This window comes from Anastrepha obliqua, chromosome 1 (assembly GCF_027943255.1).
Source record: "Anastrepha obliqua isolate idAnaObli1 chromosome 1, idAnaObli1_1.0, whole genome shotgun sequence".
In the NCBI taxonomy this organism is placed as follows: Eukaryota; Metazoa; Arthropoda; class Insecta; order Diptera; family Tephritidae; genus Anastrepha; species Anastrepha obliqua.
Window position 1 is genome coordinate 53315581 of NC_072892.1, and position 72089 is coordinate 53387669.

At 38.0% G+C, this 72089-nt stretch overlaps 1 protein-coding gene across 1 annotated transcript; it reads left to right on the forward strand.

The window, feature by feature from the left end:
- The first annotated feature begins 43166 nt into the window (after window positions 1-43166).
- On the forward strand, window positions 43167-44111 carry LOC129252862 (uncharacterized). Its single transcript, XM_054890995.1, has 4 exons — window positions 43167-43326; window positions 43389-43658; window positions 43730-43852; window positions 43920-44111. The coding sequence occupies exons 2-4, from the start codon at window positions 43453-43455 to the stop codon at window positions 44053-44055; spliced, it is 465 nt and encodes a 154-aa protein (XP_054746970.1). The 5' UTR covers window positions 43167-43326; window positions 43389-43452; the 3' UTR covers window positions 44056-44111.
- Window positions 44112-72089: the final 27978 nt, after the last annotated feature.

Below are 72089 nucleotides of genomic sequence, written 5' to 3' on the forward strand. Positions count from 1 at the left end.
TTCGGTATCCTTTAAACTGCCGGAAACAAGCAGCGTTTTTCAAGCAGAGGTCTTCGCGATTCTGCAGGCATGCAAAATGCTTCGGGATCGCTTTTGGGAGGGAGACATTAATATTTTTCCGATAGTCAAGCTGCAATCAAGGCATTGTCGTCGCCGTATTGCAGCTCTCTTCTGGTGAACTCCTGTAAGGAGGAACTCAAACGTCTCGAACGTGCAGAAAACATTTCCCTTATCTGAGTTCCTGGGCACAGGAATATAGAGGGAAATGAAATTGCCGATGAGCTTGCCAGGAAGGGGTCGGCAGAACCGGTTCCAGCTGTCCCCTTCTCAGACATCGGTGTCGCTTTGGCCATCGTTAAAGGGAAACTACACAATTTCTTTCTAAAAAAGCGCAAGGCAGATGGAGGCCTGTCTCATCGTGTGCTATTTCGAAAACACTATGGCCTCAATACGATAGAAACAGAACGCTTAAAGTGATGGGAATCCCTCGCCATTCAATTTCCAAACTCATTGCGGTGTTCTCTGGTCACTGGGTGATCGGTACTCATGCGGAGAAGCTTGGATTTCCGTACAACCTCTATTGCAGAAGCTGTGTGGATCCTGCAGAAAAAGCGACTTTCTCTGCAAATGTCCGGCTCTGGTGGCTAGGCCCTTGAGATTCCTAGCGTGCCCTTTGGGGATGACTTGAAGAAATTCTCCAGCCTAGATCCCTTTTCTCTCCTCTACTACATCAACAGCACTGGATGGCTATATACGGTTTTTCTCTTAATCTTACCACATTATGGTATCAAAACGGCACGTAAGTGCTACTTGAAGTGTACATGGGGTACTCTTGCCATCTTACCTACCTACACCACTTCAATCAAAGTAACCGTTGAACAAAACATTGCTCATCTGATAAGAGCCTTTCTGATTATTGGTTCATTTCGATATCCGATTAATATCATCAACGGTAACCAACATTTCCATAACAATTTGGAAAAACGAAAGAATTTTTTTGACGACTGGATTGCGATAATGGTTTTAGAAAAACGCTCTTGGCTAAGCTTTATACTACCCTCTTTTCAATTTTTCAAGTAGTGTGTCCCTGAGTCACAAATAGGTAATGGCTGGAGGAGCTGTCATTAACCCATTTTCGGCAGCTGGTCGATTTTTCGACCACCAACTTCGGACTCCAATATCTCAGAAACTAAATGTAAATTTATTGATCAGTTTTCACAAGTTTTAAATTTGGAATTTAGTTAATTTCCAGAGCATAATTTTTTAAGAAAAAAAGGTTCAGGGCAGATTTTTGTAAAAGAATGAAATTATCACTATTTTTACGTGTTTTTTGTGCAGATGAAAAAATAATGAAAAACAAAAAAACAAATAATTGTTACTAATTTATTGTGAAGAGAAAAGATGAAATTAAGAGAATCAAAAAAGTAACATATCGATATTGCAATAATTTTTACTGTTTCATGGACGTAAACTTTAGTGGTCGAGAAATCGACCGCTGGCCAGGAACTGTCATGTAGGATAGAACAAAATCTAGCAATATTTTTTTCTTATTGAAAGAGATGGAAGTGATTATCTTTGTGGTATAGGAAAGGTACTACCCCTTCAGGGAGAATCACTACTAGTGAACCAAAATTCTAGTTCAGCACTAGTACCTTACCTCCAAAATCGAACCTGTCCTATATTGGATGGTACGGGACTATTAGAAAATACCTACAAATCGAACTAGTTCGCATTCGTCTAATATCGAACTAGGGCAGAACTATCCTAAAAGGGATGCAGCGGTGGAATGTTGGCATTCCGCTAAGATTTTTAGTTCTAGAGTTTTTCACTTGAGTAAATCGGGTTTTGCCCGTCCCATATGGCGAAAACCCAGAGATTTTCAATACACAAGGACCGTAATAAATGTGGAAGCAATCAAATTGGAAGAAATGTTTTCTGAAATTGGTAAGCAATTAATCCTTTTTGTATACGTATATATAATATAATTGCACTATTTTGTAGGCTCAAAATCCCCCTATGATCTCTTTACATTGTTTTTTGATCACAAATATTACCACTTTCACAAATGAGTATGCAAACCAACACAATGCTCCAATTACCATCACGCCAATCGAAATACGTAGGTTTATTGGAATATTGTACCTATCGGGGTACCATACTTTGCCACACATTGACCACTACAGGTCTGTTCGACCGGACATGGGAGTTCCAATTGTGAAGCAGGCTATGAGTCGTAATTGGTTTAAAAAAATTAAGCAGTTTTTCCATCTCGCTGACAACACGAATTTAAACACAGCAGACCGGTTTGCGAAAGTTCGTCCTATTACTGACGCTCTCAACAAAAAGTTTATGTAGTTTGGAGTCTTTAGCCATAATCTCTCTATAGACGAACAGATGATTCCATACTTTGGACGCCACTCCTGCAAAATGTTTATCAAGGGAAAGCCAATCCGGTTTGGGTTGAAAACATGGTACTTGTGATCTGAAAGTGGGTACTTATTTTCTAGTTCATTGTACGGGGGAGCAGCAACCCCTCACGATAAAACTATTGGTCTAGGCGCACAAACAGTCTTAGACTTGCTTGCCAATGTATCTGACCCCGAGTGCCACATCATTTTCTTTGATAATTTTTTTCTCTTCATACCATCTAATGTGCCCTCTGAACGAACGTCGATTTTTTGCAACTGGTACTATTCGCGAAAATAGAATGGGCGATTCTCCTTAGAGAAATTTAAAAAAAGAAATACGAGGAACATTTGACCAACTACTTGATCATCAGCAAGAAATATTTACTGTTCGGTGGAATGATAATGCTGTAGTCAATGTTATAACTAATAACTCCACAGTCAATCCAATTATTAGCACTAAAAGATATTGTTCGGAAGAAAAAAGAAACTATCACTATCCCGCAGCCAAAAGCTATTCAAGAGTATAATCATGGCATGGGTGGTGTGGATCTCCATGATAATGCGGTGGCAAAGTATAGAATAAAGTCACAACAGAATTATTGAATTACGACAAGGACGAGGACGAGTATGAAAACGAACATGGAGATGAAGGTCCATCGAACCTTCCTCGGATCAATGAAAGGCATGAGAAGCATTGAAAACAAATTTTGGCGGGGTAAATTTTGCAAGAAACATACTATTTTTACTTGCAAAAAGTGCAATATTCATTTACAAATGTACTATATGTTTTGATGATTATCATACAAATTTGTAAGCTGACTTTTCTATCAATAAAACAACAAAAAAATATTTGTATTTGAAATAAAATTAAATAAATTGACTTCGTGTGCTAAATTTTTTTCATAAATGTTGTATTTTTTTTTTTAATATATTTGACGGTTTTTGGCCAGTGGTCGATTTTTCGACCAGTCCATATCTAAAACACCGATGGTCAGAATTTTTTTTTTTTTTTTAATTTTTCTTGATTATGGTCCTATAAGCACTGACTAAAAAGGAAATGGAAAAATTATGCCGAATTCTTGTAGCGGCCGAAGATGGGTTAAATAGAAGCGAATAAGAAAATAATTTGGAAGTGGATTTCGATGACAGCCAAGATAATCCATGCTGAGGATAACATGGCCAATATAGTCGTGAGCAATCAGTTTATTTCTGCTCAGCAAGCTGACACATTGCAAGTAAATAAACGACCATATGAGCTAAATGCGATAAAACTTTCTGCCTAGAGCTCAGATTTACAAATTGCTTTGAATGTGAGGTAAGAAAAAAGTTACAGACGAGCTTTAGTGCTCAAGGATTAATTGTTAATATCGCAGACAATTTCCATTGAGCTACTCGATTCTAATTCTATTCTAATTTATAGCCACATCTTCATATAAGATGGGAAAAAAATGAATCAACCTATGCAAAGATTTATCATTTTTCCAAATGGCGTCGAACGTTAGTCTTATATGACAATTGTGAAGGAGACAGCTGCAGTATGCAAAGAGGCAAGCAATAGAGAGCGTAAAGGTCAACATAAAGATTTACATCACTCAAAGGTAAGGTAAGTGAAATGCTTGAAGTGCCGTTCTGGCGGTCCTCAAGTAGCACTAAATTGCCATTTTGATACCATTACGAGACCTGCAACACGCAAATATCTACAGACAGCCAGAGCTGTGGATATAATGGAGGAGATTAATTAGATTTAGGTTGGCGCACTGCCCCAGGCTGTCGAAGAAAGAAGAGCCCAGTGGCCTTATTCGTCTAGCTGCCAAACCCGGACATTTACAGAGAAAATGCTCTACAGTCTCCTTCTCTGAAAGCTCCCCACAGCTTCTGCAATGGGGGTTAAATGATAACCCTAGCTTTTCCGCGGGTATGCCGATCGCGCAGTGACCGGTAAACACAGCCACGAGTTTGGAAATTGAATGGCGAGGAGTCCAAAGGGTTTTCAAAATAGCACATGAGGAAATGGAGCTCCACCTTTTCTACGCTTTCCAGATAAATAATTTGTGCAGTTCCCCTTTAACAACTGTCACTCAAGATAATCTTTGTTTTTTTAATTATTTAACCCTAGAAGGACATTCATATTTTTAGTACACTAAAGACATTCTTCGTCGAAAGAATAAAATATAAATGCAGTATTTTAATCTAAATATTTATTTAATAGTTTTAATGCTTGTTTATTTATGGTAATATCATATAAAACTTAAAATTAAAAATATTCATATTCAATAAAAAAATTTTTTTTTGCTCATAGCCTCTGACAAACTTGAACAAAAAAGTAATATTAATCAAATTAAAATTCATTAATACTTTAAAAAGGTACATTTTATGCTTAAAACTAAAAATAAAACTCTGTTTTATAGGTCTTCAACTTTATTTTGCACATGAGGCACAGAGATCAATTTTATGCTCCCCACACAAGCTTTTTTGACATTTGGCGCATGAAGATTTAGCCATTCGACGTTTGGATGATGGACAAATCGTACAAATCTTTCTTTTTTTGCTTGCTGGTACCTCTCCACTGTTTTCGCCTTCTCATGATGTTGAACTAGTCCGTTTTGTATATTTTGTCGAGCTGCCGTTTTAAAAGTTACCACATTAGGTCTTTTATATAAGTGTTTTTGAATGAGAGCAGAGTGTAAACCTTTCATAAATTTTCTGCGACTAAGTGGTTTCTGTCCCAATTGGAACATATTATGGGTGTATATAACATAACTATTTATTGTATATAAGCCATATTGAGTATGGCAAAAAATACTGCCATTGGCCAGCGGTTGGTGTTTCGAGCGCAACTCATTACGTTGCACATTTGGTCGAAGGTGTCTACACCGATTCCCGGTCATTTTCCCGAATCGAATTTCCCGAATGCCGCTGGCCCGAATGTCTAAAATTCCGAATAACCAAAATCCCGAATGCCATTTTCCCGAATGCCAGTTTCACGAATGGCTATGTCCCCGAAAAATAAAATTTTTTTTTATTAGTAATAAAGGATTTATTGCAATAAATTTTTGTAAAAGTGAACATATACATATTTGTAAACCAATTAGAGCACAATATTATAAGAAATTGCTTTTAAATAATCCAATACTCTGTTTTCTCTTCTATAATTATCGTAGGAAGCTGTGATCGCTTGGATTCTGCTTTGAAGCTGATACCATTTCTTCTTTGGTGCAGCTCTTACCGATCTCCCTAAACTTAACTCCGCAATAGCACACTCTGTATCGGCTTGCTCTTTTTGTATTTCTGTCAGAAGGGAGTACAAATCTGGGTGGTGTTTTCCCACTACTATCGCGAATCGGTTATGCCACCCCTCGCTGACGTTGTTCGTTCTGCAAGCTCCTTGGAGAGCAGCTTCATGTTGATTCCACAATTCGATTGGATATTGAGGCAAAATCTGTCTTCTACGGCCTCTTGCTGGTCGTCCTAGAACGTAATTTTCAGCAAAATAATCGAGGACAGGACGAAGTAACATTATTCTTCTGTTGGAACCATTTATGCGTCAATTATTTAAAAATATTCGGTAAATTAGTTATTCGGGAAATTGGTTTTCGGGAAAATGGATTCGGGAAACTGGCATTCGGGAAAATGGCATTCGGGATTTTGGTTATTCGGAATTTTAGGCATTCGGGCCAGCGGCATTCGGGAAATTCGATTCGGGAAAATGACCGGATACCGTCTACACCACCTTTTGTTGAATTGTAGAACTCGATCATATGTGGCGTCTTTGTCATGCTATTTACAGTTCCAAATTTCATTGCATGAGGACAACAAGTAAATTATTTTATGCGGTTTTGGCTTATATGGCAAGAGCGTCCGTTCGTTGTCATAGGCGAACATTGAAGTGCCACATTTTCGACCTTTGCTGACTTTCATCTCTGGAGTTATCTCTCTGGAGGTATATCCCGCAATGTTCCAACCAATGTTAATTTATATGGTTCTTTTAAAAGAGATTTAGCCAAGGAGACTGAAGTGAACCAATTATCCATGGTTACAATTCGAGTAAGACCACTTACTTGATGTACAGTTACACTGTACACTTATGACAGTTTTTTCCACGTAATATGTTTTTTGAGAAAGTAATTATATCAGACTCTTCAAGCAACACACTCGACGGGACATCGTCTTCGTCTGCAGAAACCTCTTCAGAAGAATTTTCTTCGTCCATTAGCTCTCCCAAGTCTGTCTCAAGCTCGCCAATGGCATAATCATCTTCAACCGAAACTATTAAGTCATCGTCTTCAGCAAGAAACTTTTCAATTTCTTTGTCATTTAAAAAGGCTTGTTTTGTCATGTCGAATTGAATTATATAAAAGTTTTTAAGATACAAAAAAATCCTAAAAGCGATATATTATTTTGTTGCAAAACTCACACAAAAGACATTCTTCGTCGTTTCGACGACGCAAATTTTTTAAAACGGTACTTACAAGCAACTAGCATAGATGAACGGACGCTCACAACTAAAGCTCAGCAAGGACTAAAGTTGTACGAAAAATTAAAGAAAAACAATGAACGGAAATTATGATAAGCAGTTAAATGCAATCGAGCGTCGTCGAAACGACGAAGAATGTCCGTCTAGGGTTAAAACCAAATTTTATTTTGTATTGTATTAAAAACATTAGCTGGGTAGATCTTCAAAGCCATGCTCGCGATTTCGTAATATCTGTAAATGCTTTTTTCCCGTTTAATTCATCATCACCATCGGTTCTGTTTTTGCAAGAAGTTTGATTTCGTCCAAAGTTTTTCCCGACGTTTCAACTTCCTTTTACACCATTCTTCGCCAAAATATTTTTGTACGGCCAACTTCCGGACACCTTGTGGATTTCAACCAGTGCTTGACCACAAATTTAATTTGCGTCTTTGCGAAGCGTTTGCCCAATCCACCTCCACTACCGCAGTTTTACCATGTTAGCTACCGGCTGGATTTTGCAGCCCTCTTATAGATCGTCGCTACTTGTGAAGTTGGGCCACCAGATCTTCAATATCCTACGTAAGCAACTGTTCATACAGCTTTGAATTCTGTTTTTCATCCAGTTGTTTGTAAGCCGATCCATACAAGAGCACTGATAGTGCATTTAACTTATAAATCTGTAAATTTGTGTGCACGCTGAGGATATTTCACGACCAAATAGATCGGAGCTGTTCATACGCGCCGTTCGCTTGATTTATTGTGGCGATAACTTCTAGTTTCGCACTATATTCAGCGGCAATGCTACTACCCAAGTAAGTAAAAGTGGCAACGGGTACTGCTTCCAAAGTAAAGGAGGCATCGGAAAGCTTACAGTAGTGTTATCTTAATTCACTACCGTCTTGTCTTCGGTATGATACTGTATTGAGTGTTTCACGCAAACATCTGTGCTTATTGACGGTTCGTCAGAGACTGTCCGCCTTCTCTGTTGCTGAAACGCTTTGCGTTCCCAATCAATATGGCGAAGTCGCGTCACTGCTTGCGGGCGGCTGCTTGTGGACCGAGTTTTCATGGCTTTCGTTTTCTCGTGATTTATTTTTAGACTTGCATTCAATGAAGTTGAGAACCAAAGTGAATTTGGTGACACCATTACAGTTTCTTTATTTTTCGCGATTTTGACAAGTCTGTTGTCAGCTCTCTTCGTAATACAAAACAAACAAAAAAAGGAGCAAATTACAAGTTTATGAAAATTCAGTTAATGGCTTGGTAATATTGCGATTTGTGAGATTTAAACTAATTGTGAAAGCACAAATTAATATAAAGCCTTCAATTGCAGTTTTTTTGCGTGTTTCTGCGGTAGACGTCATAGAAAAAAAATGTGTGTGCGTATACATAATTTCTTGTGTTTAGTTGTTTCTATTGCTTTCGCCTACTCTTTCTCTTCCTTTTGTTTGTTTATACATGGCTCTTACGACACAGCTAATCAGGCGTAATCATTTCTCTTTCATTCTTGGTTGAGAACAGATCGTCGATTTGGTTCTGCATGTCGGTGTGTTTGACGGAGTGAAGGCAGACTCGTATATCATCAGCGTAGGCAAGGTCTTCGAGATGTTCATGGAAGTTTCAATAACTACCTCTTCTTTTCACCTCAATGCAGCTTTTTAGTACATCATCAGTAACAAATAAAATTAACAAATGAGACAGTAGGCAACCTTGACGTGCGCCAGCACTGGTTGGAATGCTTTCCGGCAGATTACCATTGGGCTAAGTTCTGCATTTAAAGTTGTTGTAATAATCGATCAAATGAATATTGGATGAATAGAAAAACTGTTCCCAAAACAAAACAAGTCTGTAATTTTTGCAGACGTAACGCATGTTTAGTTTACAAATAGAATCATCAGTGACGCCTTAAATTTGCAAGGATTAAATAACTGTCAAATGTAGAAATGGTGATAAAGAATTTTAGGCAGACCTCAAGTGTCACCATTTAAATGCAAAAATTCTGTTTTTTTTAGCAGAAGTGTCATATTTGTACCCTTGAGATAGAATAACTTAAATCGATTTAATATTTTGTAACTTTTGAGCTCCAAATTTTTGAATGCTAATTTAATATTCAAACTATTGAAAATTCACAACTGCAGCTATAGCATCTAAAATGACCAGTGTTGAAATGGCATATAAAATTGATCACTATAAGACTAAGATTTATTGATTTAAATCTAAACTTGCTAAAGTCAACTAAGCTATTTTGCCAAAATTCCTACTCGCAAACTGTCTCTCACCGTGTCCAAATATTTATCCATTTGTATGTTCAAGTGCACAAACACTTTTCCATGCCCACTGCATATTTGCTGTATTCCTTACATCCGCTACGTTCGTTCGAACAAAAACAAACATATAAACAAACAAAATTGGCAACTAGTCGTGGAAAACCATGAAATCCTCTCATTTCGCTCTCGTTCAACATGTATCCGCTTAACGTCTTCGCTACCTTACCAGATGCTATACGCCGCACAGTGAGATATCTAGGCTAACTAAAACAAATAAATGTAGATATCTAAATATTAGTTGCGGGAATAAGAAAACTGTTATTTTAAAAATTCTGGACTTCTAATAATGGAGTTAGGTACAGAATTGTCACCTGCTAAAAAAGACATACAATATTAAATTAATAAGTTCAATAAAATATTAAAACAAGTGTCAAATGCAAAAGGTTTTAAGAGAGCTTAATTAGCATTTGAAGAGGGTTACCTTCTTTTTGAATTGGTTAATTCAATTTAATAAAGAATTTAGAGTATATTTTTGAATGGGGTTGCCCCCTGTTACAAAAGCAAAATTAAGCTAAGTTAATAACTCTAATCAAATATTATAATATAAATGTCAATTGAAAAAGGTTTCAAGCGAACTTAGTTTAGAAAATATTTTGGAATAGGATTGCCACCTTTCTGAAAGGGTTAGTTGAGTTTAATAAATAAATTAACTGAATTGCTACTATTAATCCAAACATCTTGATTTGAGTATATTTCTGAATAGGGTTGCCACCTGCTAAACAATTTAATTGAAATGAAATAACAAATCCAATTAGATATCGCAATAAAGTTGTGTACTGCAAAATGTTTTAAGGGAATTGAACTTATAAAATATATTTTAAGGGTGTTGCCACCTTTTTGAAAGGGCTAACTGAAATATAACTATAAATCGAGAGAGGTATGAAACATTTTTGTTTGAATATATCTTTAAATAGGGCTGCCACCTGTTAAGAAAAGTTAAATTAATTTGGACCAATAAGTTCAATTAAATATTATAATAATAGGACTATGAATAAGTTCGTGCGGTTTTTTTCGAAATTTGAAACTTTATTGACGTAAAATGGTTACAAATTTAATATTCAAAGTATTGTCCATCGCTTACTACTACTTCTTCCCATCTTTCTGGCAATTCACGGATTCCCTTTGTGAAAAATTCGGTCGGTTTTGCCGCAATCCACGAATCGATCCATTTTTTGACTTCATCGTAATTACGGAAGTGCTGGTCAGCCAGGCCATGTTGCATCGATCGGAAGAGATAGTAATCGGATGGCGCAAGGTCTGGACTATACGGCGGGTGGGGTAGGGCATTCCATTTGAGCGTTTCTAAGTATGTTTTGACCACTTGTGCAACATGTGGCCGAGCATTGTCATGTTGCAAAATAACTTTGTCGTGTCTATCGGCGTATTGCGGCCGTTTTTCTCGCAGTGCTCGGCTCAAACGCATCAATTGTCGTCGGTAGACATCCCCCGTAATCGTTTCATTCGGTTTCAGTAGCTCATAATACACAACACCCAGCTGGTCCCACCACATACACAGCATAACCTTCAGGCCATGAATATTCTGCGCCGACGTCGATGTTGAAGCATGGCCAGGGTATCCATACGTTGCCCGACGTTTTGGATTGTCGTAATGGACCCACTTTTCATCGCCAGTCACAATTCGATGCAAAAAACCCTTTCTTTTGTGCCGTTGAAGCAGTTGTTCGCATGCCATAAAACGGCGTTCAACGTCTCTTGGCTTCAATTCATACGGCACCCAATGGCCTACCTTTCGGATCATTCCCATGGCTTTTAAACGTTTGGAAATGGTTGATTGATCAACTCCCAAAGTTTTTGCAACCTCTTCTTGCGTTTGAGCCGGATCTTGACCGAGCAATTCCTCTAATTCGGTATCCATGAACTTTGGCGGCGCACCCTCGCGTTCTTCGTCTTCCAAGCCAAAATCACCACTTTTAAAGCGTGCAAACCACTTCTGGCACGTTCGCTCAGCTAGAGCATGCTCACCATAAACTTCCACCAAGATACGATGACTTTCGGCTGCTTTTTTCTTCATATTAAAATAATGAAGAAGAATTCCCCGCAAAAACACATTATTTGGCACGAAATTCGACATTTTCAAGTGTGGTAAAAATATTGTTGTTTACGCTTCAAATAAAAAACCTATACTGACGTTTGTGCCTTACGACAGTAGCTCTCCAATGAATGTTTGGAAATGTGGATCGATGGAATAATAATCAAGTTACGCCATCTGTTGTAAAACCGCACGAACTTATTCATAGTCCTATTATAATATAACTTAAGTGTCAATTGAAAAACGTTTCAAGCGAGCTTAATTTAGGAAATATTTTTGAAGAAGGTACCCACCTTCTTGAAAGGTTAGTTTAATGAAATTAAATATATTATATATACTTTAGTACAATTTAATAAATAAATAATAATTTAATAAATGTTGATATCGAAATTTGTGTGAAACAACTTTATTTTAACATATTTTGGAATAGGTTTTCCTCCTGCTAAAAAACTAAATTCAGTAAAATGCGAGCTCTTATGAATACTATTCGTAGGTTCCTCAAATTGCTCAAAGCTATTCATGTATTTTGTATAAAACACGACATTTCGGTTATCTGTTTAGAGCAATTATTAGGTTAGTCATTGTGGAAGCCAAGCATTGAGGAGAGAATTAGGAAGGCAACAGTCGCCTTGTACGGTTGCAGGGGCGCTATCGGCAAAAGACGGGGCCTCCGTCCCACTCCTACTTTAGCGCTTAACGGTATGCTGAATGTGGCACCCGTGAACATTGTAGGAAAAACTACCACTGCGCGCGCCGCAGTTTATCCCCTTGGTGCTGGATCACTGTACAACCACGCTAGGTCAGAGCGCACCTTTTTCTACTCATATTCGCTCAAGGAATGAGTGGGCGGGGTGCAACATTTGGCGGCAAGGCATGACAAACATGTTCACGGATGACTCGAAGTTGGACGGAAGGGTTCGTGGGGGAGTATTCTGTAAGGAGCTTCCCATCAAACATAAATTCAGGCTTCCGGACCATTGTAGTGTTTTCCAAGCGGAGGTATCCGCAATTAAGGAAGCAGTGGATTAGTTGTTTACCTCGGTAATTACCGTTAAGGAAGTAAATATTTACTACGATAGCCAAGCGGCAATTAAGGCCTTGGGCTCGTTGTTTGTGCATTCGAGATTGGTTGGGGAATGTCTGGCTTCTCTCCCGATTGCGTCCGAATACTTCGACATCAGCTCATTTGGGTTCCCGGTCACAGCGGCATAGAGGGAAACTGCTGGGCTGATGAGCTGGCTAGACAGGGAACTTTTGTCGCACAATGAGAGGATAGGGGTTCCCTGAAGAACGTGTGGTCTGCTCCTGGAAAGATGGGCTTCGAGTCAACTCAGCGAGCGCTGGGATAGTGCGCAAACGTGCAAGGTCGCGAGATCCTTCTGGCCACGGGTAGATCGGGGACGCGCGAGGGAACTCCTAAAGCTAACAAAGCCCCAGGTCTCGAATTTGGTGGGTATCCTTACCGGACATTGTCCGTTAGGTGTTCATGCGGTGAGACTTGGGATGGCCCCAAGTCCGTTCTGCAGAAGCTGTCTTGAGGACGAGGTGGAATCATCTCAACACTTTCTTCTCAGCTGCCCTGCTCTCTTCTGGCAGGCATTTAGACATCTGGGCTCTCATTTTTTTGCTACGCCTGCGGATATAGCGGGTCTAAATGTCATAAATTTGGTGAAGTTCATCAGTAGCTTGTTGCGGCTAATTACGAACGCAAATCAGCCACCGTCAGCGTCATCGTAAAATGCACGGTCATCAATGTCTCTAATCCCAAGGCTCCTTCTTCCTTCCCTTCTCCTTTCTCCTCTTCCCTATATGGCATCACAACGGACGAAATTTCAGTATTTGTCCCAGTGTGCCCTAAGCTAGGGCAGCCATTTAATCTAACCTAACCTTGTCATTAGAACAGTTGTACCTAACAAATTACTTATATGTACGCCATATGGAACTTTTTTTCCTGTATTCTGCTTACTGCTTCTAGTTTTCTCTAAAAACTTCAGATTTTCCAACCATTAGGAAATCATTTAGCGAATGTCATTTGAAGTAAGAAAAAAATGTTTAAAACAGACTTAATACAGGGTTGCCAATATTCGACGGACTCATCTGGCAACCCTGTATCTTTTGACAGAGATGCCAGATCGCTTAATGACATACCGCGTTGGAAGCGTCAGTCCAAGCAAATTTTTATGATGGAACAGTACACGCCATGCAAGCGCTCCCAAATTGTTGAAATTTACATTCAACAAAAGAAGTCAATTGTGAAAACTCAACGTGCGTATAAAAAATTAAATAATGTGAAAAGTTCGCCTTCTAAGAACACCAGTAAACATTTATACCAAAGGTTTTCGACTGGTGATGCTCTTTCTAATCCAAAGAGGCCAAATCAAAACTGACTAAGGCGTTGCCCAGGACATCCAAAATCGCCGTTCTCAGCAGTTGGGCATTGCTCGGACCACTTTACAACGAATTATCTGATACATTGATTTGCATTTATTCCGTATAAGATTCAATTGACGCAAAGATTGTTGCCTGCGGACAAGCCTCGTCGATTGGAATTGGCCCAAAGAGTCTTTGAAATCCGTCGGGTCTGTCGAATATGGGCAACCCTGTAGTATATTTTTGGACTTTTCGTTTTGTTTGCTTGGCTTACTTTGACATTTGTCTAATATATATTTTAAAATGACCCATATAAATTATGTTGGCGGCCGCCGTAGCCGAATGGGTTGGTGCGTGACTACCATTCGGAATTCACAGAGAGAACTTAGGTTCGAATCTCGGTGAAACACCAAAATTAAGAAAAACATTTTTCTAATAGCGGTCGCCCCTCGGCAAGCAATGGCAAACTTCCGAGTGTTTTTCTGCCATGAAAAGGCTTCTCATAAAAATATCTGCCGTTCGAAGTCGGCGAAGTCAATTTTCTTTATTTCTCTTACTAAGAACTTTGAACAGAAGAACACAGAATTACCGTTCTGCGTTTTGGAACTCTTTGAAAAGCAGATAATGTGCGTATTCTGCATATTCCAATGGTTCAAATAACAGCAAATATTGTGCAAGACTAATCCTTAAATAAAGTTGAATTGAACTTAGAAAATACTTTTCATTTTTCTACAATGCCAAATGGGTTAATGCCCGGATATGAATCATCAAATGATAGAACACGTCTTTTCGAATAGCATTTCATGAAAAAGTTCGTCATGAAAAAACATCTGCAACAACGATTTATTTTGCCCTACTTGCTTGTATATTTTTTCCTTAAAAAAAAAAAAATTTATATATATAATATATACTGAACATTCATTCTTCCAGCTTAAATGAATTGATTGCCATTTTCAAAACATCTCACTGTGCGCTGGTTTCATATAACGGGGTGTAAATCAAATTACAAAATGCATTCAATTGCACATCCGCAAAGCCGCGCCAATGGCGTGTTTACTCAGCCGTTGTGTATTTTTCTGTTTTTTTTTTGGCTAGGCTTACATTTGTGATTTCAAGCACTAAACGGTCTTGCTTTTTGCAAGCTATATTGAGATTTTCTGTTTCTTTCAAATTACAATAGTAAAGCAGATTCTAAGCGATTTTCGAAAGTTCTCATGAACTACGTAATCTCAAGCTGAGTTCTGCAAATTCTTAAATTTTTCAATTTTTATTGATGCATCGGTAGCTTTTAGGTGTGTTTTCATTTTTTATTTTAATCTATGAAACAATAATATTTTAGAGATTATTTAGGCATGGAGTTGAAAGGGTTAGTAAAATTTGATCTTGGCAAGGAGAAATGAAAGTCAATAGAATTTCAGTTCTGATTAAATTCGTTCATAGCTCGCCTAATGGGTGCATTGCGTGCATATTTTGTCCGTGAAAAACTTAAAAAGACATGGACGAACGAAGGTTGCTTCGCGGAATATTAAAATTTATTTTGAATAATACAAAAAGTATAAGTTAAGGAGAAAATAGAAATAGATGGAGGTTTGCCCCAGTGATGCCCTCAATGTCATTTTACACTTACTTCCTATCGACTTTTACGTTTTTTACATAGCTGCTCAAAGCGCAATCAGGTTAAAGGACGTTGGCCTTTGGAGTTAATCTCTCAAGGGATATGTTAGCATTTTTCGGCAGTTAGCACCGTATTTCTGCGAATTTCTGCTTAGGGAAAGTGGGAGCAAGGGAGATATTATCATTTTCTCCGACAGTCAGGCCACGATTAAGGCTCTGACGACGACATGGTGCAGAACGAAATTAGTGAACTACTGTTAGGAGGAGATCAAATCTCTTGGGTGTGCAGGTAACATTTCTCTGATCTGAGTTGCAGGACATATGAACATAGAGGGTAATGAAATTGCTGATCAAGCTCATCAAGGAAGGGGCAGGCCTCGAAGACTTGTACCCAGTCATCGGCATCCTCTTTACAGTTCTTAAAGGGGAATTACGCTACATATTTCTTTGTAAAGCGCAGAATAGATGGAGCTCCATTTCCAACCCTTGGCCCCAGTATAATACAATGAGGACTCAAAAAGTCCTGGGGACTCCATATCATTCACTGTCCAAACTCGTAGCTGTAATTTCCGGTCATTGCATGCATTTCTTCTGACTGTATCTGACCAAGATATTACTTCTATGGCATCGCATTCGAGAAGCGAGTGAAGTGGTTCTTCTGAGGATTGCTTTTCAGAATGATATGAGTCGTTGGATATTTCCAACCTGTAGTCTGCAGTGGCCAGTGGGAATGTCTGATTGCATTTTCAGTATCTGATTAAGAAGATTTATGAAATCTCTTTTGATTATATCTCCCAGTAAATACTTAGCTTGGTGCAATCCTACAATTTGGTGCTATTTTAACTTTCTTAGCCTTAGCTCTACAATCTGAGCTCTTTTCTGGCTGCTCGAGGCTGCAGCTTCTCTAGCCAGTGCATCCGGTATGTCATTCCCAGGTATGTCTTATGCTCCGGGTGCCGTATAAGTTGAGTACTATTGCGCATTCCTTATAATCTCTCTAAGCACTTTCTCTACAATTGCCCAGCCTTAGCTAAACTCAGAGCAGGTTTTCTGGATGGATACTTTTACAATTATCTTTCGGGACTGTCCGGCGTGGGGATTGGACCAATCCAGCGCATCATAAGACCCACAAAATGGTTTCATGAAGATAAATAAAAGAGTCTCCTGTGTCGCTCAGTGGTGTCACTACGGATCTGTAAGGTCTAAGTGAGTTACAATAGTTGTATAGACCGACCACCACCATATCGTATGCATTGAAGAACTATTGAGAATTCGGTATCAAAGGGTGGAAAGACTTGAGTGCAGTTCCATTCTCACTCGAAATGATAAAGAGGTTTATTTCCAGGTTGAGCTTTATGTTATGTACCATATACACATTACAATACAAGGTGAAGTCCAAAATAAACAAGACTGGCGCCATAAAAATGTTTTTGATGAGTTAGTGCGTTGAAAGTGACATCCCTAGCTTGGTGACATTCGGTTCAGTGGAAGCGAAATTATTGCGTTTAAAGTGTCAGTATGTTTGTGTCATCGGTATAAAAATTAATTTCGAATAAAGAGCTAATATCAAATTTTGCTTTAAAATCGGTAAAACCTTTACTGAAACACTTGAATTGATTAAAAAAGTTTATGGCGGTGATTGTCTATCTCGTGCCAGAGTTCGTGAGTGGTTCACGCATTTCACAGATGGTTGTGACAACATAAATGACAATGAACATGCGGTCCAAAATCAGTAATCACCAAAAATTGCTCAGAATTCAACATTCGAAAGACCTCATTAAAGAGACGAGAAACGAGAAAAGACAAAAACTTCCTTTACAACATTGCAACTGGTGATGAAACGTGGTATTACCAACATGAACCTGAAAGTAAGCGTGAAAGTGCCGAATGAAAGGCCCCAAACGAGCCACCACCCAATAAATCGCGTTTGAAAAAGTCAAAAATCAAGTCGATGCTTATTTGTTTTTACGATTCCAAGGAAATTGTCCACAAGGAGTTCAGCCTAACGGGCCAAACCGTCAATGCAATTTTCCATCTTGGCATTTTGAAGCGTTTGTTGCCGAGTTCTCCCCGAATACCGCGAAGGAGGAAGCTGGCGTTTATCGCATGATAATGCACCATCTCATCGATCCACTTTTGTGACTGATTTTTTGACTAGAAATCGCATTTTAACCATCAATCACTCACCGTATTCGCCTGATATGGCTCCCTCTGACTTCTACCTATTCGGAGAATTACATTTGGTCATGAAAGGAAAACGTGTTGCGTCTGTAGAGGTCATCCAAAAGTCTTGTACCGACATCCTGAAGGATGTTCCGGCCAATAACCTGAAGCACTCTTTCGAAAAGCTCTTAAATCACGCAAAACAGTGTATCGAGGCCAGAGGGGTCTATTTTAAATAAATAAACTTGAAGTTATCGGAGCAAAGATCCCGTCGTACCTATTTTAGCTCATTTTTGTTTATTGGACTTTACCTTGTATACGTGGAGTACTACCCATCGGATTAGACTGCTCTATTCCAAATTATCCATCTGTTCATGCCTCGATGCCTAATTTCGCTGATTATTTCAATAGAAACCCCGTGCATATTAATTTCCCTCATTACTGGTGAACCAGTAGAGGTTAAACCATCTTTTAGCTGATAATTTTAAGTTTAGTAGTTTTATATGTGCATCATAGAAAAATGTGGATCCAAAAAATTAAATTATCGTAAAGCTAATTTGAGGAATGCCTTCTTGTTGCGTTTTATTCTTTCGATTTAGTACTGATGGAAATAATACCAGGAGTACTTCCACATTGCTTCGCGGTAGAGCTCCAAAACGGCGTCCTGTAAGGACACATTCGCTTACTCACCCTGTGTCACCTGTTTTGAAAACACATACGCTTAGTGATTATTTAGCATAAGTTTCCATTTTACGCCACTTTTTTCGGATAATATTCTCAATGAAATTTGCGACTGCATTCCAGTTTTATTTGCTAGATTTGTGACTTTAAATGATTGGATACGAACCCGATCTGATTTGGGAAAATAAAGCTCTTAATTATCTTTGATGGCAGTTTTAAAATGCCTAGAGACATTAGTAATTTTGGAGATGAGTCAAACAATCCTACTATTATTTCTATTTTTAAAGACTTGATTTAAACACCCCAAGACAAAACGATAGCCCGTCAATAATTATGAACAGCTTTTATTATTTTTTAACTTTATTATTTTTCCAATTCTAAATTGTTATGCAAAAATTAGGAAAATATCATTTTTTCGTAGCCGTGAGCAGAAACTCAATGACCGAGTGATGTTTTCGAAAATGACATTTGTAGAGTACGATTCAATCACGAGTTTCACCGTCATGGTCACATTGTAAGGGCAGACGAAGCATACCCCCCGAAGAAAATCCTACTGGGTACATGCGGAAAAAATAGAGGCAAAGGAAAACCAAAACACCGATGGTTGCATGGCGTAGATCGGGACGCTGAGCTATTTGGTATACAGTATTGGAGAACTCAAGCGAGGGATAAATCGAGTTGGAGACAATCGAAATGTTACAGCAAGCCAAAACCTGGAGGAAATGTTTGCTGCACTATAAGAGGTGTACAGACTTAACGCAACGGGTGAATTTACCTGTAAAATATTCGGACATAGCTTAATAGGCATGAGTTATTGGACCAATACGGTCTATATGACTCCGAAATACAATTGGGTGAAGAGATTAGGAATAACAATAGAAGAATAGGGGTGGAAAAGAGGTATGAAACCTAGTCCCAATACGCTTAATACATTTACTGACGGTTCGAAAATGTTGGACGGAGTAGGTGAAGGGATTTATTGCTCTGAGCTGGATATCAGGCGGCCAATTAAGCTCCCATTAGAGTATTTTTCCAACAGAAGTCTTTGCAGTAGGAGAGGCTGCAGAAATAGCACTAGCAAGGACATCGAGCAACTCCAACATAAGTATATACGTTGACAGCCAAGCGGCAATAAAGGCAATAAACCCATATAAAATTTCATCTAAAAACGTTATACAAAGTAGGAAAGCCATAGAGAGACTAGCTGCGGACAGACGGTTACATATCTACTGGGTACCCGGACATAAGAGCATCGGAGGAAACGAAATTGTAGATGAGATTGCCAAAAGCGCTGTTCACAGAAAATTTGAACAAAAAAACGACACACTGAAACCTTGCGGACATGAAAACATGGATAGGCAGGAGGTGGAATAATCTAGCCACTTGTAAAACTGCGAAAACCATGTATACACAGAATGCGGATAAATACGCCAGATTCCCACTAGCCCTATCTAGAACGGAAAGCAGAACTATCGTAGGTATACTGACAGGCCACAATTTGCTAGCGGCACATGCATACAAGATGGGAATTTCAAACAATGATAGCTGCAGATTTTGCAGAGGGGGAAACTCTTGGACATCTTCTATGTATGTTCTTGCCCTGCTTAGCTAGAACCCGAATGAAATATGTAGGAGCTCTACAATATGAGAGGTTAGAATGGCTCTCGGGGTTATAGCTTCATAGTTTACTTAGACTCGTAAAAGACGCAGGCTTATTACAAGAAGCCTGCTACAAGGAAACGTAAGGATGAAGCTCCATTTGGTACCATTAAGAACCAATAGGACTATGTGATTTTTTCTTTTTTTTATGGAGGTTAAAATCAAAATGTCAGAAAAATCATCTAAGGTGGGGGCATGCTCCCACTAACACTATAACAACCCTCCTTATCGGTTGAGTTCCACCCTGGGACCGTGGTAACATTTCGCCAAGGTGGAGCCGCTCATGTCTATTGACACAACTGGTACCTGCGTCCTGGTTCCTCTTACATGGGCGTAAGGAGGTTATACGCTATCGATAGTATCCATTGCTTCCACTTCATAAGGGGTTCTGCAGCAAATGGAACATCGGAAAAGGTGTCGTAAGTATTACCGACATGTCGTAGTCTGATACCGTCTTGAGTACTAAGCTCAGGCGTCTGTCATTTGTCGTCAGTTCGTAGGCAGTATACCTCCAGTCAAAAGCTGCTGCTGAATTCTTCGCTGCGCGTTGCGTTGCCACTCTGCGCGTTGAAGATATAGCCCTATCATTGTGTCAAAATTTATTGCTGCATTCCAGCAAGTATTTGTTGCGATCATCTTAGTGATTAGATTTTCCGGGCACAGCTGACCACCCAGAAGTACTTCAAGCGGTAGGCGCTCCTCCCTGAAACGATCGCAGCAGAAGAATACGTGTTCCGCACTTTCTATCGCGTTGTTGCAGTTTGGGCAGAACGGGGTGTCCTCCAGTTTAAATCGATGGAGGTCTCCAAAAAACAACCGTGGCCACTCAGTATTTGAGTGAGCTAGTAGTCGACGTCTCCGTGTTTCCTGGTCACCGATTGGATAATATTTGAAATAAGCCTATGAGTCCAACGTCCGTTAGTTGACGAATCCCATCTGCTTTGCCATTCCTTTATCGAATGCAGTCTCTTTTCTCTCAGCTTTTTCTTCAAATGACGGCTTAGCCCGTCGCCTGCCATAGAGACGGCTCAATTCCTTTGCTTGAATGTCGGCTGGTAGTTTGCCCGCAATGACGCCTATTGCGTCTCTCGAGACCGTTCTGTAGCCACAAGCCACCCTTATTTCACTTCGGCGTAGTACCTGTGCTGCGTATTGTATGCTGGACGTTTTAGCTCCGGTCCATATCGGTGCAGCGTAAAAGACTACGGAGTCTACAACCGTTGATAAGACACGTCTTCTGCTGGCTTGCGGGCTGCCAATATAAGGCAACATTCGTGTAAGCGCTCCATTGATAGCATCAGCTTTTGCGCTTCCTGCAGATAGGTGCTGCTTGTAGCTAAGTCGCCTGTCTCTTATCACCCCAAGATACTTAATCGACTCCTTAGAGAGTATTGGGTCCTAGAGAGTATGGGTGCCTATACGTAGTTTTATTCCCTCCTTTTTTCTCCGCCCACTGCTGAGTACCGCCTCGGTTTTTTGGGCTGCCAATTCCAATCCGGATTTTGCCAACCATAGTCTCACCCTTGCTGCTGCGTCATTGCTTTTTGCTTCCAGCTGGTCTATGTGTCTATCCGTAACTACAAGCGCAATATCATTGGCATAGCCTGAAATAGTAGCACCGCCTGGTAGTTTTAGTTTGAGGACCCCATCGTACAGGACATTCCAAAGTATTGGACCAAGAACAGATCCTTGGGGAAACCCGCCAGTGATTTGGTATGTTTTTTGGTCACAGTATGTATCGTTTATGTGATGACTTTCAGCCAGCCGGGTCAACCTAACCTAACTTATAAGAGGTGTTAAGCCTTGCGGTACTAATTCGTTGTCTTATAAGCGGCCGCCGTAGCCGAATGGGTTGGTGCGTGACTACCATTCGGAATTCACAGAGAGAACGAAGGTTCGAATCTCGGTGAAACACCAAAATTAAGAAAAGCATTTTTCTAATAGCGGTCGCCCCTCGGCAGGCAATGGCAAACCTCCGAGTGAATTTCTGCCATGAAAAAGCTCCTCATAAAAATATCTGCCGCTCGGAGTCGACTTGAAATTGTAGGTCCCTCCATTTGTGGAACAACACAAATAGGAGGAGGAGTTCGGCCAAGCACCCAAAAAGGGTGTACGCGCCAATTATATATATATATATATGGTTTTGTTGTTTTGTTTCTTTATTTTATTTTTTAATTCAAAGTTAAGTAAAATTCATTTACAATTTCAATTATTTCAGCAATAACGAAATTTAGTTTATTGTTAAAATTAATGTTACTATGCAGCCCTGGATAGAGTACAGCACACATATATATGTATATGTATATATATATATATATATATATACCTATACGCAGTGAGCATCTAACATTGTGTGTTTGATAGGATAGGCAAAGTCTAGCATCAAAAACAGTGATAACTTGAAACATTAAAAATTACCAATTCAAAAAGTGAATTCTTTTAAAAATGTCTTAGAAAGCATTTATACAAATCTTTTGCTTCTTTCTAAATGAGAAAAACATTTGTTTGTCTTTACTCACTTACTCAACTACTCACTTACTGATTTATTCGAAGGGTAACTTCTTGCATTTTCGAAGCCTAAGCATTTCGCACCACCGCATAGGGAGTCAGTCGTACACAATGGTGTTAATTACAATCCCATCAACATTCAGCGCATTGAATAAGGAGTCCTTTGGCATAGCTTGTCCTTAGGTGACTAATTAATAGGCGTGCACATACATACATATAAACGTTGTGCAGCTGCTACGCTGAGCGCCACTTGCATTATTAAGCGCCAATTTGTATTATGCATTGCCTGAGATGAAGTTTTGTTGCACTACAGAAGCAATATGCAGCTTGTTTGCCACTAATGCACTTTGGCTAATTGAAGCGGCTGCAATGGTGCAAGCAACGATTTATCCGCAGGAGCACAATTATTCTGAGCTACGAGATTTCGGTAGAAACACTCTGGAACTGGTATGCTAAGTAGTATTTTCAATTAAGCAATGCATGAACAGATATGCGCTTACACTTACTCACACACACACACACACACAAACACGTGTAAATGTAAGTGCATACTCGTAGACCGATTTATAAAATTATATTAATTATTGTATGTGGGTACAATAAATTAAAGCGCAGGCAGTCGCTCGAAAGTGATTGACGCTGTAATTTTGATAAATCGCGCGCAATTGAAAGCATGCAATTTCATGCTCCGTGGACGCTGCTCTCTAGAGTGGCATGTGTACATAATGGAATTATAAAAATGCCTTTCATATTTAATTAATCTTTGTAAATGCTCGCATTTTACATCATTTAAATGAATAAATTTCCTCTATAGAAATCAGTGAATTCTTCCAGCTTCGCAAATGCCAATTAAAATTTAATGCTGTAGTACAAATGTACTGGTACAGCGAAAAATGCGTTAACATTTGTATGCCCACTGTTACATAGGCATAAATTTATGTTTTTTATGACACCATATTAATCGATTTAAAAATATTTGCATTCGTATATTTAATCGCTGGCCATTTCTGGTTTGATAATTACTCAATTAAAAATACGAAAGTCGCCAAAGTAGTGGCGCTTAATTGTTTGTTCGTAAAATAGTAATTGAATAAATATAACTTGTTTATTTTCTCAATTTATTAATTTTATGGTTGTTGATTAAATGCGGGTAAATATTAACACATAGGAAATGGTAAATTTACATATTAACTTTTATTTATATTAACCGTATTTGTGCAGATCAACGCATGAAAACAGTAAGAGGTCTTTTTAGAGGTATAGATATTTTTTCATTTAAACAATGCAATAGTATTTTGGACATTGCCGTCAATTCTTCTAAAAATTTATTTATTTGTAAGCTTAATTACAATGGGATTTTTTCAAGGTTGAAAATTTTGGTGTTAAAGAATCTTCGATGCTTAATAATTTTTTTAATTTTTGAAATGAAATAAATAAATAGAATTCTGTCACAAAAGTACCGGAAATTGGGCAATAAAACGCAAAATAATTGTTTAACACTAGAAAGACTGAAGGTTAGTATAAATCTATTAGGGCGGGTCGATTTAAAAATCGCTCATTGCTCTGTGAAAATTGTATTCTAGGGATCAAAATAAGAAACTTTGCCGAAGGAACCATACCTCTAAAACGAATTCTGATGTCCCCCAATTTGGGGGATGTCCCATTTTTGGCCTTTACATGAAAAAATCAGCTAAATGGCTATATTTTTTTCATTATTTTTATTTATTTATAATAATATAATATTTATTATTTATTTAAAATAATATCTATTTTTTCTCTTAAGAAATTTATTTAGTCAGAACATATGTAAATGAAGAAATCAATTTAAGTGAGTTATAGAAAAGAAACTAAAAAGTTCGACCCAAATTGGGGGACATCAGAATTCGTTTTAGAGGTATGGTTCCTTCGGCAAAGATTCTTATTTTGATCACTAGAATATGATTTTCACAGAGCAATGGGCGATTTTTTTGCCTCCCCACAAATCGACCGGCATAATACCTATATTGCCCAAATGCAGTCAAAATGACTGCATTATGAAAGAATAACTAATGTGGAAAGAAATTTGTTTAAAGTTAATTTTTAATATTTTTTATATTATTTACAGTTATTAGTACCTACATATTATCAATAAAAAAATTTATTTCACTTAAAAAAAAAATTATTTATTCATTTTGATTTGTACATTTTATGCAAATTAAGGTGGAAATCTTTTTATGTGTACATCTTCCGCAAACATATTTTTGACATTTTGCACATATATTATTTGTTTTGTTTTTGTGGCAAAGTTGTATTTGACAAATTTTGCGTTTGTTAGAATGGGTTGCATTTGATGTGCAACATCATCTTGATCTTTGATCATTTGGGTCTTCATGTTCTGATGAATTTTTCTGTCTTGCAGCTCTGTGTTTAGTTCAGTTCCTGTTCTGCCAATTGAAACAAGAACTCTTTTCGTTGTATTTGTATTTTCTGTTGTTTCTTTGTAAACGATCCAAGGCATTTATTGCAGCCAAATCCAAAATATTGAAAAATATTTGGAGGGGCCATCTACGAGAACTAGATTTTACTGTGTATTATATGGCCATTTGATCCGTCATATCAACTCCACATTTTTTGCTGTTATAAAATTGTATAGATTCCGGTAACATGTTTTTATTAAAAAAAAAATAAATAATTGGCGCGTACACTTCTGTTAGGTGTTTGGCCGAACTTCTCCTCCTATTTGTGGTGTGCGTCTTGATGTTGTTCCACAAATGGAGGGACCTACAGTTTTAAGCCGACTCCGAACGGCAGATATTTTTATGAGGAGCTTTTTCATGGCAGAAATACACTCGGAGGTTTGTCATTGCCTGCCGAGGGGCGACCGCTATTAGAAAAATGTTTTTTATTAATTTTGCCTTCACCGAAATTCTACATGTTTTTATTACTTTTATCAATTTTCCCAAATTTATGCTTAGAACTTAGAACAGCTACTTTTTTATTTAGTTTGCTTTTATATAGTGTAAGAACACAATTCTCTGATTTTTATAGCAGAGTGGAAAAACGAGGCATCTTATCTTTCCTTTGTTTGGCTGGTTTGGGTAGTTCTCTTATGTTTGCTCTAATAGTTCCAACTAGATTTGTTTTTTTGGGCAAGCTAGTGAAAAAGGTCGGGATATTTCTTTCACAGTTTGTATATGGCACGACAAGTTTCAGAACAACGTGTTCACTGAGAAGCATTGAAGATGGTCGTTGTTCACCTTTCCCCAAATAAGGAAAACCGTTTAAAATATATTTGCTAATATACTAACAGCTCATGCAAGCCAGAATTTGATGCCAAATTTGTTGGGTTTATTAGGCATATACTGGCTTTTGACGGAAATAATTGCTCGTCAACTGTTATATTTTGCCCTGGTTGATAGCAAGCTTGACTATTTTCAATGAACTTGTCCGAAACCAAGGTAAATTTATTTGTTTGTAGGTGTCTAATTCTTTCGCTTCTTCTGTCAAACCGAATAAATCGAAGGATTTGCTTGAACTTTTCTCTGGCCATAGTTTTTCTGAAAAATTCGGGACCCCACTTTGCTGACCATAAATAACTCAGTTTTAAATTTTTTTGCTTCGTAAGCTCCACGAGCATATAAACTCCCAATAAATGCACGTATTTCCGGTAATGATGTTGTCCAATCGTTCCTCGAATTTCGGCGGCCTTCTTCTTCTGTGCACTTTTTTATATGTTTGTTTCTATTATCAACGAGAATGCACTGATAGGATTATCTGCCATAATGTTCCTTTTTGCGTAGCCTGTTGGGCCTTTCACACCCTTGAAAATACAAGTATATGGTAACCTTCCAGGAATACCACCTTCGTCAAATTTAGACCTTACAGTACCATCGGCAGCTGTTTCGGTCTCCTGAAAGATATTTTCAGTTTCTTCATCAGAGTCTGCACTATTTAGCACCCTACACCTTTTCCTGGGCGTATTGATGACCCTTTTATTTTCATAATTGGTGATCGACTCTTCATCGCTATCTTCAGTGTCAGATATTTCACTTTGAATATAATCCGCTTCATCTTCAGATGATAGTTCAGAATTTGTTGCATCTGACTCTATATCGGAGCACTCTTCACTTATATTCGTTACCTTTTCCAATAACTCACTTCTAGGCGACATTTCTTTCATGATTTTAGGGAACAAAAGAAATAAAATAAACAATTTCTTAGAACAAGTATCACTGTATAAAGATTCGAATAACAAGTACTACTTTAGCTTATTGAGCAACTGCAACTTATCAAGTATGCTGCCAAATCGACAAATTATCATGTGGCGGCAACCGAAAAATGCCCTAACGGTAAAATGAAAACTGTTATTTCAGTACAAAGCCGGACTGGTCATATAAAAAATTTACTCAATTCAAAAAGAGTCATTTGATTATTTAAAATTTCCTAACTAGTCAAAATTACTGCTTTTGGGCAATATAGGTATAACACATATGAATATAACGGAAATGAAGGAGGTAACTACAATTATTAATAAACTCATTTGTATGTTGTACAGAAAGTCACAAAATTCTAAGAAATTGTGTCATTATATACGTAATTGTTTTTCTAATTGAAACTAAAAAGGCAGTCAACATTACTTCCTTGGGCAATCTAGTATTTTGGTTGGTTGGTTAAAGCGGTGATTCTTCCAGAGTCCAACTAGCGCTTCCGCGCCATTTTGTTGCCACATCCTTGTTGCCAACTTGTTTAACGGTTTTTACAGCATAACTATATCCAGTCTGTGCGGTTAAGGAACCTTATTAGGTTGTTAACGTCTAAGCCAGATAGTTGTTCGAGATGCTCGAACAGCGGTCGGCCCAGTGTTAACATTCTGTCCCTCCATAGGACAGGGCATTCACAGAGGTAATGGAAGATTGTATCCTTTTTCTCCGGTTGTTTACAACTGTGACAGTATGTATTGTGAGGGATACCCATTTTGGCTGCTTGTTCTCCGATAGACCAAAAGCCAGTTATGACTGCCGTTAGTATCCAGGCGTCCCGTCGTTTCATTCTTATTAATGCCGACGATTGCTTGAGGTTGTAGGTGGGCCATAACGTTCTGCTAATTTTGCAAATCTAGTATTAATCATCAAACTTTATTTTGTCGCCTTCAAAATAGGCTCCGCGCGAAACAATACACCAATGCCCGCGATTAGTCCAGTCATCAAAACACCATTTAAGCGCGTTTGAAGCGATCTTCTTCAGCTCCTTCAGCGAATTCTTCTTAATGGCCTCTATCGACTCAAAGCGGCATTCGGGGACTGGCAAGTTAAGTTTTGGGAAAAGGAAAAAGTTAGAGGGACTAAATCCGATGAATACGGTGGTTGTTCGATGATATTTTTCACGTTTTTGGTGAAAAAAGTGTTCACAATTTGAGCCTTATAAGACGGTGCGTTATCATGGTGCAAGATCCATGAGTTTTCTTTCCACAAATTGGGCCGTTTCCTATGCATATTCTCCCTTAAACGTCGCATAACGTCCAAATAATATTCTTTGTTTATCGTAGAATCATTTGGAGTGAATTCATAGTGGACAACAACATGATAATCGAAGAAAGCTTTCACTTTCGACCGACTTTGACGTGGTTTTTTGGATCTCGGCTCATATGGATAGCGCCATTTAGCCGCCTGTTGACTGGTTTGCATATAAAGCTTATACAAGTATACTCACGTCGCGTCACCTGTTATGATGCGCTGAATAAACGTTGAGTCCGAATTCACTTACTCAAGCATGTCTTTAGCCACCTTCTTCCGATGAATTTGTAGAAAGAAATTCAACTCTCTTGGAACGAGTAGCGCAGCCACGCGTCTCATGCCCAATTGATGGTGTAAAATGTTGCAAATTGATTTGTGAGACTCGCTAAGGTCAGGAGCTACTTCCCTTAAACTTAAATGATGGTTTGATGGCTTTCCAGCGCCATTTCCTTAACTTTGTCGACGTTTTCATAAATTGAAGACGTAAACTCGTAAACTCTTAAAAAAATAGGTTTTATTTGACCGACCGTTCATACGTGAATTTGAGTCGAGTCATCGATAGGCCGCCAGGAAGCAGCACCCGCTACAGGTAATGGTTGTTGCCGCTGTAACCGCAAATGGCGCACTCTAATCGTTTGCATCGAGCCTGGCGTCAAGGTAAACTTGAAATATTATCGGGAAGTATTTTGGAGGTTTTGGAGAGCAAGGTCCGAACTAAAAGGTGCAGCAGTCTCGAGGCGCTGAGAAAAGCCATTGTGCGAGTGGGGCAAAAAACCTGCAAGTCACATTTGGGCAGCTTGCGATTCGTTTCTGGACCATCTCAAGGCTATAGTCAAGACAAAAGGTGGTCATATCGATTAAAAGTAAATCGATTCTTAATTTTGTATTATTTTATTTTAAAAAAATGTATGACCCTTTTAATGGTTACACTTCGAGTGCCGGACCTTGTATGTCTCTGAAAATTTAATCTCTCAGAGATCTGTGTCACCGTGCAATGCTGCGATGGATATTTAAACGATTTTATATTCGATATCTTATGTCATACATGAGCCATTTAAATAAAAGACAATTTAATTAAAACGTGTACTTTACATATAGTTAATTTTAATATATTTTGACGGCTCTTATTGGATTTCAACAATCCTGCCCAATTGATGAATGAAAATAATGCGGGTCTTATTTTCCAAAAAAAAACATGATTTTATTATTTTTTTAGTGCTCTCTGTAAATCTATGTAGACTTGCTTTCTCTTTTAACCCAATGCTGCGACTCAAAGGATTAACACTACTGTAAAATTTTCTAAAAGTCGATTAATTTTTATTGGCTTAAAAGATTCAGTGAACATTTTGAAATATGGGCCGAAACATCTAAGTAAAATACTATTACCTGACAACTGTTGATGGTTGAGTTATTTTCTTAGCAAAGCCTTAACTGGGCCTTTAAGCAAATGAAAGAAGAATAAAGAAATGTATTTCGACTGCTGCTAATTATAAAATAAAAGCTTAAATTTCCAGATTTTTTACAATAGAGGTTAAGTATTAAAGCTTCAATTCTTAAATCGCATATTCAAATCAAATTTAACATTTCTGCCACATCAACAAATTTATGCATTCGTTGATTTATTGACACACAATTGAGTGAGTAAATGTGATTTGGTAAACATTTGCCCACCAAACATTCTCTCCTTTCGTTTTATATAACATTCCTCTTGGCCTACTTGCATGCGTTACTCACTTGCGTTATTAATTTGCATATTAATAATGCAGAAACCGCACATTGAAACAAGAAGTAATGCAACGGAAAGTCAAGCAAAGAACAGCATGGTGCCAATACAATAATAACAATAACAATAATAACACAATAACAACAATAATTAGAATGCAAGAAACAGATTGATGTGAATCGTTTCGTGATGGCACCGACCCACACACTTATATATAGAATTGTAAGTACATATGTAGCTTTATATGTATATATGTACATTTGTGCAAATATGTACAGGGTGTCCGGTGGAAAAATTGTGTTTTAGATTTAAAGTTTCTCCCTCAAGGATGATAGATTTACCAGGTTTTGCTCTTTAACTATGGTGGAAAAGAAAATTGTGAGGGGAACTTTGGCTGCCACATCACTTGGGGATTCATCAGCCGAATTTCGCACGATCATATCACTTACACAATTGCATATGTATTCACACACTAGGGCAATGAGTCGTTGTTCGGATAGCAACGAAGTGTCATTGGTTAATTTTATTCAAATATCACCAACTCTCACCAAATCTCAATTTTTTTGTAACCACACCTGAAGTAACGTCAGCCAATCAGCTGTTTCTGTTAAATTCGCTGAGAGCCAAATTACGTGCTGCTAAATAACACACCTCTAAAAATCTTTTCACCATGTTGCTCTCTAACAGCTTAGTGTATGAGTATATAACGGATCGCGTTAGCTTCGTCATTCGCAAGGTTGATAGAATGCCAGGTTGCGCATTCCGAATTAAAAAGAACCAAAGAAATGTCTAAACTCAAAAGTTTTTGTGCATTTAAAAAAATTATTAAGAAAAGCAAAAAAAAAAACAGATATATATATATACTAGCTGACCCGGCGAACTTTGTTCCGCCCTAGAGGCAATAAAAAAGCAGGTTTTTGATTTTATTAAGTTAATTTTTTTTTAATCAAGTATTTCAATGAAGCTTTAATAGATTGCACTCTTCAGTTAAGCTCCTTGTGATACACGACATGTTTTGTTTTATTATCAGGTGTAAGAAAAAACAACGCAGATGGTTTTCCGACCCGTGAACATGCCACATATAATTGACCATGTGAGAAACATTGATTTTCTAGATTCAGACCACAAACTTTCAAGGATTGGCCTTGTGATTTGTTAATGGTCATGGCGAATGTAAGACAGATCGGAAAATGAAGTCTTTTAAACTCAAACGGAAGATCGGTTGGGATCATCGGGATCCTCACCTTCGAATTTTCCTTTGAGTATCGTCGCGTAAATCACATTGTTCATCAATTTATTTACCACCAAACGCGTACCGTTGCAAAGTTTTGGCGGGCTTATGTTTCGAAGTATGATTACTACGGAGCCAGCTTTTAGGCGTACATTGTGCGGTGGTAAGCCAGGCACATTCAAGGAGTTTAAAAATTCAATTGGATAGTTGGTGGCTTCATCTTCATTTGTTACACAGTCAATGGATTAGAATGAATGCATTGTTCCAATGATGTGATTTTGAATTATGCAGTTTAGGTCATCTAGATCTTTATTCTTAGCCGCTAAAATTGCTCGCTCACTCAACCATTCATTATTTTTGTAGTTAATAATGATGTTTGGGAATACTTTATTGATAAGTTCGTCTTTGGATGAGACAAAGTTATAGAAATTCTGAGGAAATGAAATCAATCCGCTCGATTCGTCGACAGGTACTCGACCAATACCGATAGTCAGTAATTGCTTAGAGAAATCTTCAGTAGATGTATCATTAAGTAATGCAACTCTCATGTTTGTTGTCAACTGAAGTTTTTTTCACATAGCGCCATAGATTCGATGATTTGAGGCAAGCGTTTATTTCGTTAGCAGCCGTTGATCTTGGAATTATTGGCAGTGTTTGGCGGAAGTCGCCAGACAGTAAAATCATTGCGCCTCCAAAAAAGTCAGTAATGGCGATTTCACTCTTTCACTAAGGTAGCACAATCCGGGCGTTTCTCCGGAAAACTTCAATTTGCCACAATACTCGCAAACAACGTTCATTGGCCTAATCCAAACGCTAGGATGCAAGCAGTAATCAGTGTTGCAATCATATCGAAACGCTGCTCGATTCAAATCAGCACTTAATAATTCTCTTCTAGTGCGCCGAGAATGATCTACTTGTTGATCTCTGTTATTCGCTCGACGATTTCGCATTACCAACCGAGCTGTTTCATGGGCTGCCTCGCTTTGCTCTTGTGATTGAGAATCACGAAGTCGAGCCATACTAACGCGGCGCTCTTCACGGGCATTTCCTTGTGCTTCTTCAGTCCTTTCATTCGCAATGTTTCGTATCCTTCTTGCATTACAGCTTTGCCGGGAAAGATGCGATCGCCTTGGTCGCGGCATTGATAATGATGATTCAAAGAGAATACAAATTATATATTTCTGACAAAATTTATATTATCAAATTTTCTACTTGACCATAGATAAAATTACGTTTAGCTGTCATTTGCGTTTTGTTATTCCATATCAGATGCGTTTTTGTTATACCACATTTTATAGTGACTTCACGGAAACGCGTTCGAATGGAATAAAAAGTATCCTATGTCCGTCTCCTGGTTCTAAGCTACCTCTCCACCAATTTTCAGCCAAATCGGTTCAGCCGTTTATATAGTGTAACTAATATGACTTTCCTTTATATATATAGATTAAAAAAAGACTAAGAAATAAAAATTAAAAAAAAAGAAAAAAAGAAATAAAAAAATAAAAGAAAATAAGAAATAAAAAAAAATTTTATTGAAATACCACTGAGCATATTATGAGTTATGTACATCCCAACTAAACGCTCGTTGCCGAAGTTTTCTAAAAAAAAATTAAATTGTGCTTATACTACAATTCACCACTGTACTTATAAATACATTTGTATGCACATATATTTTCATGCAATTCAAATGCAGAAAGTTAGCAAAGCTGTCAAGACCATTTGAATTCTGCCTCAGGGTTGTGATTGCAGACAAAGTTTGAAGAATCAGATCAAAGATACTTTCGGAGAATGTAAACAATATCAATTATAGAGAAACAATGTTATATACATATAATAAATACAATGCACGTTTCACTACCACTACTTTCTCAGTGTTAGTTAAAACACGAATTTTACTATCACTGAATATTTTGGGATGATGGAAAAAAATTAACAATCACTAAAAGTGTTAGAGAAAAAAAGTGACGTTATCACTAAGCCTTTAGTGATAGTGAAAAAAATTGCACCATCACTAAAGTTTTAGTTACAGTGAACATCTTTTAGTGATAATTAACATTTTTCAGTAACATAATACCGTTTCTTCAAGAATAAAAGTAAGATCAATGAGCTGAAGTAGTATAAGGAAATATTTTCAAAATAAACCGTAATTTTGAGTAGAAGTATTACTTTGAAGTACCTCACCAAAAATAGGAAAATATATCTTCTATTTTTCCTCTTTTTTTAAATCGATTTTTCAAAATTACTGTCAGTGAGATTTTGTCTTGTCGATCGTTTGACAACTCCGGCAAAGGAAAAAGGTCTTCCCATTGGCGTAGAGGAAGGAAAAGGTGTGTTATATTTTAAAAATATATTTTTCCTATAACAGAAAAGTGGTTCAAACCATCAATGCTCAGTTATCGTAAGTCAAGTATAAAATTACTTCGGTTGTTATAGGTCCGATATGGAAATTTATGGTGTTTTTTTAGAGGTTAGGTTTTCAAGTTGGCACTACTTTTTTCGTAGATGGTCTTTTTGACAGCTGTCACTTGATTTATGCTCAGTTTAGTTTGCCATTTCATAATGAATAAACTTACACCTGAACAACGTTTGCAAATCGTGCAAATTTATTACGAAAATAATGGTTCGGTTCGCGCGGTTCGAAAATAATGGTTTTTGTTCAGCGATGAAGCTCACTTATGGTTGAATGGGTATGTCAATAAGCAAAATTGACGCATTTGGAGTGAACATAATCCACAAGCCATTGCTGAGACGCCGCTACATCCTCAAAAAGTCACTGTTTGGTGTGCTCTATGGGCAGAGGGAATCATTGGTCCATATTTCTTTAAAAATGAAGCCGGCCATAATGTTACAGTCAATGGAGAGCGCTATAGAGCCATGATTAATGACTTTTTCGTGCCTGAATTGGACGATGTTGATGTGGACGACCTTTGGTTCCAACAAGACGGCGCTATATGCCATACAGCCAACGCAACAATCGATTTATTGAAGGACACTTTTGGTGAGCGCATTATCTCGCGCCGTGGACCTGTGGCGTGGCCTCCAAGATCGTGCGATGTAACACCGCTGGACTATTTCTTGTGGGGCTATGTGAAGTCGCTTGTCTACGCAGATAAGCCCGAGACGATTGACGTCTTGGAAGAGAATATTCGGCGCGTTATTGCTGACATACGGCCCCAATTGCTGCAAAAAGTGGTCGAAAATTGGGCCTGTCGGCTGGAATTTATTCGAGCCAGCCGTGGCGGCCACTTGCCTGAAATCATTTTTAAAACATAATGGCAAACCCTTATCTTTATAATTAAGCTAAATTCTTGGCCATAACATTAAATTATATACGTTTTATTTCATCTTGAAAATCTAACCTCGAAAAAAACACCCTATATTAATTTTCATCTAAACAAGAGGAACTTATTTACAAAAATTTCGTAGATTGGTTTCTTTTAATCGAATACTTGAAGACTCTTCATCAAATTCGAGAAATGATGATGCACTTTTGGAAGGCTGCAAATGACTTTCTTCTCCTACCGGTGCCTTTCAAACATCAGCGAATATTCTTTAACTTAATCTCGGACAACATGACAGAGTGTATGACAGAGCACTTATCAGCAAGACTTTGCGAAATTTTAATTTGATAAAAAACTAACTTATAAGGGCCGCTGTAAACACATTGGAAGAAGTTTAATATCCAGACTTAACATGGTAAAGTACATTAGATCTAAAGTTATATTCATATATCGACTCCTGTAAATATAACAAAGGCACTGTTGTTATCAAAGATTGACTTTGGACTGGCGATCTACGGACACTGCGCTAAGAAACATTTTGCACTGATCCAAACTCCTTATTACACAGCAGTTAGAAGAAGCATTCGAGCCTTTCCCACTTCACCTCTCAAAGTGATGCTAAGCGAAGCAGGCGTGCCCAGAATTCAAGACAGAATATTACACAACACTATGTTGCTTATACCAACGATATTCCAAAGCAAGAATACACAAATGTTTGCCTTAATCAACTCAGCAAGACAAAAGCAAAGTTTGACAAAAAAAAAACCGTCAGCGATCATGCAATGCTTAATGCTCACCAAACATCTCAACATAATATCGGTACCAAGCCTCATTAACCATCACTCCCACCCTCAGTGGCAGAGCCTTAAGGCTTCATTTGTATGCACTATGTTCAAATGGAAAAAAAAGAACTCTAACAATAACGAATACATACAAATATTCAACGAATGCGCTGAACCTTACAAGTCAGAGTGGGAATTTATATATACCGACGGCTCCAAATCAGATACCCACACCACGTTTGCAGAACACAAGCGACCAGAATACCAGCATAAAAGTTAGCGCTTTGCCACAGTACTGCTGTACCTATATACAGAGCAGAGGCAGCGGCACTGCATGAAGCGGCTTCTGTCGTCTCGCGATCAGATAAAAAATGTATAATTTGCACAGACAGTAAATCGGCAATAGAGGCTCTCCTCAACCCTAGGAATAACTCAATCCTTATAGACAATATTCGCGAAATCCTATATCGCTACAAAAGCACAATAAAAATTATGTGGGTTCCGGGTCACGTTGGTATCCGAGGCAGTCCCCTAGCAGACGAGCGGGATAAAGAAGCAGCCAGAGAACCACTGGAACTGTTTACGTATATTACAATGAAACATATTCGTAAGCATGGGGCAAAATAAAACACTGCTAAACATAACACAGAGAGGAGAAACTACCAACACCTTTACAAAGAACATAATCCAAATTACTTAGGCAGAGACTTAAGAACGTTTACTCGCCCTAGAATAGGCCTCACTTTAAAAACACATTGCCACCTTTTAAATGATTCCGACCGTCCGAACTGCTCACAGTGTAGCTCAAGCTCCCTATCTGTTATTCACATCCTAAATAAATGTCCTGGCTTGAACCAATTCTGAAAAATTTTATTCGGAAATCTTCAACCATCCAACTTTCTTAAAGCTACCCCCTATGAAAATATCAGTGCCATTAACAAATTTCTTAAGCTATGATATATTACAGACATTTAGATATGTTTCCATAGCCATAACGTATTTATTATAAAATCAGTTTGTAAACCAATTTTGTATATAACGTAAGCCGAAGGCCTTAGCAGCCAGTACTTATTATCTCAGTGCATCAACTATTTATAGTTGGTTCTCTTGCAACAACAAACGCCAGAACAAACGAAAATATTTTTCGAGCATTTGCTGTAACTTTGTTTGCATTTTAATTTTAATTTCCGTAAGAAATTTTACATTTTCGGAGGCTAAATGTTGCGTTTTTATTTTGTTGGACACTACAGCTGGAATAAAATAACCAAAGAATATAGAGAACATAGAGAACACTCTTTGAAGAAAGTCGGTAGCCTCTGCGATATGTTGCACTACTCTTGCATATTCTATCAACTGCACAACACGCATACCTTAAAGGCAAATCTACGAAGACAGCGCTTCACGAGGTAATCGGAACAATAGAGGGCTCTCTAGAGAGCAAACATTATACCATGGCGGCATTCTTGGATATCGAAGGCGCCTTTAACAATGTTAGCACAGATGCCATCCAACGGGCATTGATAGACCTGGAGGTGAACAGTTGCATTAGTAACTGGGTCATCTCCATGCTAGAAACCAGGATCATCAAAGCTAATATGGGTAATATCAACATAACCAAGAAGGTCCACGGGGGCACTCCACAAGGGGGAGTATTATCTCCACTTCTTTGGCTATGTGTGATCAGCAAAATCTTAACAAAACTTGACGGAGGTGGGGTAAAAGTGGTGGCGTACGCTGATGATGTGGTGTTAATGGTGTCAGGACTGTGTCCAAATACGATCAGTGGGATCATCCAAAGGGCGTTAGGCGAGCTTAACTCTTGGGCCATAGGATGTGGGCTAAGTTTAAACCCACGTAAAACAGAACTTATGCTTTTTACCACCAGATACAAGGTACCAATTTTTACCCTACCAAATATCAACGGACAAACTCTGTCTTTATCAACCAGTGCAAAGTACTTTGGGGTAATTTTGGACTCCAAACTTAGCTGGAAGTTAAACGTCGAAGAACGGGTAAGGAAAGCAGAAATTGCTTTATGGGGTCTTCAACCTAAGCATACATTATGGCTGTATAAGGCGGTTATACGACCCATTTTATCGTATGGTTCGGTAGTTTGGTGGAAAACTCTAGGGAGAGAGTACAATACCAAATTACTCGGCAGAATACAAAGATCAGCCTGTGTAATAACGGTCGGTGCAATCAGATCATGTCCTAGAGAGGCTCTCAATGCACTGACACACGTTATTCCAATAGACGTACATATAAAGAAGACGGCAATCATGAGTGCATTTAGGTTAAATGAAGCGGATCGCTGGAAAGGAAAAACTTATGGTCACGCTAGTCTATTATTGCGACAAACTCAGTTAACCTCGGTGAGGACTGACTACATCGTCCCGATGGTAACGTTCAATAGGAATTTTGCCACACTCTTTCCATCTAAAAAAGAATGGAATAAGGGATTCTCTCTAAACAACTTCGATACCACAGTCTATACAGATGGCAGTAAAATGGATAGTGGTGTTGGAGCTGGTATATATTCTCATAGACTTGGAATTAAAAATCTGTACGTCTCCCTAATACCAGCAGCGTCTTCCAAGCGGAAGTACTAGCAATTGGGGAAGCCTGTAGGTTATTAATCGCAGATTTCTCTTTTAAGGGCAATATCGCTATTCTTTCGGATAGCCAAGCCGCAATCCAGGCGCTGGACGCTACTATAACAACCTAAAGTGGTGGAGCAAAGTAGGAATAGCCTCACCAACTTGAGTGAAAACCATAGAGTAACCTTAATTTCGGCCCCGGGACACCGCAACATAGAAGGTAACGAAAAAGCTGATGAACTGGCAAGAGGGGGATCTGCCATGAATAGCGCTCTTGCAGTACCAGTATTCACTCCACTAGGTGCGGTCAAGAATGCAATTTCCCTAAAATACCTTCGAATCGCAGATTGTAGATGGAGAGACCAGACGAAATGCAAAATTAGCAGAACGTTATGGCCCACCTACAACCTCAAGCAATCGTTGCCATTGATAAACATGAAACGACGGGACGCCTGGAGACTAACGGCAGTCATAACTGGCTTTAGGTCTATCGGAGAACAGGCAGGCAAAATGGGTATCCCTCATAATACATACTGTCACAGTTGTAAACAACCGAAGAAAAAGGATACAATCTTCCATTACCTCTGTGAATGCCCTGCCCTATGGAAGGACAGAATGTTAACCCTGGGCAAACCGCTGTTCGAGAGTCTCGACCAACTGTCTGGCTTAGACATCAACAACCTAATAAGGTTCCTAAACCGCACAGACTGGATATAGTCTTGCTGTAAATAACTGTTAAACAAGTTGGTAACGAGGATGTGGCAACAAAATGGTGCGGAAGCGCTAGTTGGATTCTGGATGAATCACCACTCTAACCAACCAACCAACCTTGCATATTCTTCCAATTATTCAATATGCTCCTCATTAAAAGAAGAAATTTTCAGCTTGTAGCATAGTTCACCTGACCTGTTTTTGACTGCTAGAACTTCGAGAGTGCCAAATAAATGAGTCTGCTGTTGGCACTAAGAAGTTGAGTTATTTCGCTAGATTGGCTTAATGGCATCGTTTAATTACACCGCCTTTAGGCAAACTAATCGATAACTAATATCAGACTTAAAATATAAATACGAATGTAGTATTTAGTTAAATATCATGTTTTACTGAAACCTGGTGATAGTAAAAAGGGCTAACTAATTTCGCATTTTATCTACCATTCAACAGAAACTGGTGGTGCAATTTAGTGGTAGTGCAAAAATGCCAAGCCTGGTTTTTTGCATTTGCTGAGATATAAACAAACGACACAGCGTTGCCGTATAGGTTTTCTGTACGAAAGAGGAATTTTTGCTTAACCCCTCTGCGATCACTCGAAGACCTTTTTAATATAAAATGGCCTGTATCTTCACAATGAAAAGCAGTATTAAAATATATTTTTTACCATATCTTAAATACCATACTTCACCATTTCTATAAAGAAAATTTTATTTTGTTTGCTTTTAAATACAAATTGTTTGAAAACTTGAATATTCTATCATTTTTTCAGAGATCTAAAATAGTTTCCCACTAATAATAATTTGTATTTATTGTATTAATTGGTTATAATTTTATAACAGAACAATGCACAAAAAAAATTGAAACAAAAATATTTGTCTGAACCAAATACTTCTAACAAATTTTATTTTTGTTTTAAGTGAGAAAAATATGAAACCGTATGAAAAACAAATATTTGATTTGACTCTTTTTTAAGGGGACAGATACCTGTGAACGGCCATATTTTCCCTGATTTTCTTTAAAATTTTTTAAAATGAAGAAGCAATATAGTTTTTTCAAAATTGGCATACAGTTTATTTATACATTAAAATAATATAAAATTTTTTTTTTATTCATTTAAAATGGCGGATGTACACTCAATTCCTCCAAGAAGGTCGCAGCGGAGCTTCTCATTGTAGCATCGGCGTCAGTGATCTGAATACAAAAAACCAACAATTTTTTTGTTTATTAATGTCATAATTTCTATACGAATTAAAATAAAGAGGGGAAAAATGCTAAAAAAAAAATGAATTTGGGGCGAGTTTTCCTACTATTTTTGTTTCGAAAAAATTATTTTTTCGAAAATTCATATAGAAGATAATATCATATAAATTTCAGACAGATCGGTAAATAACTTTTCGAGTTATCGTATACGCCAATTCGAAAGATATAGTTTAGAAAAAAACGCACCTAAAGTTTGAATACCACGTAACTATACCTACTTCTCCCAACGCTCCACCGCAAAGAATAGAGGCGTCACGGTGAACGATCTATAATATAAGAAATATTTAAATTTACGTTCTAAAAATTTGTTGACATATAATATTTTTAAAAGATTATATTAACATTTCATGAAAAAAAAGTTTTCTTTTCGAAATTTTACAGGGATCTGTCCCCTTAAATAGTTTAATGTAATACTAAATTTTCTGTTGAAAATAAATTTGAGTAAGCCAGAGATCAAACCAAATAGCAAAGGTTTACCTCAAATAAAAATAAAAAGCATTATAATTATCATTATCACTCATATTCGCACTAGACCAGCAAAAACGTTTTGCACGTTAGAAGGTTACGACAAAAGAAAATAGAAAAGGACGATCAGTAGACATACAGGGCGAACTATATTAAGTGTTACCAACTTCACACTGCTTGTATCTGTAAAACAGCTCATGACATCAACGTCAAAATTGTTCTAATGACAGTTCAATATATTGTTTATAAGCCATCAAAAGCATTTGCGTCTCAGCTTTGTTGATTTTTTTTCTGTGATGGAATTCAAGCGTAATAGTGTGATTGCGTTATATTTGGCTGGAAAATCACAACCAGCCATTGTTCGTGAGCTCAGTCACCTCAAAGTGAATAAAATGTTTGTGTATAGCACTACGATACTGGTAACATTGCAAAACGTAACAACGCCAGAAATGGTTCGGAAAGTGAAGGCTCGACTTGAACGAAATCCACGTCAAAGTGGAAGAAAAATGGCCAAAGAACTGAAAATATCGCAAGACAGCATTCGGCGCATATTGAAAAATGAGCTCAAGGTCAAGGCTTACAAGCTCCAAAAAGCACACGATCTTTCACCCCAGCAAAAAAAAGTTCGGTGCGAGAGAGCAAAGGAGTTGTTGCGGTTGCACGAACGAAGCGAATTTCCTAACATTGTGTTTTCTGATGAAAAAAATTTTCCTAATTGAGCAGTTCACAAACACTCAAAACGATCGTGTTTACTTGACCGAACGCTCACACGAGAATTTAAGCGTACGTATGGCCACTCGAAGCAATTTTCCATCGCAAGTAATAGTTTGGGCCGCAATGACCGCTGATGGATGCTCTCCAATCGTTTTTATCGAGCCTGGTGTCAAAGTGACTGCTGGCGTATGCCGATGATATTGACATCATCGGCCTTAACAACCGCGCTGTTAGTTCTGCCTCCTCCAAACTGGATAACGAGGCAAAGCGAATGGGTCTGGTGGTGATCGAGGACAAAACGAAATACCTCCTGTCTTCAAACAAACAGTCGGCGCACTCGCGTATAGGCACCCACGTCACTGTCGACAGTTACAATTTCGAGGTTGTAAAAGACTTCGTTTATTTAGGACCAGCATTAACACCGATAACAATGTCAGCCTTGAAATCCAACGTAGAATCTCTCTAGTCAACAAGTGCTACTTTAGACTAAGTAGGCAAATGAGTAGTAAAGTCCTCTCTCGACGAACAAAACTAACACTCTACAAGACTCTCATCATGCCCGTCCTAACGTATGGCGCAGAAGCGTGGACGATGACAACATCCGATGAAGCGACGCTTGGAGTGTTCGAGAGAAAGATTCTGCGTAAGATTTTTGGACCTTTGCACGTTGGCAACGGCGAATATCGTAGACGATGGAACGATGAGCTGTATGAGCTTTACGACGACATAGACATAGCGCAGCGAATATAGATCCAGCGGCTACGTTGGCTGGGTCATGTCGTCCGAATGGATACTAGCTCTCCGGCACTGAAAGTATTCGATGCGGGACCAGCTGGTGGTAGCAGAGGAAAAGGAAGGCCTTCTGCATTGGAAAGATCAGGTGGAGAAGGACTTGGCTTCACTTGGTGTGTCCAATTGGCGCCGGTTAGCACGAGAAAGAAACGACTGGCGCGCTTTGTTAAACTCGGCCAAAATCGCGTAAGCGGTTATCGCGCCAATTAAGAAGAAGACGGTGTCAAAGTGAATGCGACTTATAATCGGGAAAATGTTTTAGAAGCTGCTTTAGAGCCGTGGACACGCAAACATTTCGGTCGTAGACCATGGACGTTCCAACAGGATTCGCACCGTCTCATAAAGCTCGCGTGAACCAAGAATGGTTATAAAATCATGTTCCGCACTTCATTTCGTCCACACAATGGCTTTCGAATTCGGCAGACGCAAATCCGATGGACTATTCCATCTGGTCCATTTTGGAGAGCAAGGTGAGGTCTTTAGTCCTCCAGTATGCGCTGAAAAATTCGTGCAGCATGCAACTCATTTATGACCGTTTGAAGGCTATAGTCAAGGCAAAAGATGGTCATATGGCGGTCATATCGAGCTAAAGTGAATGTAGAATTGTAATCATTTTTGAGCAATTTTGTCTTTGAAATTAGTAAAAACTAATTTCACACAAAAAGTTATGGTGTTTTGAATAAGTAACACTTCATATCGTTCACCCTGTACATATAAAAATTTGAAGCTCGAAGCATACGACGATAGTGTGAATTGAACAGTTTCAAAGCGAATTGACTACAGAAGGTGGCGTTTTCCGAAAACAGTTACTCTATTTTTCGCGATTTTGACAGGCAGATGTCAGGCTCTACTACAAGATAAACGAACAAAACAAACAAAAGGAAGAGAACTTGCATGCTTGAGCAAGTTCGGTGAATGGCGTGGTAATATTGTGATTTGTGAGATTTAAGCTAAGCAAACTAATGAAAACGAGGTACCACGTTTGTCACGGATTATAAAGCGTTCTTATTCGAAAGACGTGGCAAGCAAGTGTGTGTGTATAATTTCTTGTGTTTGGTAGTTTCTATTGTTTTTGCCTACTCCTCCTCTTCACAAAGAAGTAATTACTCTCCCTTTTGTGTGTTTATTCATAGAACCTGACGATACAGCGAATTCGGAAAGCGTAACTTTGTATTCTATCATCCTTGGAACAGCTTCTCGTAACTGAATTTTGTGCTGGCATCCGAATATTCACGGCGAAAGAAAAAACAAAATCAGCTGGTGTACTGAAAATAGATTCGCCTTACTGATTATTAAATTCAATTCAAGGCGCAATTGTCAAAGCTGGTGGCACTAGACCAACAACAAAGTTTTGTATGTTTGTTTGTCACGGTAAAGTATTGGTGTTGGTAAATCAGCTGATTTGTGTTTTTTTTTTCGCCATGTAGCTGTCAGCACAGAATTAAAAAGGAGAATTAATTTTTTGTTTTCTACTTCGCCAATACCTTGCTGTGACAATCAAAAGTACTAAACAATGTTGTTGGTCTCGTGCCATCACTTTTAATAAATGCGCCTTGTACGAAACGAAGTGTGTAATTTGAAAATTGAAGGTTTTGAAGTGAGCTTAAATTCAAAGGAATCTTTTGTTTCCTATTTTGCCTTCGCAAATAAATCACTGTGCTATAACTATAACGTGACGTGCTAATACTATAACGTGACATTCTAATGTACAGAATATTGTTGTTGGCCTAGTGCCACCTCCTTTAATCCCTAAAGTAACAAAATCTATAAACAAAGATTGACAGCTGAGAGTAATTAAAAAAAAAACAAAAAACGGTTACGTGTTAGAAACTAAATAAATTGAAAAAAAATCAAGTCACCTACTCCACTATTAGTACTCGTTCAATATGTCTTGATTTGAACCCGAAAGCTTTGGAAATTGAGTCATACAAAAATATCGAAGCGAAAATTTAGAAAATAAAAATTTCTTAAAATTTTAATTATACGGGTGGCCGATATTAAAAAAAAAATAACCCATTGCAGTCTATAATCACCAGCGCCAGAAAGTAAAACAATAATAAAACTATTAAAACAATTAAAATTACTAAATAAATAATTTACAAAACAGCTTAAAGACTAAAACCACAAATAGTCAACGAAATATATAAATCTCTAAAAATTAAATCGCACAAATGGCAGAGGATATTGCACCAGTTGACAGAGAAGCATCAAAAGTCGGCGGCTTGACGGAAGCACCAGAAGATTTTAATGACGATGTACCCTTCTCGCACCGAGAGCTTGAATTATTGTACGAACAGATCTGTAAAGACGAGAAGAAAAAAGAAGATTGGCGTGACCATAGTAGACATCCTAGCTATACGAAGTTTTCGGTGCCCTAGTAAGTGGAATATTATTAAAAAATTTAAGCAAGAAAATCCTAGGGTTATGATCTACTAATTCTGCTTCCAGCCATTTGCAATGTCGCGATCGCTATCATAAAAGCAAAAAGAATTACGAGCAGCGATTTCAATATGAAATCAGTCAAATAATGAATAACTTTAATACGGCCTACGAGGCGGCACGTTTCAATCGGTATGCCGCCCCTACTGGAATACATTATTCAATTTTATACACACAAAAATATTTTAATTTTTGCTAGTCATTTGTGCATTACCACGTTATGGCCGCCACTTCACAATCGCTGTGAGTTAACGCACACCCAAAGGTATTATTTCAGACTATTGCCCGCTCAGCGTCGACGTTTAAATCAAATCATGAATACTAATTTTCTATGATATGGAAATCGACAACTTTCTTGCAATATTAAACAAAACCAAATCGCAAATGAAAACGAGCAAACAATATTTAATTTCTTTAAGATTTTAGTTGGATTTTCAATTTTTGGCTTTCATTAGTTAGTTCCTTGGTAATGAAAGCAACAAATATACTTTGTAAGTGATGCTTTTTTTGAACACCATATCCTTTACCACACACCTCTGTTTTGAGGACGATAGAGCCAGACGATGTCATCAACCGATGAGGCGACCCATGAAGTGTTTGGAAGAAAGATTTTGTGAAAGAATAAAGATCCAAAGGCCTCGTTGGTTAGGTTTTATCGTCCAAATGGATACAATTGCTGTTGCTCCCAAAAGGATTTGATGTGGTACCTGCTAGTGGTAACAGAAGAAGGCCCCCTTTGCTTTGGAAAGATTGGAAGGGAAGCGCTTAGTGCCGGTTAGTACGAGTAATAAACGACTGGCGCGCTTTATTGAACTCGGTGAAAATCCTTTAGGGAGTTATGTCGTGTCAATTAAGAAGAAAAATAAAACTGGCGCAATATCATATGAAGCGTTGAACAGTTCCCTCACCGCCATCCGAGGAAAAAAAGCAAAATTAGGAACTATGCATTGGAAGAAACTAGGTTCTGTCCTATGCTCCAATTAAGAGCGGTCCATCTTTTAAGTGTACTTTTAAGGTGCTCCAAGGAATAAATAATCCAAATGCCAGCAGCGGCAGGTTTTGTTCTAGAAAAACCTGAAACTTTTAGCCAATGCTACGTATCTTTAAGGGGGAAAATCGGTTTAGGAGGAAAAAATTTTGGTGTTTTTCGAGAATTTTTCGAACAAAGAAGGAATAATCAGAAATTGTTTAAGTTTAGAGGACATTTTATTTATATTTTTAGGTACACTTTTAAATATTTTTGAAGCTATTTCCGCGGGAGATAGTGGCATTAGAGCGTGCTGTCCATGGACGAGTGTCTTCCTGGTGGGAGTTCCTGAAGTTGCAATTTTTCCCTGAAATCAACAGCAATTTTTTTTTTATTAACAACATATTTCCTAAGAATATGAAAATAATTGTGCATTGCATGCATTTGAGGCGCTTGAACACAAAGTATTTTTTTTATATCATATTTTTTCATCTATTTTGCTTAAAAAACCATATTTTAAATAATAATATAGTCCCAGGTTCATATAGATTAGAATTGAATAAAGAAAAAATCCCGAAAAATTTTAGAACGATTGGTCGATAACTTTTTAAGCCAGAATGTCCACCAGTTAAAAAAAAGTAGTTTCGAGAAAAACGTCGTTCTAACTAACGCGCGCTACGGTGCGGAACCGACGGGCAGTCACTTAAGTGCTCATAGAATCGGGAATAATGCGAATTTCGCTTTAAAATTTTTACCACATATTCTTGAGTAGTTATACTAACGATTTATGCAACCAAAAAAAAATCGATTTTGTGATAAATCTAAACCGGTTTCCCCCCTTAAATTTTTCAGATCTTGGTCTACTTAGCAGATCTGTTTTCTGCGTTCTATAGTTGCTAAGCCAAAGATCTCTCCTACTTTACACATTTTAATCTCCCATCACCTCGTTCTAAGTATTTGGTTGAGTAAAGTGCAGGTGAATTCTTCTCTAAAGTACTTTGAGAGGATATTCGATTGGCAGTACTAGAGATTCATCCGGATTAACTCCAACTTACGTTCAGAAGTCCATATGACCATCACCTGAGACACCGCGTAATTCCGTTTTTAAATTTTCAACTAGCCTGGCAAGTTTTACGAGAGATAATGCTGTCTTTTCTCACATTAGAGCCAATTGAAGTGGATCAGAGGTTGCGTACAACAGTATGAAAGTGCAGCGAAATTTTGATACCTTGGCTGCACGGTCTCCCTCGAAGGTAGCCTTCATGTCAAATCTGTCCTGCTATAAAAGGAACGTTGGCATTTACAAGACGCCTGCAAGCGTTTGTGAACCGCTGCCTGCGCCGTATTATGTGAATTTCTTGGCCCTGAACAATATATGGCTCTGTTCAAAAAAATTCGGAAAACGAAGTGGCAGTGGATAAGACAGAATGGTTCAGAAACAAAAATCAATTCAACACTAGAGTCCATCTTAGAGCAATCTGCGCAGAGAGTGTTGACTTCTTTATCAGCCCTACTTCAATATTTTCTGTATAGGAGACATATCTGAAAGTCTATACTGAAATATAGGTTCTACTGCATATTATGATACATAGGTAGGTAGTTAGGTGAAATGGTTGAAGTACCAGTCGGGTACTCCCCAAGTAGCGCTAAAGTGCCGTTTTGATACCGCTATGAGACCTTCAATGGGAAGATATCTACAGCCAGCCAGAGCTATTGATGTAATGGAGAAGATATATGATAGTGGCCCAAGCTGTTGAAGAAAGGTGTACCCAGTGATCTTAATCACTCAGCTGCCAAACCTGGATATTTACAGAGGAAGCGATCAACAGTCCCTTTCCCTGAGAGGTTCACTCGGCTTCTGCAAGGGGGGATAAATGGTAAACCTAGCCTTCCTGTGCGTTTATGAGTTTGAAAATTTAATGACGTGGAGTTTCTTTCTGTGTCAAAGGGTTTTCGAAATAGCATCTGAATAAATAGAGCTCCATCTTTTCTGCACTTTCCTTAGAAACAAGTTGTGGTGCAATTCCCCTTTAACCGGCTAGAAGTTCTCTGAGACCAATTCAATCTCCTTCCAGGCAAGCTCATCAGCAATTTTCTTTCTTCCAGATCAAAGAAATGTTACCATATTTAATCTCCTCCTTACTAGTTTAGATCTACACTATGGCATCGTTGGAGCCTTGATAGCGGCTTGACTATCGGAAAAAATGTTAATATTTCCTTCACTCCCACATTCTCTAAGCATTTTGCACGTCTGTAGCATCGCAAAGACTTCAGCCTAAATAACTCTAGTTGTATTCGGCAGATTAAAGAAGATATATAAATTGGCTGAGAGAAAAACACTGCACCGACTCCCGATCCCATCTTGGAGTCGTTATTGAAGACAGAGGTACCACCTTCGGTACAGATTCTCCCCTCGTTTTAATCCTGCCAACTTGGAAAGATTGCCCTGGCATGGCCCTCAAACTCCAGTTTGCGAATAAAGAGATCTGTGCGAAGTTCAGAGAAATGTTGCCCAAAAATGCTACCATGCCACTTGAGAGATTGCTTCCAGATGCCAACCTCGTTTAACTTGATTGCTCTTTGAGCAGCAAAGACAATAACGTAAAAGTTGACGGAAAATAAGTGCGAAACGACATTCAGCGCAGCACTGGGTCACTGTTCTGGTGATTCCAATACTTGCCGACTCTTACGACTGCATATTATTATTGCCTGAATGTGAACGCTGCCGCTTATTATCACTCTACCCAAGGGTAATCACGCACAAGCCCATTCAACTACGATGACCAACATATCACAGTATGACGTGTAAAATACAGAAATAACCATATGGAGTTGAAAATACTAGCATATGCAATAAAAATTAATATTTATGTATGCTTCCTAATTCCATTTAGCTTACTGGCGATAATGAACGCATTTGCTTTTATGGAATTTTTACAGAACATTAATATCAAAGGATCAAAATCCAGCAAATTAAATATTTTTAAAAGCATAACTTAAATATTTTCGCATTCTTCCTTTAACATGTTATCATTTAATATTTTTTGCCCTTTGTTATTGACGCTAATTAAAGAGCTTACAGTTAATATAAACATTTACATACCATATGAACATGCAGGTACAGGTATGTAATATATATTAAAAACAGGTAAAGGTAAAGCTAAACTCAGCAAATAATCCTAGGTGTGTACATACCGACATACGACATACATGACACTAAATAAAGAACAAGCGTAAGTATTATATCGTACATACACATGCATATATTAGAGCACACATATGTATTTGCTGGCTTAATCAGAGTCATATACAAGGTGACGCGAATTAATCACCCTATCGAAAGATTTATAATTTTTGCAAATGGCGATGTACGCCAATCATATTTCATACTTGTGAATGAGACAGCGGCAGTACACAAGTAGACAGGCACTATTACGCGTTAAAGTCAAAATAAAGATTTCCCTCACTAGAAATTTTCTTTTGAATTAATAAAAAAGTTATACAAAAAGAAATTTGGATAACTAATTTTGCGCCAAGCTGGAAATGCATACATATGTACACCTGTGTTCACAACATTTCAAACTTTTTAGTTAGGATTTCTAGAGAAAGTCTGGGTATGCCGCATGATGGGCTACATCTAATTTGGATTACGCCAGTTTACAGTGACTCAATATTTGCGTAAATTTTTTATATTTTATTTTACATTTTTGCATGCATTTTTTCCATATAGAGAATAAAGATCGCCGCAGTAATTGAACTTCTTCGGATTTTGGATATCCAGCAAGGTTCTCTGATTTGACTCCACCGATCTTATTTTGTTTTCGGACTTTTAATACTAAAGTGGATGCTAACAAGTCGAAGAACAGAGAAAAGCTTTAAAGAAAACATGCGAGCCAAAAAAAAAAAAATCGGTAACACCCCGAATGCCAGCAAATGCGATGATAAATTCCAAAAAAAAAAAAAATTATTTTATTTACTTCTTTATTGGTCTACAGAGGTTCCTATAGACTAATACCTCAGTTAAACATATTAAATAAATATAAAAATGAATGTTTGTCTGTGTGTCATCGATGAACTCAAAAACTACTGGACCGATTATTATAAAAATGAGTATATATATGTATTTTTCCACGAAGAAGGTTAGTAGAATATGCTCATTGATGTCACTTGCCACCAGGTGGTGCTGCAGAGTAGCAACTTCTGCCCCGTTCAACCGATTGTCATAAAAATAAGTATGACCATGTATTTTTACACAGAGGAAACGAATATGACATGTTGATAGATGTCTGCAGTTGATTCCAGAACAACGCATTGCGTTTGACAGAATTATGCGAGCAAATCATAGAACAAAGCTGTGGGCTGTTTTTCATAGATGCGCCCAGTGGTACAGGCAAGACTTTTCTTCTTTCACTAATTTTGGCAACCATAAGATCACAAAATAATATTACCCTGGCATCATCTGGAATTGCGGCAACTCTTTTGGATGGTGGCCGAACAGCGCACTCAGCCTTGAAACTTTCGTTGAATTTGCAAAACACTGAGGCACCAACGTGCAACTTCAGCAAAAACTCTGGGAAAACTATGGAAAAAGTACTCTCAACGTGTCAAATTATCGTATGGGACGAATGTACAATGTCTCACAAGAAAGCTTTGGAAGAGCTTGACCGTACACCGCGAGATTTGAGAGGAAACAGACGCATCTTCGGTGGCGCACTCATTTTATTGTCTGGTGATTTTCGACAAACACTGCCCGTTATACCACGTTCAACACCCGCTAATGAAGTTAATGCATGTCGTAAATCATCAGTTCTATGGCGTCATTTACAGACATTTACTTTGAAAACTAACATGGGCGTACAACTACAACGGGATGCATTGGCTGGAAATTTTGCAAAAGACGTGGTTGTCAACTATCCAACTGAATTCTTGAATTCGCTTGATTTGCCGGCATTCCGCCTGATTTTTCTTTAAAATTATTTTTCTTAAATTTATTTTAGTTGTAGCAACGCGCGCCGGGTATAGCTATTATTAAATAAATTCAACTTAAGGTCAAATACAATAAACTTAGCAAGGTATACAGAATAGCCTGCTTGAGTGTAACCGGAGCAATGCGAACTTACTCCACAACGGCTGTAACAATGGTCACTGGACTCATTCCACCCCACCTTGTAGCGAAACGGTAAGTAGCTAATGCAGTTCTAAGGCTTCCTAATCTATTTCAACTTAAAGAAGGCAATCTTACAGGACAAGTAAGAATTTTGTGTTAAATTCTGAACTATCAGTGCCTAACGGTCTGTGACAAGATGAAAAGAAAACTAGAATTTTCTAAAAATTTGAATGTGGTCTTCAGTGGTCGTTCAGCGTGGAGAAATTATGAAATATTTTTAAAACGGCGCACAGGTGTGGCTTACTGATGGGTCTAAAATGGAAGATGGCAGTTCCGGGGCTGAAGTTGTAGGACTACGCGTGAGACACGTGGTGTCAATATCAACATTCTCTCTCAGCTTTTAAATCGCTAGATAGCTTCTCATTTCAAACAAGGTTGATCAGGAAATGCTTTAAAATTCTCAACACTCTAGCATTAAGAATCTTTGTTACGTTGATGTGGGTATCGGGACATGAGGGGCATGAAGGGAATGGAATTGCGGACACTTTAGCGAAAAAGGGTGACAACACTCTCTTATAGGTCTTGAACATTTCTATGGGGAGTTCCCATGAGCGGGATCAACAAGGTTTAATTGAGTACTGTAAAGCGCAAACGGGCATGCGGCAATCGAAAAGACTCATTGATACCGAATGTGTAAAGGTAGAGAAAATCCTTAACCTCAGCAGAAAATACATAAAGCTTGACACTGAACTACTAATAGGACTTTTTAAACTCAATTGAAGGGACCTACAGTTTCAAGACGACTACGAGCGGCAGATATTTTTATGAGGAGTTTTTTCCTGGCAGAAATACACTCAGAGGTTTGCCATTCCCTGCTGAGGGGCGACCGCTATTAGAAAAATGTTTTTCTTAATTTTGGTGTTTCACCGAGGTTTGAACCTACGTTCTCTCTGTGAATTCCGAATGGTAGTCACGCACTAACCCATTCGGCTACATCGACCGGCACATGAAAAAAATTAGTGTGGCTCAAAATGTTCCATGCGACTGATCAGCACTGGCACGACACAGACAAAATTACCTGGGAAGCGGGGTTATAGATCCAAACCTCCTGGTAGAAATTAAGCCTAGAGGAGTTTTAAGATTTATTAATAGCCTAAAATTGTTTGAAAACTACTTCTATCAGATAAGCTCTGTAAGCCTAATAGTTTACGCCTACCCAAATAATTAGGATAACGATTTGGCCAATGCAGTTTGAACATTGCCGACTTGGTAAAAATTTCTTGTACTCTTTCTATTTTGCTTAAATGAGTTTCGTAGTAAGGATTCCTAATCATTGGAAAGAAATCTTCGGAGTTCCTACGAATAAGTCCCATCATTGAAAATGCATAGTCCATATGCTCCACAAAACATAGTTCCGAATCGAAAATCATTCGATTTTCTATCATCTTATTTCTTTTTTTTCAAATTCTTGCCATACAGACTGTAATTTAAAGTATAAGGACTAGTCCTCCTAGAATATGACACAACACAACACTTTTGAACATTTCGATCTTAACTATTCACTGAGCACGACGTGTGAGAAATTTCAAGACCAATTTCAAGATTATTCAGTCACGTTACCTTAACGTGAAACTCAAAAACCACAGGATATCATTTGCGAAAATTACACATTTCGCTTGATGAAAATGATTTGAAAAATTAATTATAAAAGTAAGAAAGTGATAAGAAGCTTCCTCCCAGTTAAAAAATTACTGAAAAATTGTTAAAGTGTTCCTTTAATTCCAAAGGCAGAGTTTGTTCATAAGAAAAGTATGATTCACTTTGTCGAAGTCTTTTGAAAAATCAGTTAGGTTTAATCTTCAAATATATTGATGATTTTTTTGTACATGAAAGTAAGATTGGTGCAGGTAGGCTTTGGTGGCATAAAGCCATTCTGGCATTTCGATGTTGAGGAGTACGTAAACCTGATTAAAATGTTTCGTTGTTGATCACTCAATCGATATTTTTTTAGAAACTAGTTCCGAAGAGTCAAATTCCAAAAGAGTCAATTTAACAAAAAGAAAAAAATCATCTTACCTAAATCAGCTGAGAATTGTTAGAGTTCCACATGAATTTCAATTCAGTTTAAGTTGCGTCACCCTGTACATACATATAAATACACATACATACCTGCCAGTTTATTTTTCTGCTATTGTACCTGCTTAGCGCCACTGATTAATGGCGCCTCGTTAAAAACAATCACAAACGCAACCTTTCAAAAAACAACCACGAGCGCATAAGAAGTAACTACCCAGTAGGGAAATCTCCATTTCACACTTTAATGACAGATAGCGCTGCTCGCAACATCATTGGCAAGGTTCTCAGGTTCTTAGTGACACTTTTTATTAGTTTAAATTTTTGAGGGTATTTACTTACATACAGTGTTATGGATACGTGTGTTATCCCAGCAGCAAAAATTTGTATACGGGAAAGCTGTAGTGACCAATCTTTTATATATGGCAAAGAATAAGTGGAGCGTATAAAAGTTGCTGTTAGAAGCTTACTCAAGTCGTTATAGGCTCAAGTTCCCAATGTTGGTGATTCTGCCCTGCTATCATAGAACCAAGCAAAAACTTTTTAGGGAAGTAGAGAAGCGTTTGAGTTAAGGCGGAATAGGATTTTTTGAACTCAGTCCGCTCTACTGAAAAAGGAGTCTCACTTTATTAGCTTCTAGTTCAATAAAAACTATATATTATAACTTTCAATTGTGAAACAAATTCGGTTGAGTAAGATTAGCTAAACTTCATTCTATGCTCATCTTTTGTAATATTTGAATAATGGCGTATTTTGTGATCACTCTCTTTTTCCTAACTTAGTACTTTATTCTTATTTTAAGGATTTGCTATTATATGAAAGATATGTATAGTTATTGCGCAATCTGGCTCCAATGAGATAAGACACCATCGATTGTCATAGCTTTTGTATATATTCTAGGAGATTCTAGAGCAGATATTTTTCTCTAGCAGAAGAATTTCGTTAAGGTCACCCAAAATCTTTGACTGATGAAGCAACATGAGTGCGTCTCTGATTAAGTCCAAAACAAAGAAGGATTCCAGTTTGAACTAAGAGAAGATTGATGAGGAACGTGGCTTAAGGGGTTAGGGGTAGTCAGAGGCCCGAAAAAATGATGATTTTCAATAATTTTTTTTTGCTAGTCGCTTGCCTTATTTTACAAAAAAAAAAAACATAGCAGTTACATCATGTTTCAACTTGACTTTAGCAAATTAACCGTCCGTTGTGTGATGTGGCCTACGCAGGCCATTCCGAGCGCTCTCTCGCTCTCGCTCTCACCGCATTTTCGACAGTTTTACTAGTTTTAGTAAAAAAAACACGACAACAGGCGCCAGATATATGCCGTTAGAATTGAATTTGGTTCTATTTATTACAGGTGCACATTTTATTGTGTATGTTTGATTTTGCTTTTTGCAATCATTTTTGTTTGAGTGGAGAAAAGTAAGTATTTATTAACAATTGAAATAGTGATCTGTATTATACATAAAGTGTTTTGTGCCGGAACAGAAATGTCACTTTCAAACGAAGTAGATAGGGCTCTATTAGCTATCGGTAGAAGAAGTAATCGTCTATCAAGTGAGCAATGCGCCATCACGAGGAAGTGTTGAGCAAATTTATTGCAGCGGAGGATGAGGAAGATGATCCGTTTGTCACCGACGACGATAATGATGAGGATTATGTTCCTGTTGATGACGGAGAGGTGTCTGATATTGAGAATGAGCTTGAGGTTGAAGAAGAATTGCCTGAAAACGAAGAAATTTATGAAGTTGAATGAGATGAAGTAATCGAACCAGAGCCTAGTGTCTCAAATCTTGCCAGTGGAGTGAATCGATTACTAGGTGAAAAAGAGCAATGTTACGAGTGCAATATTCACAATATGTTTTGGAAAAAGGAACCGCCAGCACCTAGAGCACGCCATTGGAACCGATTTACCAGTACCAGCACCAGACCAGTGGGACCTGCTCATCGATTTCTGCCAAATCCAGTGCCTATTTTTCGTGACATAATGTCACCTGAAATAGTCGATATAATTGTTCGTCAGACGAATCAGAAAGCAGGAGAAATGATCAAGGCCTGGAACGAGGCTAATCCAACATGTAAACCAAAAGAGTGGAAGCCCACAGACGAAATGGAAATGTATGCTTGGTTTGGATTGCTATTATTTTCCGGTGTGTTCCACTGTAATAATATGCAAGCAAAAGATCTATGGCATTCTAGGCATTTTGATATTTATAATGCAACAATGTCGTTAGATCGATTCAAAACGTTGCTTCGGTTTGTTCGTTTTGATGGAGCTAATACTCGTTCTGAACGTATGCTGTTGAGTAAATCTGCACCAATCGACGACATTTGGACTATGATGAATCACAATTGCAAGAAGCATATACTTCAAATGCAGCAATTACAGTAGATGAGCAACTATTTCCGTACCGTGGGCGAACTAGGTTTACGCAGTATATTCCGTCTAAGCCGGCAAAGTACGGAATAAAAATTTGGTGGGTCTGCGATTCTTCAACAAACTACCCTCTCAAGGGACAGATTTACACAGGAAAACGACCAAATGAAGAACGAGAAATTAACCAAGGTGAAAGAGTAGTACTGGATTTGGTAGAGAGGTATCGTAATTCCGGCCGAACGGTGTATTGCGATAACTTTTTCACATCACTCGAATTGGCCAAGTCTCTTATGCAGAAGGGATTAGCTGTCGTAGGCACAGTGCGCCCAAATAGAAAATTTGTTCCTCTATGCTTTCCGCTGAACAAAAATACAAGGCTGTATAAAAAGTTTCGACCCCTATATCAGACTTTGTTTGCTTTCCTGGATGAAAATGTATCATACGTTGCCAAAGTAGACACGTAAGCTCACAGTACCGGCCATTGTGCAAGCTATGTACCAAACTGGATAAGTTTAAAAGAAAACCCCGATTTACTTGCCACATTTGCAAAGATGCAATGTACTTAACTCACGGTTTAGAAACCAAAACCTACACTTACAGCAACTCATAAGCAACTTTTAAAATTTTATATTTTTATTTATTTATTTATAAATTTAATTTTTCAAATAATTTAAAAAAAACAGTAAGAAGGATTAACCTTGATAAATAAATTTCTTTTAACTCGAATCAATCTGTTTTTTTATTAATCGGTGTTACACTTAAATTGATTACATGCATAATTTTCGTACCAGCCTATAAATAAAGCACGTGTTCTCATAGGTGGCCTGGCCAGGCCATTTTAAACAACGAAAGAATATAAAACTTACACACAACGGACGGTTAATAAAATTACAAGCGCGGACTGGTATCATCCGAAAATTAAAAATTCCAGAACTGGTCTTTAGGCAACAGAACTGGCCGCTTGATTAAAGTGCTTCACTTGTATACCATCCCTTCATGCGCGAAATATAGGTTAGTTTGTATGTTGGTTTATTAAAATATTTCTATTTATAAGCACAGATTTATGTATCGACACAACAAAAGAGTGATTAAACAGCTTCTGGCGAAAACAAGGAAACAAAGCGACATCATCAAACGTTTGAAAAAAAAGAAGCGGAAAAACAAAGTATAAAGCAAACACAGTGAGCAAAGAAATTGTTCAAATTAATGGGCACTTTTATTCGAGTATGCAAGATGTACAGTAGGATAATGACACCAATATAAAAGATGGCTACCATAAGGAATGGGAGATTGTTTGATCAAAATTTAGGATCTCAAACATTATACATTTTAGACAGATCAGGAGTGTTTTGCAAGGACTAGAATGTTTCTCACTAAGAAATTGATATCGCTGAACCTACTACTTAATCGGAGAAAAAGTAAACTATCTTCCATTTCCGCTGTGAATGCCCTTATGGAACGCCATGATATTAACCCTTGGGAATTCACTTTTTGAAAGCATCGAAGAGCTGGTACATCTATTACGAAAATCGCCAAACCAGTCGTGAATTGGTGGAAAAATGAACTGCGATCTTAAAACGATTCTCAATCACCTTCATTCAATGAGATTTATCGAAAAATTGGGAGTCTGTGTGCCTTACGAGCTCAACGAAAGAAACAAAAACATTGTGCAGCAACACCGCTTGAATGAGACTATTTGATTGAAAAGACCTGGGGTCGAATCTTCACATTAGCAAACGTACCATTCGTCAGTGAAAAGTGCATATTTCGTACTGTCACATATGTAAACGAGTGCTGCACATACTCGATAGATCGAACTGTTATTCGAGCACCGAAAACCGCCTATAAACAACAGAATTCAAGCAATGATGTAAGTAAATTGTAAAATTATATAACTTAATATAGTTTTTGCAAAAAAATTTATTATTGGACGAATTTTAATAAAGTCAACCCCACCCAAAAAGATGTCATGGTGGGGTATATGGCCAACAAAGACGGCAATAAGAAGCCCTATGCCACAACTTAGGGGAATAAGTACCTGCAATTTTTAATTTTAGTGTTTAGTGGATAATTTTCGATTTTATAATTTGTATTCGATTTTAGTTTATTTACTTTTGTACTCTTTAGTGTTTATTTAAGTATTTATGAATGACGAAACATTTGTATGTGATGAAAATTGAATAAAATATAGATTTAAAAAAAGCTTTGCATTTCACTTAAAAAATATTTTGAAAACTATTTACGAGGATGTACATGCATGTGTGGACATATTTTTAATTTCGAGAGAAATTCAATAAAGAATATCACATTTGGTGTCTTATTGTTGGCCCTTTCGGAAATCTGCAAGGGAAAGTTTGTAAATGACCTAAATGTCTCACCATTTACACATTTACGCTGTGTTTGAGAGTGCCAAAGGATTGCTCTTTTCTCTTAGCTGCCTCCGCACTATTTTTTCATATTCACATATAAAAAAAAGGCGGATACATGGTCACATTTTGGTTGTGTTTATTCAATTTGACAACAGTTTTGACAGTTCCACGCCATTGTGACCTAAAAATATGATCCAAAGTATTGTGGAGCTTGAAAACTATTGTGAATTGAAAATTAGTTATGATCCGTTTGCATTCGTTGGCTTGACTGCGATTTAGCTTATACGTTTGAACTTTTTCGTAATTTTCTTTCGTGTGGTTGTTCATTCGACCCCTGATCGACATGGTCAAAACACCAAGACCTCGAATGGGAAGTCCGTCAGCATCCGCCGTATTCTCCGGAACTTGCACTGACCGATTACCATCTTTTTCGCTCCCTGTCAAACCATATGAAGGGAGTTACCTTCGATAACAAAGAGGTCTTTAAAAATTGGGCAACAACTTCTTTGACACCAGACCAGCCGATTTTTAGCGAAACGCCATCAAAAAATTGGTCGAGAGGGGGGAAGAGGTTGTAAACAGCAACGACGAATATATAATTGAATAGCTTATTGATATAATTATTGTTCTTTGGTTTATTAAAAGTCTTCGGTAAAAACGCAAAGAACTTTTTCCCCAACCTTAAATACAAGGTGGAGTCCATGACTGGCGTCATAAAAGTGTTTTTAATGGCACCCTCTTTTTAATGAGTTAGTGCGTTGGAAGTTACATCCCCAACTGACTTCCAATTAAAGCGTGGTGACACTCGGTTCAGTGGAAGCGAAATGATTGCGTTTAAAGTGTCAGTATGTTTGTGTCATCGGTACAAAAATGAGTTTCGAACAAAGAGCGAATATCAAATTTTGTTTTAAATCCGGGAGAACGTTTACCGAAACATTTGAATTGATGAAAAAGGTTATGGCTGTGATTGTCTATCTCGTGCCAGAGTTCATGAGTGGTTTACACGTTTCAGAGATGGTTGTGTGGACTTAAATGACAATGGACTTACGGGCCGCCCAAAATAAGTAATCACCCAAAACTCCATCGAAATTGTTCGTAAATTTAATAAAAATGAACCGAAATTATTTTTAAAATTCACGGAATCGGAGTTGAATATCTCAAAAACATCGATTTATCGAGTTTGAACTGATCACTTGGGCTTACAAAAGGTCTGCGCAAGTTTCGTTCCGCACAAATTAACTGAGAACCAAAAATTGCTCAAAGCTCAACATTCGAAAGACCTCATTAAAAAGGCTAGAGAATACGAGAACGTCCTTTACAACATTGTAACTCCTGATGAAACGTGGTGTTTCTACATGAACCTTGAAACTAAGTGTCAAAGTGCCGAATTGAAGGCCCCAAAAGAGCACCCACCCAAAAAAATCGCTTTTGGAGAAGTCAAAAATCAATACGATGCTCATTTGTTTTTACGATTCCAAGTGACAGTTGTGGACAAGGAGTTCATGCCAACGGGCCAAACCGTCAATGCAAATTTCTATCTTCGCGTTTTGAAGCATTTGTTGCCGAATTCGCCCTGAGTACCGCGAAGCAGGAAGCTGGCGTTTATCACATGATTATGCACCATCTCATCGATCCATTCTTGGGACAGATTTTTTGACTAGAAATCACATTTTAACCATCAATCACTCACCGTACTCATCTGATATGGCTCCCTGTGACTTCCACCTATTCGGAAAATTGCATTTGGTCATGAAAGGAAAACGGCCGTAGAGGCCATCCAAAAGTCTTGTACAGACATCCTGAAGGACATTCTGGTCAATGACACTGACAATGAAACACTCTTTCGAAAGATTTGAATAAATAAACTCGAAGTTATCAGAACAAAACTCCTGTTGTTTCTATTTTAGGTCAGTCTTATTTATTTTGGACTTCACCTCATATAGTTCAATATTTTGGTATATGAAAAATGAAACACGAGTATGCAGCTATTGGCACCAATAAATTTTGCTCAGATAAAGCATTATTTTTGCTCTTTGTTGACACTTTCCAGGAAATGCTCACACACCTGCTTATGTACGACCATCTTAAAGCTAACCTAAATGCATGTCTCGTAATTTATTACATTTTTGTGCAACGGTTAGCCAAAGCACTGTACGATGTGCGCATATATGGTAAGTATGTTATGTATCCGCATATACACCTTTACCTACATATACACCTGTGGTAGTTACACATGTACAAGTGTAAATATCCATGTTTTATTTGCACTCTTTCGTGACAATGTTTGGATAAATACGTATAAACGTTTGAGTCTCGTATTCCCCTTTTTGTTGTTTTTTGCGTGCGCGTTTATCTGTACGCTCGTTTGCTTGCGTGCGTCCGTATTGCAAACAATATCAGAGTGTCACCAATTCCATTGCCGGCAGCCACAACAGCCGACGTCTAAGTTGTTCACTCAACATGCTAACGCATACTAATACAACATGGCACATATAGCACACATGACACACTTCCGTTTGCTTGTATCGGATGTCTCATTAAGACCGTCTATTTAGAGTTCAGCAGAATTTTTTTATCGGTTTTGGTTGGTTGGTTGGAGTGGTGATTCATCCAGAATCCAACTAGCGCTTCCGCATCATTTTGTTGCCACATCCTCGTTATAAACTTGTTTAACAGTTATTTACAGCATGACTATATCCAGTCTGTGCGGTTTAGGAACCTTATTAGGTTGTTGACGTCTAAGCCAGACAGTTTTCGAGACTCTCGAACAGCGGTTTGCCCAGGGTTAACATTCCGTCCTTCCATAGCATTCAGGGCATTCACAGAGGAAATGGAAGATTGACAGTATGTGTTGTGAGAGATGCCCATTTTGGCGGCTTGTTCTCCGATAGACCAGAAGCCAGTTATGACTGGCGTTAGTCTACAGGCGTCCCTTCGTTTCATGTTTATCAATGTCGACGATAGCTTGAGGTTGTAGGTGGGCCATAACGTCCTGCTGATTTTGCATTTCGTCTGGTCTCTCCATCTACAATCTGCGATTTGAAGGTATTTTAGGGAAACTGCAATCTAATGGTGTGAATACCGGTACTGCAAGAACGCTATTCATGGCAGATCCCCCTCTTGCCAGTTCATCTGCTTTTTCGTTACCTTCTATGTTCCGATGTCCCGGGACCCAAATTAAGGTTACTTCATGGTTTTCACTCAAGGTGGTGCGGCTATTGCTTATCGGTTTTACTAAATAGTTGTTCGACAGCTCTGATGTGGGAACATTGAGGTCTAGTCTTAGAGGGTAACGTCGAAGTGACACAAGGTGGAATTTTGAAAATCTATCCCCAAAGCGGCCGCGGTTTTGACGACATGTTTCGAAAATTGCGTTGTTCTCTTCAGCCATAACTATGAATATCTTTGTCATAAAGTGGTTGGAATAATCAGTACATTTGAATCGGCGAAATCAATCGAAATGTATGAGAGATTTGTCCGCGTTCGTCCAGTTCAGTTCACAACAATAATCGGAATCACGAGTGTTCACCAGAATGCTTCCACCCCGACTAGCCGCCATTCTCAGTAACCGCGGAAATATATTGATAGGTGAAATGGTCGAAGTACCAGTCTTGCACTACCCAAGTTTTGAGACATCCATTTTCAGACTTCCAACGGGCAGATATTAACAGCCAATCAGAGCTGTTTATGTAAAGGAGAAGAGTGATGGCACTTAGGTAGGAGCACTGCCGCAGGCTCTCGAAGAAACGAAACATTTACACAGAAGGTGCTGAACAGTCTTCTTATCTGAAAGGTCCCAACACAGCTAGGAGCTAATATCTTCCTCGTTCTCGCATTCACTAAGCATTCTGCAGAATCGCAAAGACTTGAGCTGAAAAACACTCGCAGTGTTCGGCAGTTCAATGGAAATAGATAAATTGGCTGAATTAGAGAAAACGCCTTCCTTCTTGCAACCGTCAGTGAAGGCAGAGGTACCAACATTATTGGTACATATTTTCTCCTCGTTCTAATACTGCCTACTTGGTTTGATTGTCCTAGCACAACCATCAAACTCCAGTTTGCGGATAGAGAGATCTGTACGAAATTCATAGAAATACGATTTTACTTGCCTGAAAATGCTCTCGTGTTCCTTGAGAGATTGTCTCCAGCGGCCAATCTCCTTTAACCTTTGCTCAAGTAGTTTACGTAAAATTTTAAAAAAGTCAGCCTTTAAAATAGAGTTCACATGAAGTTTGCCGCCAGGGAAATTCATTTGAGATTAATAAAAATTTAATTGTGATTTTTCAAAGAAATTTAACTGCTTTGATGATTCATATTTCGGGCTTACTTTCAATACTAACAAAAAATATTATCGTAGTTGGGAGAAATGAGAAGCTAAGAATGATCTGCCAAAGTCATTTGCATCCATTCCGACTTCCGATGCAGCGCGCTTATTTCGCTAATGCAAAGTTTAGAACATTCATCTGCGAAACTCCGGATTACAATGCGAATACCTTCAATGTCGTGCATTACTGAAAGATAATAGAAGCTGCTTATCTCAAGTAGCTGAAATTAAACTCGAAAAATGCATCTAGATGAAATTTGTAGATTTATCTCGCTTTTCATAAGATGCGCTTTGATCACCAAGGTCACGCGAAATGTACATGGCAATATAGACGGTGATCAAATTGGAGGTACTTTTTCAATAGGGATTTTTTGACAGATCACACGTGGCTACTGCCAAATTAAGTACATAATTTTTTTCAGTATTCATTGGCAGTTCATCATGGAAATACTTACGCCTCAAAAACGTTTACAAATCTTAAAATTGTATTACGAAAATCGACGCTCTGTAAAAAGTATTCAAAGTGCGCTCAAGCCAACTTATTAATTATCAAGCCAACAGTCCATTTAAAACAACCGTTTGGTGCGGCCTATGGACTGGAGGAATCAGCGGTCCATATTTCTTCAAAGGCAAGACTGGCGCCAATGTAACAATGGATGACGAACAATATTGCGCCATGATAAACGACTTTTTGATACCGAAAATTAAAGCACGCGATCTCTACAACATTTAGTTCCAACAAGAGTGCGCTACTTGCCGTAAAGTCCGCGAAACAATGAATTTACTGCGTCATTGTTTCGGTGAGCATCTTACTACCCGTCTCGGACCCGTGGATTGACCACCAAGATCGGGTGATATCACACCTTTAGAGTTTTATTTGTGGGAGAATGTAAAGTCGAAGTGTTTTGTAGATAAAAAAGCTTCTTTTGAGGCATGGAAAGCCAACATTACTAAAACTATTCACGAGAATACAAAAAGAAAGCCTAAGAAACACAAACACAAACAATAAAAAGCAATGAAATAAAAACCTACCCTAGCGCAAAGTACTTTGGCATAACTATAGATGAAAAACTAAATTGGAAACGACATATAGAAAACAAGCGAAATGAAAACAAAAATAAGTTCAGACAACTATACTGGCTGTTGGCTAGAAATTCAAAACTAAGCCTTAACAACAAAGTAGTGGTATATAAATCTATAATCTCACCCATTTGGAAATATGGGATAGAAATCTGGGGCACAGCAAAAAAATCCAATATCAAAATAATTCAAAGGAAACAATCTAAAATACTTCGAACAATGACAAAAGCAGGCTGGTATATACCAAACGACGTGATCCACAGCGACCTCAAATCGACACAATAGATGACACAATTAGAAAATACAGCATCAAGCATATACAACGACTAAGAAATCATCAAAATGAACAAATGCGCAAACTACCACAATCGGAGAAAGCGGGAAAACGAAGATTAAAACGATTAACTCCAACAGAACTCAAAATTTAACAAAACAATAAAGAAAAAAAATGAATAATAAAAATAATAATAATTATAACACTTAGAAAATAATATTATATAATGTAGCATAATCTGAAGCAAAATTGAATGTTTATCTAGCATTGGTTAGAGAACAGAGAATTCCAATACTACTTTAAAAATAATTACTTATTGTTTATATTTAACAGATTGTAATTTAAAAAGGGAAATAAAAAAAAACAGAAAAAATCACGAGATACCGACTGAAGTACTCCAGCGAGTCATTCAAAATGGGTGTTTATGGATGGCGAATCACAATGTAGTTGCGGCCCTTTATTGCGTATTTGACCGAGCTCCTTTTCCTACTGTTGATGTGCGTTTTCAAACTGTTGTACAAATAGATATGAAATTGGGAATGGAAATGGTATATGAAAATAACTCTAGAATGATTCAATCAAATTCCATGAATAGTAAAAATGATAATTTTCGTCAATAGGAAAAAAGACTGTCATGAAGATGCGGCGGAATTCCGCTATTGAAGAATTGTCTTTATAACCTGATAACTTTAATGACTGGAAAGATTGCGGATTTTTCATTAAATTTTCTTTACAAACTAGGATGATGTTATGTAATAACCGAACACTGTAATATTTGGATACGAACACTATGGTTGAAACTATTTTGATCAAAAAGTTCCTCATTGACGCACAAAATTTAAAAAAAGGAGCAAAGAACTTTGTTCTTTAACACTTCAAAAATATGAGGTGCCATTTTGAAAGCTAGCATTGAACTGCTACAAATGTGTTGCAAACGCATCTGCCTTAACCGAACAAAAACACTGCAACGGTGAACCTCCAGCTATGAGAAATTTCACTGCATTATAATTCCATAAAAAATACCCATGACTACTACCCTTGCAAAAAACAAAATATATAAATAAATTTTCAATGGAACACTGCATTTTCAAATTTAAAATGGCCGGCCTTAATGAGGTACCCATTACAGCGCTCACCTCATAGAGGATAATATGCAGGCATAGCAACAGGAAAAGCAAAAGCTGCAACAGGCGAAAAGCGAAATACTGATTATTAACTGAACAGGAAAAAATCAACTTCACTAGAGGTAACTCAAAAGGATAGATACAGAAGGCATTCTATGCTTCCTGTCTTTACTTTTTTAAATTTAATTTCAACTCAAAACAATTTTGTAATTGATTGCTTAAAACGTGTTTTGCGTGCCAATCTTTACTTTATTACGTAGCATAATTCTTAAATTCAATGCATTTTCTGCTAATATTACTATAAATAATATTCAATGAAATTGAAACTAAATAAAAAAAATATTTTGACAGTTAGTCTGTTGGCAAAATTTTTGCAATTCTATTACTTTATTAACAAATCAAAACTTTATTTAAATGATGTGTACAAAGAGAATTAAAAATTTGGTAGCTATTTCTGCCTTGGTTACTGTTCACGTACTGTGCTTTTTCCTCCACCTTTCGATTTTCTTTCTTTCTCCCGTTTTCTTCTTTTTTTTCATCGACCAATCACCGATCGACACGTATTCAATGTTGCTTTTGAGCCACAGTGGGATCTATCCTGACCGTGCTGCCAGACTGTTCGTAACATAGTCTTTATTTGATTTGATAATCTAATCCACTGTTTGGCTGTTTGTACACTGCAGCTGCCTACTTCACAAGTGTCAAATATGTTTTCAAGTCGCTTGCGCTCGTAGCTTGATCAACTTGTGATCGATTGGCTCGAAAATTTATTATGTTAATCCGCTTCTGGATTTTTCGACGTTCTGGTTGTCAAAAAAGGCTTGCGGTATTTTATTGAATTTTCAATTGTTCATAAAATTGGTTATAATAATGCGATTTAAGTCAAATATGCGCCGTTTTGTTCGATGACGAGTCCCCAACGAGATGCCAACTTCGGAATGTCCCTCTTATAGAAGCTCGCTTCCCTATTGTCAAAAAACTGGGAGAGCCAATTTTCACAGGACTCTCTTGTGGACAACTCCCGACTACCAAGCTCGTTCGCCATGGACAGAAATAGGTGGTAATCACTTGGTGCGAGATCCGGACTATACGGTGGATGCACAAGAACCTCCCATCCGAGCTCCCGGATCTTCTGGCGCGTCACCAAAGATGTGTGTGGCCTGGCGTTGTCCTGATGGAAGACAATTCGGCCTCTGTTGATCAAAGATGGCCTCTTCTGCATGAGTGCTGCATTCAAGCGGTCCAGTTGTTGGCAGTACAGGTCCGAATTGAGCGTTTGGCCATAGGGGAGCAGCTCATAGTGGATGATTCTCTGCCAATCCCACAAACACAGAAGAACCTTCCTGGCCGTCAATCCAGGCTTGGTCACCGTCTGGGCAGCTTCATCGCTTTTCGACCACGAAGGTTTGCGCTTCACGTTGTCGTAAGTGACCCACTTTTCATCGCCAGTCACCATCCGCTTCAAAAACGGGTCGACTTTGTTGCGATTCAGAAGGGATTCGCATGCATCCATACGGGCAAAAATGTCGTTTTGCGACAAGTCGTGTGGCACCCATACATCGATCTTCTTTTTGAATCCAAGCTTCTTCAAATGGTTTATAACGGTTTGATGACTCATGCCCAGCTCTTGGCCGATGCTACGGCTGCTACTATGCCGGTCTCTTTCGGTCAATTCAGCGATTTTATCGCAATTTTTGACGACAGGCCTTCCGGACCGTGGCGCATCTTCGATCACCTCTGCACCAGAACGAAAACGTTGAAACCATCGTTGTGCAGTGGAAATGGAAACGGTATCGGGTCCATAAACTGCACAAATTTTATTGACAGCATGAGATGCATTTTTGCCTTTATCGTAGAAGTACTGTAAAATATGCCGTATTTTCTCTTTATTTTGCTCCATGTTTGCGACGCTATAACTCACGAACGACTAAAAGCAAACAACCATTAATCAAACACGTGTTAGCACGTGAAAAGAGCTTTCCAAAAAGCTCTCGCGTGAACCGATGCGACGAATACAACTAGAACTACGCGCTTGCAAAGACAAGCTTGCGAAAATACCGCAAGACTTTTTTGCCAACCTTTATATACATATTAATTTTGAGAGGCTTTTGTTGTTGAAAATGTTTAACCTCCCGTCGACGTACTGCTTTTCTTTCAAATAACCCCAAAGAAAGAAGTCCAACGGTGTCGTTGACGTTTAGGTGTGGTTCACATTCAACATCGGCCCTAGAAATTTAACCACCCTATATATATATACATATATATATGTATAATTGGCGCGTACACCTTTTTCTGGGTGTTTGGCCGAGCTCCTCATCCTATTTGTGGTGTGCGTTTTGATGTTGTTCCACAAATGGAACGGTAGATATTTTTACGAGGAGCTTTTTCATAACAGAAATACACTTGGAGGTTTGCCATTGCCTGCCGAGGGGCGACCGCTATTGGAAAGATGTTCGAACCTACGTTCTCTCTGTGAATTCCGAATGGTAATCGCGCACCAACCCATTCGGCTACGGCGCCCGCCAGCCGATCAGCCAGCATACTAAAGGTAATAATTGAATCATGGTTTTATATTAAAAAATAAGAAGAGAAAATATTAAGTGTTAAAAAGTAAATGAAGATATTTCACTTGAAAAAATTAATTCCAAATTTTCAACCTTGAATGAATCTAAAATTTATTAATTTCTTCAGTTTACTGCTTATGATATATAAGCCCACAGATGAAAAAATTTTCATGAAATCTGTCTTGAATGCCCCAAATACTTAAATCACTTGACATGGAATCACTGAATTGTAGAATGTGTGCTTGAAACTTATCAAGCTGGCACACACGGATTTGCTTGCTGGGCACATACGCATCAAATAAAGCTTACCACTTTACATAAATAATCCATAGCTGTCTGTATGCGTGCGCGTGCTCATTAGTTTCGTTGTTACTCATTTCCATTATGTTTGCCTTGTGTCGCTACCTGCACCAGCTCCACGGCTAGTAAACAACAAGTAGAATGCGCTCTGACGCATAGACGGGAATTCACGCATCACCAACTTGCAACATTGCAAGCGTCTGTGACAATGCCTAGACGCACATATTTTTCAAAATATGTACGAGTATGTGGTGGTAAATCGTTTGCCTGCTAGGAAAACCCCTAGTATAGAACTGGCTGCCATTTACCGGATTTGGAATCACAATTAGGTAGAGTTACATGACTTGCCCTTGTAAGGAACTGGTTATTTTTACAAGACGGATTCTTGGAAGTTTCAATTGTTCCGCCGCTTGCAGCCTGATACTTTGATAGTTCAAATATTCGGAACAAGTACGCAATTCGAGAGGTGAGATCTAGTTTACTTTCTTGATAGTTTTTAACCAGTGCTAAATTGGAGAAATAATGACTTTGAAGTACAAAATTATGGTCCCGCTCGTCTCAGGCTAAATTTTTAATAATTTTTTTAGTGTAACAGAAACTACCCTTTTGGAAGCGATGTATCGTGAGACATCACATGAAAATATCTAATCCGGTTAGTTCTGTAATGCATTTTCGAGTGAATAGAAATTATCTTCTTAGAAGAAAAAAATTCTTTATAGAAGAAATTTGACAATTGCCAGATTGCTTGCGTTTATCTCTCGGCTTTGGCACTGTCACACTCTTCATATCAAAATTATGTCGGTACTTGTATCACTATTCAGTTTTTACCTGCAGGGTGTGTGCCCTCTATATGTACAGGTATGCAAATATGGCTGCGCTTCTCCTCTAAACTTGCTCTAAATAACCTGCTTATCAGCTTCGTCCTTGTCAAGTATGCTGGCGCTAGTGCAAAATAATTCAGTGCATAATTTGCTTAAAGCTTCTCACTAAAGCTGAAGTCTTTAACTCGCTGAGAGTTTAGAAATAAATTACTAAATTACAAAATTGTAGCCCCGACAGAGTTGAGTATGAAAGACTTTTGTGTAGTTAGTATTAAATGTAGGTAAAAAGTTAGAAGCATAGTAATGCTACCCCCTGAATATAAACTCAACACTTAGCAACAGAGGGTTCTTTTTTTTTGTGTCAGGACAGACCGCAAGTCCAGCACTCAGACAATATTGAGTACTGCAATCGGGTTCCCTTTCTAATTTTCTTTAAATCTACCTGATTTCTTAAAAAGTCTGAGTAGATCTTGTGGTGCTAAGGAGCCTAGGTTGTCGCTTGTTAACATATTAGTGCCAAAGACCTCAAGACAGATTCGAGCGAATGCCGGGCAGACGCACAGAAAGTGGTCCGCCGTCTCATCCTCCCCTCCAAATGCTGGGCAGAGTGCACTGTGAGAGATGCCTTTTTCATGTGCTTCGCTCATAGAAAGTGGCCCGTCATCAGTCCAACCAGCTGCCTACAGTCCTTTCTGCTTAAGGACAGGAGGATATGCGACAGTCGGTCGGGCATGACAGGGGCCGGCCAGGGGCCGTACTAATTACCATTGTGTATCAGCCTGCAGATGTCCTTCAAGGCATCTCCTTGGATGAAAACATGAAGTAGTGCGTTGTAGTCTCGATAAGGTCCTCCTGACTCCCAAGAGAGAGAGATTCTACTCTCGAGGGTTAATTTTCTCCGAAACTAGTTAGTTTTAGTTTGGTGAAATATATTGCGATTATAAACTAAATCGGTCAGTAAATACGATATTTTTGATTATCTTTACTCCAGCGCCGCCTAGCGGCTCTTAATCATTTATAGTCAAGCAAGAACCTCCTTTAAAGTTAATTGCGAGCATCGACCGAAAGTTTTTTCGTCCCAATTGAATAAGATTGTAAATGCGCGATTTCATGTGAAGTGTTCCAAGTATTTTGGACATTGTCGTAAATTTTTCTGCAAATTTAATAATTTTCAGATTTATTCAATGTTGCAAATTTTGGTATCGAGTTTTTTGTAGTGAAAAACCTTAAGTACATATTTTTAACATTTTTATATATATATATTTTTTTTTAATTTAAAAAAAATATGTTTCTGAAAAATATATCATTTTTTTGTTAAACAATTTTGACAGGATTCCATTAATTTATCGAGATATATTCAAATACGCACAGCGAAGTAGTGAAAAATCAATGCAGATTATTGTTTCAGTGAAGCGTTGCCATCCGTACTCGTATATTACGTCACTTTGCAAACCGATCGAAGCATGGCTAGTACTTAAATAGGTTAGATTAGGATAAACGGCTGCCCTTGCGAGGGGCCCACTTGAATAAATAATGAAAATTTATTCGTTGATATATCAAACAGGTGGGAAAAGGAAAAAGAGCTTTGGATTAGAGGTTGACGACCAACAGTAGCTAATTACCTTCGTATAACCACTTAAAGCTGCTGATGAATTTCACCACATATCTGATAATTAACCTCGCACTATCTACAGGTGGAGTCCAGATGTTTAAGTTTTTGCCGACGAGAGCAGGGAAGCTGAGAAAAGGCTGCTGAGATGATTCCAGCTCATCTTCGAGACAGCTCCTGCAGGAAGGACTTAAAGCAATACGAAGTCTCATAGGTATGTACACCTAATGGACAATGTCCGATAAGAATACATTCCCAATTCGAGAGCTGCGGTTTGTTTACTTTAGAAGTTCCCTCAAGCGCTCACAACCTACCTGTGGCCAGAAGGAGCTCGCGACTTTGCATGTTTGCGAATTAGCCCAGTGCTCGCTGAGTTGACGCGAGGTCCATCTTTCCAGGAGTAAACCCCAATTCTCTTGTTTCGCGATGAAATCGTCTCCAGGGTCACCAACTCAGCTGCTCATCAGTTTCCTTTTTTGACCCTGTCACCAGGAACCCAATTGAGATTAATATCGAAGTATTCGGTTGCAATCGAGAGAGACGTTAGGCATTCCCCGACTAATTTCGAGCACACAAACAGTGAGCCCAATACCCTAATTGCCGCTTGGCTGTCGGAGTACATATTTACGTCCTTTACAGTAATTACAGAAGTAAGCAACACTACAGTGGTAGTCTAAATTTGAGCTTGATGAGGAACTTATCGCAGAATACTCCCCCACCAGCCCTTTCGTCTCACTCCGAGCCATCCGTAAACATGTTTGCCATACTTTAGTTAGCAGAACGAAAAATCTTTAGGAAACAAAACTTGTTTAAATGAATATTTTATCTTAAAATCTTACAAAAATATTTTTGTTATACAGGGTGCCTGATGAATTTTGCTACATTAAGAAACTCAAATAACTTTTTTTTTAGTGTATGGAATTCATTTATTTTTTTTTCAAGTTGAAGGTCATTAAATTTTATTAAATGTAGCGTAACTAGTTTTAAAAATAATTGAATTTAAATGCCCCCCATACTCGTTGACACAAGTTCGGCATCTTAGTAAAAAGTTGTTCATTGCTGCTTTGAGAGTTGCGACAGGAATAGCCGCAATTGTTGCCCGAATGGATTGTTTTAGTTCATCCAAATTTGTTGGCTTTGCTTTATAAACTTCTTGTTTACATAAACCCCACAAGAAAAAGTCAGGTGCAATGAGGTCAGGCGACCTGGGGGGCCAACGAAATTCGGAGTTTCTTGAAATCAGTTTATTGGGAAATTTTCGTCGCAACTCTGTCATAACAGTCTGGGCTGTGTGAGACGGCGTAGTTCTGGATAGAAAAATTCTTTCAGCATTTTCAAATAACGGTCTCCAGTAACTGTAACGGTGTGACCATTTTCTTCAAAAAAATAAGGCCCGACAATACAGCGTGAAGAAACCGCACACCACACTGTCACGCGAAGAGGATGCAATTCCGTCTCGTGGAGTATCTGTGGGTTAGAAGTACTCCATATTCGACAATTTTGTTTGTTCACATTGCCGTTTAAATCGAAATGGGCCTCATCAGACATGAAAAGGCAGTTTAACATGTTTTGGTCTTCTTCCACCATTTGCAGGATCTTCTGGCAAAATTCCAAGCGAATCGGCAAGTCTGCTGCATTCAGTTTGTTAACCATTTGAATTTTGTAGGGAAATAAGTCTAAATCTTTGTGCATTATTGTTTGCAAAGACTGTCGGCTGACACCAAGTTGAGCAGATAAGCTTCTTGTTGAAACCCTTGGATTGCTTTGTATAGCTGCAGCTACAGCAGCGATCGTTTCCTCCGTCCGAACTGGTGGGTTTCGATGATAAGGCCTTCTTGCGACTGTTCCTTGCTCAGCAAAATTATTCACCAGTCTCATTATGGTCCATCTGCTCGGGGGATCGCCGCCAAACATCCGCCTGTACTCTCTCTGTACCAAAACTACGGACTCCAGTGCGTGATAGCGGCGGACTATACAAATTCTTGTTTGCGTGTCCCAGTTATCCATTTTAATAAATTTTAAAGATCAATCTGCAAATTAAAACAAAAATGGAACAGATAACTTAAAAAGAAAAAAAGTTATTCAATTTTTTTTTGGTAGCGGCTTTCATCAGCTACCCCGTATTAAACTGAACCGAATGTTTTTCATATTAAAAAGCTGTATAAAAAATTTTTTGATATTGAATAAACCTAAAATTTTTCAAACGTTTCTCACTTTGTTTCTTATAAAATTCAATAATAATAATTCCAGCCGAAAGCCTCCGATGCCAGCGCTGCACTACTTTCAGTTTGTATAATAATTTTATTGTTATGTAAACCTTTATAAAATAAAATAAAATAAAATAAAATAAAATAAAATAAAATAAAATAAAATAAAATAAAATAAAATAAAATAAAATAAAATAAAATAAAATAAAATAAAATAAAATAAAATAAAATAAAATAAAATAAAATAAAATAAAATAAAATAAAATAAAATAAAATAAAATAAAATAAAATAAAATAAAATAAAATAAAATAAAATAAAATAAAATAAAATAAAATAAAATAAAATAAAATAAAATAAAATAATAATTCCAATAATTATATCGTCCACTGGATTAGTGCCTAAGCATTTAATAAAAAACTTCAAGAAATATGACTGCCAACACCTTTTAGAAGACATGCAGAAGTCGACCGTACTGGACACATGTGCAATAGTTCGTAGATTTTTAAATATTTAAGCAATAGCAATCGCATGGGCGTAGAACTTGGACTACGCTCCACCAGAGCACAATCCCTTGAAAATTTTATCCGGGATGTGTAATCTCCGGCAATAGCCGAGATGGATTAAGCTCAAAAAAAAAATAAATAAAATAAAATAAAATAAAATAAAATAAAATAAAATAAAATAAAATAAAATAAAAAAAATAATTCATTTGCTTTGAATATTTCGCCGCAACATGCCACACACACAACACACAACATATCAAATGCCTTCGAAGACCGAATAATCAGCTGAGGTGGTAAATCCAATTGACAGCCTAGAAGCTGTGGTTTGAGCTTAATGTACTATTAGAGATAACTGTTTTAAAGATAAGACCGTTAAGGATAAGTGATGGTTCAATCATCCAGATAGAGTTAAAGCGTCTAAGCAAGAAATTGAAATTGCCTGTAATGAGATAATTGCCGAGACTCGCCAAAATGTGCTGAAAAATTGGGGTAGACAGCAAAGTTGGCCGGGGAAGTCGTTTGAATGATATCGTGATCCGGTTTGCTCTATATGAGAAAAAAAATCATTTTTACATCTTTTATTTATGTCCAAATTAATATAAATTAACAATTCTAGGCCACACTCTATACAGAAAAGGTTCAGAACAAAACATAAAAAAAAACAATCAAAAA

Excerpts from the sequence above, each read along its gene's own strand:
- LOC129252862 (XM_054890995.1), top strand. The coding sequence starts at position 43,453 with ATGGCAGAGGATATTGCACCAGTTGACAGAGAAGCATCAAAAGTCGGC. Across the intron at positions 43,659-43,729 it reads ACGAAGTTTTCGGTGCCCTA|CCATTTGCAATGTCGCGATC; the intron begins GTAAGTGGAATA and ends TTCTGCTTCCAG. Across the intron at positions 43,853-43,919 it reads GAGGCGGCACGTTTCAATCG|TCATTTGTGCATTACCACGT; the intron begins GTATGCCGCCCC and ends AATTTTTGCTAG.